Consider the following 72,089-nt stretch of genomic DNA (forward strand, 5'->3'; position numbering starts at 1 on the left):
GTTACTCCAAACATTTCTGGAAACCCTGCCTCTACAGAAGAAGTTTGACAGCCACAGAGGGACAGTGATACTGATCCTAGTCTGAGAGCAAACTCTTGTGTTATTGAACCAGTTCCATCTGCAACCAGTTCGGAGAGTCTTGCTCCTCAAACATCTATCGCTGTCGATTCAACCCCTTCTTCGGCACCAAAAATATTTTACGGACCTGACGGTCTTCCCTTTCCACCTGGTTTGATTGCGATCGAAGAAATTGTAGAAGATCCGCAAGCAAGTACTCCAACACATTTTGGAGTCGGGGTCACTTTATTTCCTTCGGCATCAGAAATTTGTCCACCACCAGTGGAAGTTCCTGTAGAATCGCTAGGTAATCTTTTGGATAGACTCAAAATGTCTGAACAACCGTCAACATCTAGGACTGTGTCGACTGACACAGCGACAGCAGAACTCCCTGCCATCACTCTGACAATGTTTGCCGGCGTACCATCTGTCCCAACTAGCTCACAACCGCTAGAAGGAGTCCACCTAGGGGCTATTTCGACAGTATGGTCCGTTCCTATCTGTTCCTCCGGAATAATATCCAGCAACTCTTATGTTGAAACTCGACAAATTGATCCATTTGGAGGTCAATTTGGGCAATCCAGTCCCCAAGGGCAGACAATCCCCTTGAGTTCCGGATTACCACCGTATGGGGGGCAGTATGCCCTTTCATTACCCCCTCCGGGAGGATATCCATACGGGAGTTCACAACAGTATTCAGGTTATACTGGAGTTACATCAAGTGGTTGGGTACCTATACTACCCCAACAACCAAGGGTTGTGTATTCGATGCAACAATGCGTACCTGTGTCGAATATACCTACTACACCGGCTATTGTGACAGTGTCACAAGTTCAAACGCTGCCTGTTGTATGTCAACCTCAGATTTCTCAGGTTGTGATGCAACAACCCCTTGACCCTGTGACTCAACCACAATCGCCAACTGGTGGGACGACACAGGTCCAAACAGGTACAATTACCCCACACCTTGGTCCAACGGTTGGTATAGCGCAACAGAACATGGCTTCACAACCGTGGCTGGTGCAATACCAAGAACCACAATTCCAACAAGTATACCAAGGTTCTGAGCAGCAGATCTTTGTGAACAATGGACAGCCGTACATTCAAAATGGTCAAAATCAACCACTTTACAATGGTCATGTCCACCAACCGTATCAGTCGTACCAACATCAACTACATTATGCTGGTATGCAAAGGCCAACTGCTCAGGCAATTCCATCGTATCCTGGGTATGCTTCACCTAACCTGAATCAACAGTTACCATTCGTGGCAACTTTAGAGTTACCCGATTTACACCGGTTAACAAACGATCCAATTGCTTACGCCCCTTGGTGGCCAGCGATCCCTCATAAACTTCCATCAGATATTCCTAAATTTAATGGAAATCCAGGTGAAGATCCATCGAATCACGTGATGACATTTCATCTATGGTGTTCATCAAACACCATAAACGATGATTCGATAAGGCTTCACCTTTTTCAGAGGACATTAACGGGTCCAGCGGCAAAATGGTATATTGAATTGCCTAGAGCTTCGTTCGACAATTTCAGTACCTTAGCCACGACCTTTTTAACCCATTTTCAGTTACCATTAAGGTATGAAATGGGAATGGAAATCCTTACCAACTTTAAACAAACAACAACCACTCACATATTTGATCATATACATGAGTGGCGACGTCGTCGTAGGATGGTAAAAACGTACGTTCCCGATCAGCTATTAGCTGAATGGTTTATCAAGTCATTACTTCCTGCCATCACGGAAGATGTGGCAAAAGGGGGAGTTGTAACAGAAGAGCAAGTTATCGCTCGTGTGCAATATCTAGACTTGGTCTATACTCAGTCTGGCACGCTCTACGACAAAATACCTGACGCCCCTAGACCGGAATTCTCAATTCCTCCTGCTCCTAAATCAAACAATGACTCTCATGCCGGCGATGGTGTGATTGGGACGACAAACGCGAAATCGACAAAGGCCACATCCAAGAAGGCCCGTAAGATTTCAGATCAAAATGCAAAAGACGAAATTCTTGCTTCGGAAGTAAATGCCGTATCGACAGATAAGGGCAAAGAAACCAAACAACCAGGAAGCAAGAAGAAATAAGGCAAAGGGAAGAAGAAGAAACAGGATGAATCATCTCCTGAAAAAACTTCTTCAAACCCTCCTGGAAATAGGAAACCAAAAAATCCATGTTATATATGCGATGAGGATCATTGGACAGCAGATTGTCCATACAGAGCTGAGCTTAAGAAATTCTTTAAGAGTTCGAAAACCTCAGCAGTGTTAACTGATCCGTTTCCAAATCCAGGAACAAATCTGGTTGAAAGTGGAAATGCTTCCCCGTCTCAAGTGCTAATGTTGTCGATCTCGAAGCAACAAAATGATGCTTTGATTTCGACAAGGAACAAAGATTACGGGAATCCGCAGCTGTCGAACGGCAAGGATAAAGATCAACCAAGTAGTTCGACAACAACTTCGACGGAAGTTGTACCACCCATCATCCCTGAATTGACAATAAAACCGCCGAAGGGAGTAGTACACAAGTCGACATTTAATCCTCGCACTAGAGCGACGCAACATTATAACATAGTGGAAGATTTGGCCCAATCGCCATCCGCTATGTTGACTCTTGAAGTATTACAAAATTGCCCATCCCAAAGGCAGGCTTTGTTATCAGCCATTGGTGGAGTTGATCCTAAGGATTCCAATCTTGTATCCTTTGACCACAAAGGATACGATCCTCAGTTACCAGCTCAACTAGCTTTCCTTATTCAAGTGAAAGCCCTCAACAAAACTGTTCATCGAACAATTATTGATGAGGGGGCATCTACATGTATTATGTCGATGAGTTGCTGGAAAACTTTAGGATCTCCAACCTTGTCGCGATCTTCGACAACATTAAAAGCATTCGACGGAAGGACATATACCCCATATGGTATCCTAAATAACTTGAAGGTTGAACTAGGGGGAAAAACAGTAGAAATAGATGTTGAAGTCATCGATGGGAATCTTGATTACAACATCCTACTAGGAAGACTGTGGATATATTCCATGGCAGCTGTTGTGTCGACATATTTCAGAAAGATTGCATTTCCCTTTCAGGGGGGGATTAGGATCGTCGACCAACAAAACTTCCTCCCCAATGGTTCACAAGTTACAGGAAGCATTCCCATGATCCATGGAAGCCCCCATTCACTTCAGAATATCGGAGTAGGCCTACTTAAAGATCCTATACTAATGGGAACTTTCGCTTTTCCACCTCCAATTGATTTGGCGGAAATAGCGTCTATAGGTACCTGCAATATGATATCTTCCACAAAGATCTCAGAAAACGATATCAACATGGATCATGCAATGGTTTTGCCCCCAAGCCCAATAGAAATATTGTAGCAATCAATGTTTCTAGCATGGGAGGCAAACCCGAATCAACGCTCGTCAAGCATTTGGGTAGATAGGTCTAGAGAATATGGTACCCCTTCAGATCCTTGGTCGCGAGTGCATGGAACCGACGAAGGAATTCTACAATCAATGATGATTGAAGGGGCCCCATGGAATGATCACCACCATCGTTCCCTTCTTCCTGATTATGAAAAAGATACTCAAGATGACCTTTATCATCCTTCAGTTTTTGAATTTCTATCAAATACTGTAAATACGGTGGATTCCGAGCGAAACTTATCCAACATTGAAGAGACTATAGCCATAAATATCTCGACTAAAACAGATGTTATAGAGAATATTTATGTTGGCAAATGTTGTTCTCCTTCAGAACTAGAAATATACGAGGCTCTTTTTCGCGAATTCAGAGATGTCTTTGCTTGGTCATATGATGAAATGCCAGGCATTGACTCGAGTATCGTTGAACACGAAATTAAGATGTATCCAGATGTCAAACCGGTACGACAACGGCTCAGGCAGGTGCACCCCAAGAAAGCCGCTGCCATTAAGGCAGAAGTTGAAAAACTTCTCCATGCTGGTTTCATCTACCCGGTTCCGTTAACCGATTGGGTATCGAACATTGTCCCAGTTATGAAAAAACAGGGGACAATTAGAGTGTGTGTCGATTATAGGGATGTAAATCAAGCTTGTCCGAAAGACAATTACCCTACACCCTTCATCGACCAGATAATTGTTGAATGCGCCGGTTGTGAAATCTTTTCATTCATGGATGGATTTTTCGGGTATAATCAAATAAATATCCGCCCGCAGGACCAGTCAAAGACTGCATTCATTTGTCCGTGGGGCACATTCGCATATCGAAAATTACCCTTTGGTTTAAAGAATGCAGGGGTGACGTTTCAGAGGGCAATGAATTATGCCTTCCATGACATCAAGAACATCGTTCAACCATACCTCGATGACCTTCCGGCTCATTCGCGAAAGCGGACTGATCATCCGCAGCATTTAAGAGCGATATTTCTACGTTGCCGACACTACAAGATACGACTCAATCCGCACAAATGTGTATTTTGCATCGGTTCTGGTCGTTTACTTGGCTTTGTAGTCTCCAAGGATGGGATTCGTCTCGACCCGTGCAAGGTTCAGGCAATCATAAATTTGCCTCCACCTTCGAATTTGCTTCAGATTCAGAAACTCCAAGGGAAAGCAAACTTTCTGAGGAGGTTCATTCCAAATTATGCCGAACTTGCTAAAGGTTATACACGTCTTTTGAAAAAGGAGGTACCCTTCATCTGGGATCAGGTTGCGCAAGCTTCCTTTGATGCTTTAAAAGATTCCTTAATAAAAGCATCATTAATGTACGCCCCCGATTATCAAAGAGATTTTAACCTGTATCTGGCTGCAGCAGATACAACCATTGCAATGGTTTTAGTTCAAGAAGTCGATGGAATTGAACACCCTATATATTATTTAAGTAAAAACTTAAATGATACAGAAAGCAAATATTCTTATGTTGAAAAACTAGCGCTTGCAGCTGTTCAAGCGATACAAAGATTTCGACACTATGTCCTCTTTCGGAAAACTACCATTCTGTCAGATTGCAACCCCATGACTTATATATTGTCGCGACAGTTGCTGGGGGGCAAATATTCAAAATGGATAGCAATCCTTCAAGAGTTTGATCTGGAATTTGTAAAATCCAAATCAAAGAAAGCTCTAGTTTTTGCAGAATTATTATGCGATCTCCCATCATCGTCCAACGATGAAACATCCGAAGAATCAATCGTGGACGAGAATTTGTTTCTGATATCCACAAGCAATGAGTGGTATGGAGATATAATAATTTATCTCCAAACCCAAAAGTTTAGGCCTAACACCTCTCACTCTGAACAGAAACGTATACGATACCAAGCAAAAGACTACATGATCGTCGGTGATACGCTTTACCGTCGTGGTGTCGATACAGTTCTGAGAAGGTGCCTCACCCATGAGGAGGCCGAAAAAGCCCTGAATGAGTGTCATTCAGGGGCCTTTGGGGGACATCAATCTGGATATGCTACAGCACAAAAAATCTTACGAGCAGGATACTTCTGGCCAACCATGTTCAAAGATTGCATAACCGCAGTCAGAAGTTGCCATGCTTGTCAAATTTTTGATAGCAAAACCAGAAGACCACCCACACCTTTACAGCCAATAATTGCTGTTGGGCCTTTCGCCAAATGGGGCATCGATTTCATGACATGTAACCCCACCTCGACCGGGGGGCATGGGTATATTATAGTCGCCGTTGACTATTTTACCAAATGGGCCGAGGCGATGCCTACATTAGATAACACTGGTGAAACAACTGCCCTTTTCTTTTTCAATCATGTAGTCGCCAAATTCGGCGTACCACAGGCTATAGTCACGGATCATGGATCACATTTTCGCAATCACATGATGCTCGAATTAGCTGCCAAACTAGGACTGTCTCACGACAACTCCACTCCGTATTATCCGCAAGCCAACGGACAAGTTGAAGCGATCAACAAGGTCCTAAAGCGTATGTTGCAAAGGATGATCGGAGTTCACAAAAGAAGGTGGTACCTAATCCTGTACTCAGCCTTGTGGGCTTACCGAACATCGATAAGGAATGCGACCGGGTTCACACCCTTCCAACTGGTATATGGCCTGGAAGCAGTCTTACCAGTCCAGTGCGAAATCTCGTCTCTTAAACTCGCAATCGATCTCCTCCCCGGAACTTCGGAAGAAGAGGCCCGTTTCTTGGAATTAATCCAATTGGATGAAACCCGTTGTGATGCCGCTTTGGCTAACGAAGCCCATAAGAAACGAGTCAAGGCGCAGTTCAACAAAAATGTCAAACCCCGTGTCTTCTCAGAAGGTGACTTGGTCTTGCTTTACGACCAAGAATCCGATAAATTGGGAGCAGGTAAATTTAATTCTTTATGGATGGGCCCCTATATTGTTAAATGAGTGTTAGCAAAAGGAGCCTACGAGTTAATGAATTATGACGAAATTCCACTGGCGCAACCTCGTAATGGGTTGTACCTCAAGCGTTACTATGCTTAAATAGTGACCAATATGCTTTTGTTGTATTTTGTTTTCGCTAAAGTGTTTGTTTTGGTCGAGTAATCCACCTTTTTACATTTATTGCAGATGTCAAACCTTTTGGAGACATGTGTTGGATATGCCGACGGAGCGAGTCGTAGTTCGCGGAACCTGTCCTCCGCAGCCTGGGCCATTTTTGATCCAAGCGGCGAGTTAGTAAGTTTCAGAGGTGTATGTATTGGTCAATCAACGAATAACATCGCTGAGTATAGCGCGTTGATAGAACTTCTCTCTGATGCCATCACCCATGGTATACGCCGACTAATCGTCAGGCTAGACTCACAACTCGTAATACTACAACTCAATGGTATATATTCCGTCCGAAACCCAGCCATTTATCGCATGTTCCTAAGGGTTAAGATTTTGGAAAGACAACTTGATTTGATTCAATATCAACATATTTCCAGAAACTTAAACACATTAACTGACTCATTAGCAAACTATGTGTTAGATAGACATTTGTGACATTTATAAAAAGAAACACATCATCAATGTTTTACATGTGGATCATATAACTCAACCAGAATAAAACCCCGAAAATAAAAATATATATATATAACTGTTTATGGTTTACATATAATGTTCTGTAACCAAGACAAAATCGGTCACATGACCCAAAAACTCAAAATGCTAGGGGGCACCCTAGTCTAATGATGCTCGTGAGAGCAAGTCACGGCCTGTGCAATCATGCGTAAGAGACGAGTCCATCGTCTAGGCACACCAGTAGTATGCCGCTGTAACTGCAAAGGTAGCTCGTCGATCCTCACATCTGGAATACCGAGAGTAAGGCTCTCAACCTACTCCTGCACAGCTGTGAGAGTCTCGGCCACATCAAGGTCACGAAGAATAACCCTCCCAGCGGCCTCTCCTGCTGGGGTAGTGGCTGGCACTCTCAGGCGAACTACTGGATGAACAGGACCAACATCTGCATGCACACATGAGTTTGATTAAAGTCTTGATAGAATAAAGCACAAGGACATTATAGATAAAAACAATAAACAGTGATATGGTCAAAGATTTTACCAATATCGCCCCACTGCTCGCCATCCGGCAGTACTAAATCCGGATCCCCCCAGAAATCCATGCCAACATATGGATACTCGGAATATACCATCTCCTGACGATCAAACCACCTGAAGAAGGTATCAGAAAAAGAAATCTGAGATTGACCAGCATGCCTAGACATATGGTCAACCCATCTCTGCATGCGTGATTCAGTAGGAGAAGGTAAGTCAAGAGCAATGTACTGCGACTGCATCAGTGGTATCTTCTCCAAGGTAAAGGCAGTCAAAATAGAACCGAACCCAAAGTTCTTCAACCTCCCGTCCTTTATCTTGGTCAACTGACTTTTCATCACAAGAAGTACTGCATCACACCAGTTGAATATTTTCGGTTGGAGGCATTCCAAGGCATGCTACATATAGGATCTGTTGGCTACATGAAGAGACGCATTCCCGGCCATCCTACCAAAAGTATACAGGATAGACCTAAGGGACCTGTCAGTAACATCGCGGATGATGATCTTTCCGTCTATACTCGGCTGAGATCCTTCCCTGCAATACTGGCGGACATAATCTCTCACAGAGTCACTCCCTCGGGCCGAACGTGACAAAGAGATGGGGGCACCCCGCCTCGACAATCCAGTCAAGAAGTAAATGTCTACTGTGGTCAAGGGGATAGATTTGCCCCTAATCTGGAAAACTTGATTGATAGGATCCCAAGCATCGAGCAAATACTACAGTAGGTTGATCTGCTGTCTCATGCTAGAGATGCGAAAGAACTTCAGCAGACCACAGTTCCGCAGCGCGTTCACCGTAACCGGATCATGTAGGGAAATCATGTCCTCTTCTTCATGTTCTCGTTCTCGCCATGTAAGGGTCATTTTGCTCCAAGATCTCTGAAAAACAAACAAGAGGGGAGTTAGATCCTGGTTTTGATGAGAAACAGGCAAAAATTTTCATCAAAAACTGTGCAACAAAATCCTTTTCTGCGCCCAACGCACCTGCACAGTGTTTCACCTGCGTTGAATGTCAAACTGCCTTCACAATGGTCAACATTCAGCGCAGGTTTCGAATGCCCAGGGTGCGTTGATGGCAGAACGAGCCCATCAAACCCCAGGGGCTAAGAAAAGCAGGGAAGGAAGCACAGAATGCAGAAAGGAAACCATGAAATGAAAGAACTCAGGTTTAGCTCCTACCTGGTCCAAACAGCGCCGAGAATCGTCCACAGAATCTCCCGAAATCAGCTGATGAAAATCAAGGGGGAAGAGGCACCTCCAAAGCTCCAACAAGCCAAGTTCAAATGAAATTGTAAAATGAGAGGTAAAAACACTTTTTAATTGCTTTTTACGTAGTTCGAAGTAAAATATTAGCGTTTTAATCTCATTTTCAAGAAAATGTTGTTCATTTCTAACTAGTTTGATGAAGCAATTGAAAGAACAGTACTATCTTTGAAAAGGAAAAGCTATTTATGGTAAAAAATCAAAACTAGACCATGTCATCGAGCAGTTTTAGCACATAGTTCATGCTCGTTAAAAATAAACATAAGACCGAGCAAGTGTTTCAATCCGCGTTTAAGCTCGTTAAAAAATGAACTACCCTCCGGTAAATAACCACCGTGAATGTAACATTATCAGCCATTAAAGCCTTGGTCGTGTTTGCACCGTCACCTCCACTTTTCCATTGGCCGATCATTCACCTCCATTTGATTGTTTACCCATTTTGAGGAACAGCTGCGAAGAGTGATTTCACTAGCCATCCTTGTGACACTGCCGTGCTTGGAAAATTCCAACCCTTACCTGGAATCAGCTGCTACCCGTTTTATCACTCGTTCCTCAAAAGACGAGTCTTCTTTAAGCTCTTTTCATCTGACTCGTAAAATATGAAAAGATTGCCGAGTTTTGGCCTTCCAGCTCGTTAAAGCGACCGGAAGTGCTATCCCTCCTCTAGATTTTAATCTTTTTGGACCTGAGGGATTATTGCACAAAAAGATCGAGCGCTTGTTTTGTTCGGCTCGTTAAAACTATCGAAAATTCATCCCTTCTGTATTGTTTTATACTTTTTCGGACTTAAGGGATTAGATGATGAAAAAGGAACTTTGGAGTTACCTTTACGTACCTTTTCAGACTCTCTAAAAATGAAAAGGACCGAGTTATCTTTGTCGTTAGACTCGTTAAAAAGATTAATAGCGACAAACTTGTCTTTAGACGAGAACGAGTTTCACTATCGCTAGGCTCGTTAAAACATAGCGATGGGTTTGCTCGAAGGGAAAATTATAGAACAAGCATATGTTATCCTCCTCAAGCTTGACAAAAATAAAGAGGTAATGGTCAGCAATGACTGGGGAAAAATTGGGAAGAAACTCAAAGAACCTTTATTGGTAGCAAGTCGCTCTTGAACATGACACTTCCACTCCGTGCCTGAGTCGGGTTGGGTTGTTTCATTCACCGGTCACATCACCATGGTCTCGCCATACCATCCACCTTTGGGGTAAATGCTACCAATCCATCATACAAGTGTTGCCGATATGTTCAAGAGAAGTCATCCAGAGAAGTCACCCGTGTCCCATCCACTACCATACATTATACTTCATTCTTTCATGACCGCCACCCTGAACCATATATCATCAGATCGTTTTCACCTCCATCAAAATCATTTGCTCCGTTCCGTGTCATTGATGTGGGATACATTAAGGCCCTCCTTTGACGGATCGCTTCTTGTCGACATCAGCTCATTATCCAAGAAGTTGATCTAGGAACACCCCTTCAGTACTTTGAAGCTTGCATACCTCAATGGCAAGTTTCTCACTTTCGGCGACAGGTATACATCAATGACCTTCGACCGAAAGATTTTGCGTGGTGTTCGACGCCAAGTCCTTTATTCACACCACGTGAATTGTATTGCAGTACCTTGAGGGTCATTATCATTATCGGTGATTCCTCTCGCGCTTGTTAACAATTTGCATCATTGACTGGTAATCAAGCGATGTCTCTCCATGTTCGACTTCAAAACATTTCTCACATGGATCGACTTGTACTTTGAGTGAAGATCGGACGAGATTGAAGACCGCGGATCTAGTTTCATCCATTCGGGCTGCAATATATATTCAGGAAAAATAAAGACATTGACATGTACAACATTGCAGCACAGATAATCATCCTACCAAAAGGATGATGATTTCATCAAGATCATCAGTCTACCATCAGACGATTGTTTGTCCTATGTACATAAAAATGAATTTATAAAGCTGAGCATGGGAATGCCCGCCTCAGCTAGATCATGAAAACAATATGAAAATAATGTATTGTATTGTATCTTATTACAGGTCTCCTCCCAGCATTGAAAGAACTTCGGATCCTCCTAATAAAGCATTTCACCCGATAAACGGCCTCATACTTTAGGGGGCAACTGTTATAGACATTTTTGTGCCTTACAGCTTTGAGCATGAAATGTCCATAATCCAAGGGATCCAAAGTCCCTAAAAGTGTTGTTCCTGCCTCTAAAGGAACAAGGTCAACCAATGACAGCTTCTCCCAGAAGTTCTCCACCAAAAACTACTCAAAGCTAGTCAAATCAGGATCAATTCAGATGCTCCACTAGCTGCCTGCATTGCAAAGCACCCCAGTACACTAGCTAGGTGTGTTGCAACGCAGGTGAATGCACTACCAAGGTGCACTGAGCGGGAAATGACAAATGGCAGTGACATTCCGCGAGGTGGAAAGACAATGGAAGCTTCCAGAATCTTCTCCAATGACACTTTCCTCACTGAATTCGACCAGTGATGAGTAAGAGGCTCTCAGTCTCCAAGTGGAAGCAATAACTGACAGAGAGAAGCCACAAGTCAAAACATAAGCTGACTCATCCTCTCTGCTTACATCTATATATGGATCCCTCATCCCAGAGATCCGGAGGCTGGAATTTTGTACTTTGCAGAGAATTTCTGTTGGTTTGAGATTGAGATTAGTGCATTGGGTGATTTATGCTTTGTTGGAGGTGAGGAAGGGATTCCTTTGCTGGGAGGTAGATGCTGGATCGGGACTCACTTGGTTGTATCTCCTCTTCGACTTTCTTATCATATCAATAAAACTATTTGAGTTTCTCCTATATGCTTGTATATCAATGATGCTTTGTTATATTTGCATGTTTAGCTTAAATCTGATCCTAAGCTATTTATGAATGTAAATCTATGTTTTTGGGTAGTTTTCCTCTTCTGTGATCTTGCAGGAACTTGGTGAAGCTGGGCCAGTAAGGGAGCAGGCAGCGGGAAGCGAACAAAGAGGAGAGCGATTGGATCAACAAACTAGCGAAAGACACAGGTTAGTTACATCCTTCCTCTTCGTTTACATTTCATAAAGAAGAATACGAAAGTAGTTTTCCTTGTTTGTTGCTAAGGCACTGTCACACCTTAGAGTGGGATAGGGGCATTCTGAATAGATACTTTTCCCAACAACACCTTCTACTTTGCTTGTTTCTCCTTCCCCTTCTTCCTCTTCGCTTGGTGAAACTAGTGATACTAAAAACCAAGTAGCTGAGAAGAAGAAGAAAGGGAAGGAAAAGAAGAAGAATAAGTCAGTTAAGCAAGGGGGCAACCATGCATCATCCGGTGAAAATCCGCACACCGAACTTTCCAAGCACAGATCTCCATGCATAATTTTCAAGGGAGACCACCTTCATCGAGATTTTCCTTGTGTTCTGTGGATCTTGAGAGAATGGTCTCCCTGTTCGCACCACCTGGTGTCATCAACCTCTGGCAATCAGGTTGACAGCACACCATCAACTAGTGAAAATGAAGTCAATGGACAGAAAGGAAAGGTCAGATTTCCATGTAGGTTATGTGAAGGTAATCATGCTCTTCACCATTGTCCTTTTTTGGTCGAAGAAAAAAGTGTCTTGGATAACCATCCTGCTTCACTGCAACAACTTCCACTTGGATACAAGAAACTCTCACCAAGTCCGTCACTAGTTGAAAACCCGACTCGCATAACTCAATTGTCGGTCGAAATGCCTATCGCTGAAAGTAAACCTTCTGAGTCCATACCAGACCAAATTCAATAGGTCGAGATGGCAGTCGACCCAGTCTTGCCTTTAGAAGGTCCACCTTCAGATGATACAATTTCCAAATAGAATGAGAACGACACCATTCAAATTCTTTTTGTCAATTCAGAGTCTGATGAACTTGGGGGCAATCCACTCGTTCCTTTACAACAGGATGAAAGCCCCCCAGTTCATGAGGTTCATCCAGCCATTTATCTAGTACCTCCTCCGAGCAGTCTAATCATTTCCTTTGATTGGAATAAACTAGCAAGACCCCGCCTTCCATCTAATGTACCATTCCAGATCATAGTACAAGTTTACAAAATGATCGTGTTTGGCACTATCATAGATGAAGGGGCTTCAGTGAGTATCCTTTTCTCAACTGCTTGGAAAGCGCTTGGTTCACCATCGCTTCTACCTGAGACACAAAATTTGTCAGGCTTTAACAAAGGAACCAGTCGACCATTAGGGATCCTTCCGAAGTTGCCAATAATTTTGAAAAGGAAAACCGTTCACTTGAATGTGATGGTAGTCCAAGGGCCATTAGATTACAATCTACTCCTTGGGCATGACTATGTTTATAGCATGGAAGCTATTGTTTCCACACTCTTTCGAGTGATGTGTTTCCCGCATGAAGGCCAAATGGTACAACTTATCGACCAACTTTCATTTCCCGGTTCAAACAAAGCGACGAGTCAAACATCATCCCTAAATGGTCTCTTTGCGTTGAGAATGTCTCTTCAACCTTCGTTCCATCCACCTGATTATGGCAAGTAGTTTGGGGAATGTAACGAAGCTTAGGGGGCATACACGCTGGTCTGCTTCGGCAGGCAAACCCAGCTTAAAAGATAGGTTTCCCGACAGGTTATGTGATTGGAAGCTCACACCATTCACCTTCATCTATTTCGATGGATAAAGCCAAGGAAGTCTTTTTTGTCTAACCACTGACAGAAACAATCCTGCTGACCATAATCACTTCCATATGGTTACCTAGAGACTCTCCTTTTCTCGATACCTGGGGGCATGCAAACCTTTTTATGCAAGAAACAAAACGACCAATTTCATTTTTTAGCTTTTTAGCGTTTCTAGCTTTTTAGCTTTTTAGTTCAAATTCTTAGGTTAGGTGATTGGTCTGATCCACCATTCACCTTTGTCTACATCGCGCGGATGAAGTAAAGGAAGTGTTTTGCCTAGACGAAAGATAGAACTATCCTACCTAACCTCAGTAGTTCCTTAGCTTTAGTGTAGTTAGCTTTCTAGTTTGGACATTTCTAGGTTACATAGAAAGGCAATGAGCACATGTTGTCATAGAGTTCAAGCTCACTAAAAAATAAGCCTACCATTGAGAGACATCTTTAAATGACTGGTATGAGCAATGTTTCTGCAAGGTTCAAGCTCATTAAAAAATAAACTCGCCTATGAGCATAATTTCTCCTTGTTCAAGCTCATTAAAAAATGAATCCACCCTTGGTAAATAACCTTTGTGATTACCCTGCTATCAGCCTTTTGAACCTTGGTTGTGTTCCTACCGTCACCTCCATTATTTTGGTCGATCATACGCTTCCACTTGATTTTTTACCCTTTTGAGGAATCGCTACGACGAGTGGTCTTGTTAGCCACCCTCTTCACATCACCATGTTTTGAGAAGTTCCAAGCTTACCTGGAACCAGTTGCCACCCCAAAACACCACTTGCTCCTCAAAGAACGAGTCTCTTTTAAACTATTTTTAGACTTGTTAAATATAAAAAGATTGTCGAGCTATTGGCCTTTCTAGCTTGATAAAGTAATGGGAAGCGCCATCCCTCCTTTACATTTTAATCTTTTTAGACCTGAGCGATTATCAAACAAAAAGATCGAGCGCTTGTCTTTTTCAGCTCGCTAAAGTGATCGAAAAGTCATCCCTTTCGTATTATTGTACACTTTTTCGGACTTAAGGGATTATGCTATGAAAAAGGACTGTTGGAGTTTCCTTTCGTCCCTTTTCAAGCTCTCTAAACATGAAAAGGAGTGAGTTATCTTTGTCATTAAACTCGTTAAAACAATAGTGACAAACTTGTCCATCCAGACAAGAATGAGTTTCACTGTCGCTAGAACAAGAATATGTTATCCTCCTCAAGCTTGACAAAAATAAAGAGGTGCTATTCAGCAATGACTGGGGAAAAAAGGGAAGAAAACTTGAAGAATTTTATTGGTAGCAGGTCACTCTTGAACATGACACTTTCACTCCATCACCATGATTGAGTCAGGTTGGGTTATTCCGTTCACCGGTCATATCACCATTGGTCCTTCGTACCATCCATATTTTGGGGTTAACACTACCAATCCATCTCAGTGTCGCTGACATGTTCAAGAGAAGTCGGTAAGATAATTCACTATCCACCCAACGCCTCATCCACTGCAATACCTTCACCCTCCATTTTTCATGACCGCCATTCCTGAACCTTGTATCACCAGATCGTTTTCACCTCCAGAAAAACCATTTGCTTCATTTCATGTCGTATATGTGGCGTACATCAAGGCCCTCCTACGATGGATCACTTCTTATTGAAATTAGCTCATTATCCAAGAAGTTGACTTAGAAACAACCCTTTCAATACTTTGAAGCTTGCATGCCTCAATGGCAAGTTTCTCACTTCCAGCGACAGGTTTACATCAATGGCCTTTGACCGAAAGATTTTGTGTGGTGTTCGACAATGGCTCATATATTCACACCACATGAATTGTACTGTAGTACCTTGAGTGTCATTATCATTATCAGTGACTCCTCTCACGCCTGTTAACAACTTACATTATTGGCTGGTAATCAGGCGATGTTTTTCCATGTTCGACTTCAGAACATCTTTTCACATGGATCAACTTGTACATCAGGCGAAGATTGAACGATTTTGAAGACCCCGGATCTAGTTTCATCCATCCGGGCTGTGATATATTCAAGAAAATATCAAGTGTACATAGAAGCTACACAGATAGTCATCTAAGTCAGGGAAGATGACTCTTCATGTGAAGAATCACCAGTCTGCAACATCAGAGGATTGTTTTTCCTATGTACATGAAAATGAATTTATAAAACTGAGCATGGGAATTCCCACCTCATCTAGATCATGAAAATAATATGTTGATGATGTATTGTATTGTATCTTATATAGGTCACCTTCCAGTTCAAATACCTCGGATCCTCATGATAAAGCATTTCACCCGACATCAAAATATTTACGACTTCATGCTTTAGGGGGCAACTGTTATAGACATATTTGGGCACTGCAACCCCAATATTATATGTCCATAAACCAAGGGATCTTTAACCCCTAAAAGTGTTGTTTCATACCCTAAAGGATCATGGTCAACTAATTACATCATTTCCCAAAAGTTCCACATGAAAAACCGCTCAGAACTGGCAAAAACTAGACCATACTGACTGCTCCGTGGCCAAGGCATGATGCGTACTAGCTACTACACTAGCCAGGTGTGATGCATACTGAAGAGGCCTTCTGTAGGGTGCGATGAGAGAGAATGGACAAATGGCAGAGACAATTTGCTAAGTGGAAGCTCATGGAATCTTCTAGAAACTTCTCCCATGACACTTGCCTCTTTGAATTCGCCCAGGGATGAGTAAGAGATCAATGAAATCTTCGAGTGGAACCAAGAACTATCAGTGGAATGACACTAATCAAAAAACCAAAGCTGACTCACACCCTTGCAACACATCTATAAATGGATCCCTCATCTGAGAGTTCTAGAAGCTGGAATCTTGTAATTTGTAAGGAAGTGCTGTTGGTTTATCTTTGAGAAGAGATATTGTATTGTTGGGTGATCTTGCTTTCATGAGGTGAAGAGGGCTTTTATGCTAGGAGGATGATGTTGGATTAGATAGCTAGTTTGTAATCCTCTCTTCTACTAGTAATAAAGTTCTTTGAGTTTTCCTCCATATAATTGTGTATTTATGAATATTGTTATTTGTGAATGCAATTGTATGGTCAATGTATTTCTGATTCTGCATTGTTTATGATATTATATATCGAGATGCTTTGATGGTGTTTTGTTACTTTGACTCTACAGGTATTCTCTAAAGCGGGACAAGTAGGAGAGGAGTTGCAAACTCTATCAAGGGAGAGACAAATCAAGCAAGGAGCCAAGTGGAAGATCCAAGTTGGTCCCCTTTACTTCTCTCTTATCTATCATACATAAAGGAAATCACAAATTACTTTGATTGTTTGTTTCTAAGATAGCTACCCATCTTAGTGGGACTAGCAGATCGAAAAGACACTAATTTTCCTAGAAAAAAAAGGGGATTACAAATGACGAGATGATTTGGTAGGGGTGCTTCACTCCATATAGATTATTAGGGTTGGTCAAGATTAAATGAATGCTACTCCAAATACTCTTCAAAAATCATTGCAAAATATTGTTGTGAGAACACTCTGTTAGATATTGTAAGAATAATGTCGAGAGAACACTTTTTAAGGAAAACATGGTATGCATGAGAAATTTGTGATGATTTAAATCAATAATTCAAATTTTCTTCTAGACTTGAGTACCAATAGTATGGCATCAACAAATATTTTAACCCCATTGAAGAGTCTTCTTGAATGTGTGTTTGAGATGTTGGCTTGTAGCAACTTCAACAATAGATCTATTTTCAAGTGTGTTTTTAACAACATCCTTAACTTGAGCTATAGTATAATCATTAGGTCCTTTTATTTGAAATTGTACATGAAGGGGGATTCCTAATAATTTCAAACAAAAAGCTTTACTTCAGGCATTGCTTCTAACCAAAGAAGTACTCTTCTATGTTTCTTCCTGTCCCTTATAGGAAAAGTAGTCTAGCAGCAAATATCATATCCAAAATGTAGTTTGAACACAAGTTGCAATACTAGTGCTCTCCTAGGTTGCTTGTAAGAATATAGTATTCATAACAATGGCCAAACAATAGAGTTGTTGAAGTAAATCACTTCCTTTATTTCACAAAAATAAGTAAAAAATTATTTCCTGCATAAGATATATAAGCGTTGAAAAGGCAATCCTTGTTCCTCAGCATGGACAAGTTGATAATCAGCAAGTATCTTAAAGGTGCTCTGTGCATTGGGGGTCAAACTCTGTAAAACAATTGTTGCAGTCCACGCATTTTCCACAGCTCCTGTGTTTCCAAGAATCAAAAGAAAGAAAGTCCCTTCGATAGTATATGGTGCATATGTTGTGGTGTGATACCACCACCACTTGAATTGTGCTCTGGCCATTTTCTTATCCCATAAGAGTGGTGCATTCTCATGATCAACAGAAGCCACAAATCAAACTCGTGAGTAGGCTGCAACAGTAGCAAGGCATTTTCTTGCTTCACTTTCTCTAAGGCCCGGTCCATCAATGTTATGTACAATAAAATATACTGCAAAATTAGACTCACTGCCACTAGCTTCTTTGGATAGGAAGTAGTTTCGAGAGAATTTGAATTCTTCACTTCCTCTGATGCCTTCAACAGTATCAAGAAAGCAACCCACTTCATCTTGTTGTTGTTGCATTATAGTTACAATACTGCACACTGACTATATAACCTTGTAGATTGGACAATATTATCCTATTCAATATTTCACCAAGTTGAAGCTTTTCCAAGTCTTGCCTAAATTAATCATAAATATCCATGCTTTAGCCCAACCAAGCCTCAACATATATTTATTAGTCACAAAAACCTGAAGATCATTTGTGGCAGCACTATCGAATGGGATATTGAACTTTGTTAAGCACCCTTGTGGTGTCATTTATAAATAGATAATTTCTGGAGGTAGCAGAAGTTGAAGTAGATATGATGGTGGAAGATGAGCCAATGCTGCTGATGCGGTTTTGACTTTGAATGTGTTGTTCCTACTTGAATGATGTGCAAATCTAGATGAAGATATAATAAACCTCAACAATGCTTGAGATGCCATCCTAGGAGAGTCATAGGAATCAACTCTTTGTAAACACTGTTTGCATTAGAGATCCATACCCAAACACTTACATCACCATATTTCTTGATACAGTGACATAAAATGACACACAATCTTGCATTGCTGCTTTCTATAATGAACCATTATATGACATGAAGTGGCCAGAGAATAAGAACCATAATATTTTTGGATTTCCACCATATGTACTGTAATATTCACTATAATATGAAGATTTCCAGCATACATGGTAGGCCAATCAATAAGGTATACAGGTCGTTGAGACTCAATTTAATGCTTGCAACCAGCGAGCTATTCACAACAACCATTATATGTCGATATATGTATTATAACACTAATTCCATATCTCCAATTTCCATGTCTGGAAATACGAGGACATATAAATGTAATAAGAACATATTGTTAAATAATAATATCAACCATGATGACATATTAATCGCTGCTCCAATTAAGCGTTGCTCCAATTATCACTGCTTCAATCCTTCTCAAATTAAACACATAATTATTAACGATGGCAAAAGTGATTTCAATGGTTATATGTGACAAAGGAAGCCATGTAGAGGTTTGTTTTACACAAGGTCCTTCATCAACAACATTCGCCTACTTCCCCTTGTCAATTGTTGCAAGGGCTTTTCGTTCATTACTTGCATCATTTTTTTACTGGATTACTACTTATTGATCTAAATAGAAATATCAGATGAGTCATTTTTGTGAAATATATTCCAAGTAAACTTGGTTCCACCCAATCCGATAAGCTTGAAAGGCTCTACACCTCGATCACTGACTGGTCATGCAGTTTGTCTTGAGTGCTGACAACCAATTTTATGTAGGTGAATTTCCATATAGTGTATTGCATTGCAGCACTATGTGCCACGTTAAAATTGCCACTATCAGAAACAATATCAAGGATTAGAAAAGAGAGTTTCTTATTTGGAAATATCACATTAATATCTAGAATTGGAATTATCTTATATATATTTTCAATTGTAGGGTGGGAAGACTATAACTCTTTTCATTTCCTTTATGGTCCATAGGTGCAGTATATAATAAAATCCATAGGTGAAATATAAAATAAAACTAATTCTTTGAATGTTGGTTCCTGAAAAGTTTACCGTGAAAAAAAAAATGAGAATGCAGCTTGGAGTTGTCTCCAAACATCATTTTCACAAATTTCCTTTGTTGCAGGTTTCCATATATCCTTCAGTGAGACTCTCGACAGGAAATTTGTCCTTGAATATGGATCTAAATATGAACCATTGTTGTCAATAATGATAGATGTTGGTGGTTTTGATGGGAGAAGACCCATCCAAATAAGTAATTTTCTTAGAAGCCTCCCATGAGAGCCAATATAAGATAAAAAAATTTCATACCAAGGGACTACTTGTTGTGCGGCCACAAAATGGGTGAATCCTTTTCTTCTTCCAATTTTTTTAAAGAATGTTCATGGAGCTCATTTGTATCTTTGGGAAGACTTCTTGATTGTTGTTTTATGTTCAGCCATAGGGTCTCCTTAAGCCAACGCTTAATTCCTTCGGTCCAGTTCTTCGCTTGTTCATTTTTTTCGAGGATTTTCCATTTCTTATTTATCCACATGCTAGTCTTTAAAAGAGGTTGTGACAAGCTACTGAATTGTTTTCTACAAGAGTCTAGATTACAAATAATCGAACTTCTCTCCAATAAGTAACCCCTCCTGTCTTTCAGTAGTGTATCCACGTTTGAAGACTATTGCATTTGACGAAGATGCACGCTCACAATATAACAATAGAATTGAAGGAGCTAAGAGAAGTGTTCCACAGTCATAGGTGGTTGGGATTGCACTTCTTTAATGCCTCTTTTGTAAGATATTGTAGTGCGATATTTATTGCTCGACCCCTGTTGTGAGATGTTATCAAAATACAAATTTTTGAACTTAACAAAATAAATATGAAAATATCTATCACCAAATGTTGAAGAATTAAAACTCTGAGGGCAAGAGATTTTGATGTTTTGAGGTGTACTCAACACATTATTCTTTAGCATTCTTAGTTATTTTTAGTCCTCATAGAATCATTTGTCAAAATCATTATCATTCTTCTTTACTGCATTATCATCATATCACTGAGCGTTTCTTTGTCAACTTGGTCACATGGCTGTTACACAATTAAATATCCTCTGAATCACACACCAATGGATTCTGTGTAACTATCCTGTGATTTGTTGGTAGAAAAAATCACATCATCGTATATTGGCATACAAATCTCTAACATTTCAAGTCCATAACCTATGTTCTAGACTTGCATTAATTAACATGTAATGTTCCATCTCAACAACTTTTTCTACAAATTAATGCCGGGTTTGTCTCTTGGAGGAATCTCCACTCTATTGGCCAGTTATGTCAAATTGGGTGGCTCTTCCACAATTAATACACTTCATGTAATATACCAATATATGCCAATAACCATTGTTGTAGATGTTGGCATTATGATGCATGTGTTGTACTTGATGGCAACCCACTAGTAGCAAAACAACTCACTTGTATATGGTAACTAGATGAATCTAAAAAAGAGATCTCAGATGTGATAGAATGCATGACAGTAGTGTTTAAAGATGTGATGAAATGTAGGGTAGCTTCAAGGAATCAGTTCATAAGGCAACTCAATCAGATGTAAAGATCATAGTATAGCATGTAAACAACAAAGAATAACAATGCAGACTACAAAGAATGAAGAAAGAGAGGTATACGTAGGTTCACCATTGACCAAGCTACGTATACACGTAGGTTCACTGTATACAAGTTGCATATATGTACACATACACTTTCACAAACGGAAAAGCACGTATACGTTGGAAAGCTAAGCTTTATGGTCTGAAGTATTTGGTCCATGGTATTGGTTGAAGGTATCTGGTCCGAGGTATTGACCCTAGGTATTTGGTCCAAGGTATTGGTCCTAAGTGGTTTTGGTCCATGGTATTGAGAAAGGCCTAAAACTATAAAAGGAGGAGAAGATCATTAGGCCAAGGTGTGAAAGTATCGAATATTTGATGAAATGTGAGATCTAGTATGCAGGTTATTGGGTTATGGTGCATTGCTGGATCTGAACCAAGGATGAACCTTAGCTGATGATGAGGGATCAGATCTAGTGATGGATCTAAATATTAAGGCGTAAAATGAACTATCATTAGGTGTTTTTGCTCATGTATATTCTAGATCTGAATTCTGACACATACATTATTCTGTAAATGATATGATATGGGTATAACTAAAGTCTGAAACAGCTGTAAAACTATGAATTTAGATTTGCAGATGTATACGTTGGTTGGCTTTGGAAAAAGCGCATATACACGCTGGTTCGACACATTGAAGTAGCATATACCTTATGAATTATGATATTTGAAGTTAAAGTTGGTTCTGGTTGTAGATGCAGAGTTCTGGGTTTTGCTTTATGTTCTAGTGATTGCATTCTGGTAACAGTGTTCAAATTGATTGATTGTGATTTTCTTTAGTGATGATGGATGAGATCTAATAATGGATCAGGATCATAATGACTCATCATTATGTGATCTAATGGGCTAGATTTGATTTCTAAAACATGTATTATCCTTTATATGTGATGATCTGGGTATGTGTGAATTCGGGAAGTGCAGTGAATTTATAAGTAAGTATTTGAAGATCTATACGCTGGTTTGCTTTGATGAAGTTGCATATACATGCTGGTTTGGCTCTTCCAAGTTGCGTATACACTCTGATGCATGGTTTTGAGATTACAACTGGTTTTGAATGATGATGTAGTGTTCTGGGTTCAGATCTGTGTACTGGTTACAATGATCTTTCTGTTCTAGTTGATTTGTTGAAGTTGATTAAAGTATGAATGAATGGTTGATTCAGTTGTGTCAGAGGTTTAGAGGTTGTTAGTGATTGATTAAGTTTGGTTTATTAAGAAAGTAATGGTTGAGTTTCAGTGATTGGTTGATGCAGATATAATTGATGGTTGTATTGCAGTGGCGATTGATTTTGAGATTCAATGTTATTGATGGGTCCAGTATGAAAATTGGATGAAACGTGGCCTTCAGATTGTGGTGTTGTGTTCCAGGATGAAAATTTATGAAACATGGTCCCTAGAGGAAGAAAGAAGGTCATATCCTTCTGTAGGTTGGCGCCTATGTACTAGTAAACATATCGGCTAGTACAAGAGATAGGGGTTGTAGCTCCCTTCTAGTAGTAGCTGGAGAACAAGAGAAGGTAGTAACCTTTTGCAGGTAGAAACCTATGTACTGGTATGAATTTGCACCAGTACAATGTTGTAAATAGATTTTCTTATTATTAAAAGAAGACATAGATGACAGCAGTAGGTGGTTTTCACCCACATTGGGTTTCCACCTTAAATCTTGGTGTTCATATGTGTTGCTTATGTGTGATGGTTCATTCTGTTATTAACTGCACACGGTTACTGTTTAAAGTTTAATAAAGTACTGATGCATAGATTAAAGATCAACATATGATGAATTAACTGAATTTTAAGTTTGCTGGATATACGCTAGTTTCCTTAAAGACAATTGAATGTACACACAGGTTACCTTCATTGAAGTAGCGTATATAAAATTGAGTATGAAAAGAAAAATATTATTTACTTGACTAATACTGATTCACCCCCCCTCTCAGTATTATTTCCAACAATTGGTTTTAGAGTAGGTCCTTTGGTAGAAGCTTGATCACTTGAAGGATATCTGTAGAGCAATGGGAAAGAAGCTAAAGAAGAAAGCATCTCAGAAGAAGAAGACATCTAACCGGAACTATGATAGTGGGAGAGTCGACTGGGGATTATGTGGAAGCAACCCTTCAGATTCAGAATCACCTCAGAATGAAGATGAACAAACAAAAGAACTATTAGGTATGAACTTGTTATCCTCTGGTGATACATTTCTTTGTCCATTTTAAGATGATGAAAGTGATAGCGAAACAACCGAATTTGCTCTTATGGGTGAGAGAGAAAGATATCAAATAGAGGCAGAATTTAAAAGGCTCACAAACAAAATTAGAGATCAACAAGATCTATTGGACAAAAGGGAGTGTGCCTTCAAAGAAGAAGCTACCAAACTAAAAGGTCAACTAGAGGAAGGAAACAAGGAAAAGGAAGATCAATCTCAAAAGCTAAAGGATGAAGTGACATCATTAAGAAATGAAGTAAATAAAAGGAGCACAACAATCAAGAAACTCAAAGATAGATCCAGTTACTATGAAAGTCTTGAAGCTAATATCCTCTCTCTAAAAGAAGATCTTGAAAAATCAAATAAGCAGAATGAAGAACTACTCCAAGCTCTTGAAGAACAAGAAAACAATGTTCTTGAATTAAGGCAACAGACGGAAGAAGGAAGAAAAGCTAAAGAAATCATGAAGAAGCAATATCTTGAAAAGGAAGAGCAATATCAGGTTGAAGTAAATATCCTAAAAGGTAAATTAGGAGAAAAGGATAAGCGTTTACAATTTCAAGATAGTACTAAGATTTTGGATGATATTCTTAGTAGTCAAAGGTCTCCTGCCATAAAAAATGGTCTTGGTTTTCATGAATCTATTGAAGGTGAATATATCTCACAAAGTGAGGCAAGGAACTCTAATACAAAATCTGAAATGCTCAATAATGAGATGAGAGGTCAATCCCATCAACAACCAAGGAAAGAAATTATTCAAAGAAAATATTTTACTCCTAACTATGGAAATGATAGTCAGTTATTTCCTAAAATGAATAATGTTGAATGTTTTATATGTTATAATCTTGGACATGTTGTAGCAAGATGCGGAAGTAGAATGGTTCAAGACCATCACTAAGAAAGATCATCAGCTACCAGGTACTTTACGGGATATTGTTTTTATTGCAATTTGTTTGGTCACAAAGCCATTGATTGCTATAGAAGAAATATGAAACATGTAAGATGTTATGCATGTAACAAGTTTGGACATATAGCAAAGGAATGTAGGAGAAAAATTTTGGGCACCATACCAAAAGGAGAAAACATCATCACACTCGAAGATATGGAAGAAGAAGGAAGTACATTCAGAAAAATGTGGCATGGCACAATGTTAAGACATGACAGACTCAGGGGAAGCCAAAAGTAGGAAACTTCAATGTTAAAAATCTCATACACAAGTTTCATGAAGCTGAACAAGGCGTATATATGCGAGTTCGAAGCTACACAGTCGCGTATATGTAGTTTGAGAAAAATGTTGTGGGACAATCTCATAAAAACTGATGTGATATGATTCAGACAATTATCAGTTATCTTTTCTATCATAGATAACTACAGTCTGTGGATGTTATTTAGAAGTGTTTTGATCCTCACAAGTTGTTGATAACTTGATGTATATCTGATTGATGATGATGCCTTAATACTTCTTACTGATATATGCAATAATCAAATCTGACAGTGAACAGGTGGAACAAGTTCAAGGGGAGAACATGCTATGCTTGTAATAAAGCATTGTTGGCATTATGTTTATCTAATCAATGATGATGAAGCTTAAGTGTTTAATTGATACAACTTGCTATGTGATTATTATGAGTTTCCCATGATGAAATCTCAGATGATATTTGATTGAGGTTACATAGTTGTTATTCAGATCATATTTATGGATGATTGTGGATGACATTTTGATGATGTATACAGTACATATATGTTTCTTACATGATGATCTTCATAAGGACAAGGAGAAGTACAAAGCTTGAGTACACAACTTTATTAATTGATGATGCTGTTGTCATCATGCCTTCAAAGATGCATAAAGTTCATATGGTGCAGTTATGATGCAGGATTCCTATAGTTCTTGTCTCTCACATGCTTGAGAATTGTCGCTGTTGATGATATCAAGAATCTTGACAAATGACCTTAAGCTCATGGTTTGCTAAATACGTATTTATATCTCTTTATGATGGATACATGGATGATTACTTAAGTTGCATATTGTTGGTTGGCTAAGAGAATGGTGTTATTGTAGGTCACATGAAGGCATAGCTATTTGAAGACATGGATATTCGAAGACATGGCTTACTTAACCACATAATGATGATGAGTTCTTATCTTATGATGATATTTTGATACTCACATATGTTGATTATCATGGTTGATGATTATCAGATATGGGATGTTCCCTAGTGATGATACATATATTGAAGGTTCTTGTGGAAAGATCATGCAGTTCTTGATGATGATGTGAAAGATCATAATGTGATGACAAAGGTGTTTTCACATATGATATGGTGTGAATGATTTTGTGGTACTACTTGGAGATATGACATATGCTTAGTTGATTCATGGAAGGTTATGATAAGGGCACGAAGCAAGTTGATCTTGATGAGATCAAGAGGATGATTCGATATATGCCGACATACTTTGACACAGGTTAATGATATTTTGGGAACTAATAATGGACATATACAGGTTGCTGGTCTGGATGCTGATTGACAGATGTTGCTGATGATAGTTTTTGACGACTACTATTGTCTTGTTTAAGATATTTGGTCTCTGTTATAAATGTCATGTATATCATTCGATGTAAAGGTCATATCAAGACCCATGATGTAATAATTTGTTTCTATCTGTTGTAGTCTTCTGATGAGTCCCTTTTGGTCATATGATGTAATTTGTACCCCCACTGTGCATGGGAAGGATGATGTAATATTTTATTCATGCATAAACAATTGGTATATCCCCACTTGGTTGGGTGGATGAGTCAAGTTTGGTATATCCCCATTTGGTTGGGAGAATGAATGTATGTATGAGCAATTGGTGATAGGAAGGTCAAACTCACATAGTTGAGTTATAGAGTCATGTTATTTTTTCTTGAAAATATTTGCAGACTCTGCATGTGCTCAGGGGGAGCATGGATGATACAGTACATCTCAGCATGAAAAAAGGGGGAGTTCATTAAGAGAATTCAGCATGTGCCTAGGGGGAGCATGATTAATACTCAACTATTCATATATGAAAGTCTTCATTTTGGTCAGCCCTTTTCTCTTGATATCAAAGGGGGAGAATATCTTGGTTTGTCCTTTGCCCTTGATGTCAAAGGGGGAGAGTGACTTGGTGTTGTTGTTGCCATCAAGTACAAAGGGGGAGATTGTTGGCATTATGATGCATGTGTTGTACTTGATGGCAACCCATTAGTAGCAGAACAACTCACTTGTATATGGTAACTAGATGAACCTAAAAAAGAGATATCAGATGTGACAAAATGCATGATAGTAGTGTTTACAAATGTGATGAAATGCAGGGCAGCTTCAAGGAATCAGTTCAGAAGGAAACTGACTCAGATGTAAAGATCACAATATAGCAGGTAATATCAAAGAATAATAGTTTAGACTAGAAAGAATGAAGAAAGAGAGGTATGCACAGGTTCACCATTGACCAAGCTGCATATACATGCAGGTTCACTGTATACAAGTTGCGTATACATACACACGCACTTTCACAGAAGGAAAAATGCATATACCTTGGAAAACTAAGTTTTTTGGTCCGAAGTATTTGGTCCATGGTATTTTGATCCATGGTATTGGTCCAAGGTATCTGGTCTAAGGTATTGAACCTAGGTATTTGGTCCAAGGTATTGGTCCTAAGTGGTTTTGGTCCATGGTATTGAGAAAGGCCCAAAACTACAAAAGGAGGAGAAGATCATTAGGCCAAGGTGTGAAAGTATCGAATATCTGATGAAGTGTGAGATCTAGTATGTAGGTTATTGGGTTATGGTGCATTGCTGGATCTGAACCAAGGATGACCCTTAGTTGATGATTAGGGATCAGATCTAATGACGGATCAGAATCTTAAGGTGTAAAATGAACTATCGTTAGGTGTTTTTGCTCATGTATATTCTAGATCTGAATTCTGACGCATATATTATTCTGTAAATGATATGATCTGGGTATAACTAAAGTTTGGAATAGTTGCATAACTCTAAATTTAGATTTGCAGATGTATACGTTGGTTGGTTTTCGTAAAAGTGCGTATACACACTGGTTCGACACATCGAAGTAGCGTATACCTTATGAACTATGATGTTTGAAGTTAAAGTTGGTTTTGGTTGTAGATGCAAAGTTATGGGTTTTGCTTTATGTTTTGGTGATTGCATTTTGGTAATAGTGTTCAGATTGATTGATTGTGATTTGCTTCAGTGATGATGTATGAGATCTAATAATGGATCAGGATCATAATGACTCATCATTATGTGTTTTGATGGGCTAGATCTGATTGCTAACACATGTATTATCCTTTATATGTGATGATATGGGTATGTATGAATTCGGGAAGTGCAACGAAGTTATAAGTAAGTATTTGAAGATCTATGCACTAGTTCGCTTTGATGAAGTTGCATATACACACTGGTTTGACTCTTCCAAGTTGCGTATACACTCTGATGTAGGGTTTTGAGATTACAACTAGTTCTGAATGATGATGCAGTGTTCTGGGTTCAGATCTGTGTACTAGTTACAGTGATCTCTCTGTTCCAGTTGATTTATTGAAGTTGATTAAAGTATGAATGAATGGTTGATTCAGTTGTGTTAGAGGTTCAGAGGTTATTAGTGATTGATTGAGTTTGGTTGATTCAGAAAGTAATGATTGAGTTTCAGTGATTGGTTGATGCAGATATAGTTGATGGTTTTATTGTAGTGGTGATTGATTTTGAGCTTCAATGTTGTTGATGGGTCCAGTATGAAAATTGGATGAAACGTGGCCTTCAGATTATGGTGTTGTGTTCCAGGAGTATCCAGTCTGAAAATTTATGAAACGTGGTCCCTAGAGGAAGAAAGAAGGTCATAGCTTTCTGTAGGTTGGAACCTACGTACTAGTAAACATATCAGCTAGTACAAGAGCTAGGGGGTTGTAACTCCCTTCTAGTAGTAGTTGGAGAACGAGAGAAGGTAGTAACCTTTTGCAGGTAGAATCTTGCATACTGGTATGAGTCTGCACCAGTACAATGTTGTAAATAGATTTTCTTATTATTAAAAGAAGACGGAGATGACAGTAGCAAGTGGTTTACACCCAAATTAGGTTTCCACCTTAAATCTTGGTGTTCATATGTGTTGCTTATGTGTGATCGTTCATTCTGTTATTAACTGCACATGGTTACTATTTAAAGTTTAATAAAGTATTGATGCAAAGATTAAAGATCAACATATGATGAATTAAATGAATTATAAGTTACGCTGGTTTCTTTAAACACCGTTGCATGTACACGCGGGTTACCTTCATTGAAGTAGCGTATACAAAATTGAGTATGAAAAGAAAATGATTATTGACATGAGTAATACTGATTCCCCCCCCCCCCCCCCTCAGTATTATTTCCAACAGTAGTCAAATATGCACATTGAAAAAAGTATTAATGTTGGCACAATATAAATGCATGTGAAAATGAATTTTCCCATTCACCGCCATGTATCTGACATGCTCATCCTTTGGATACATTTTAATGCATTCTTCAAATAACACATGATATGTAATGCTCGTTTCTACAATCTTTCTGTGGTCTCTGTGTATTAAACACAGTCATAGATCCTAGTTTTGCAAGTCTCTTGAGATCGTGGTCTCCATTGCTTAGCTATTAGACTTAGAGACTTAGATTTATTTCTCCATGTAATCAACAAAAACTATTTGATTATTAATAACTACCACCCTCTTCTTCCTTCCTCCTTTTTTTTTTAAATCGTAACTACAATACTTTTACGTTCTTGTTGCAGGCTTCATGCCATTTCTTTATATAAAAAAAACGAGCCTCGTTCGACCTATTATTCTTCACCAAAATCTTGATAATGGTAGTATAAGAGATCACAGTGAGAAAACACTCATTATGCTTCATTATCTCCCAGTTCGCACTTCAATAGAAGAAACACCATCAATTGGCTCCGTAGAATCAATGTTTAAAAAGAACGCTTCATTTTCATACAATGCCCAAACGATATGTGTCCATTTTGCAGGATTTGTTGTTGGCTTGGGTGCACCACCAATTTCACAACAAATTGCACAACAAATATGTTCATTAACTTTACCAAAAGCCTCACATTTTCTACAAAGCCAATGAGAGATCTGCAAACAATCTGATGGACCATAATTCAACCATTCATCAATCCCATAGAAGGATTGATTCACATAAATTGCACATCTCTTCTTGTCATTACTTGACATAGAGGTTCATTTTCGTTGTATCATTTCCCTTTGAATTTTTATGTGATTTAGACTCTACACCCTTTATGTAGAACCATGGGTAACCAACTTGCAACCCTCAAATATATATTTATTTTTGTTGATTTGTTTAATTCTGTTATAGAGTTCTATTGTAAAATCATAATCTTTGTTTCCATTGTATGCTTTTTCCCTACATAGTTTGTCTCCAAATGTCCATTCTTAGGTCCTGAAGATCTTTAACTGCATACTTCAAGCATGACCTGATATCTTGTCAAAAACATTTATATAGAAAATTCTTTTGTCATACTTCATAAGTTTAGTCTCCTCATATTTGTTATTTCTCCAATGAATTTTTGAAATTTCTCTCCCCATGAAACAATGATGCTTTAAGTTAGAACAAGTTTTTCATTTCTTCCATGAGCAACTCCGCCTTAGACCAAGCCAGATCTCGAATTATTATTTATTCTTCCTCTTCCGTACTTTAGTGGACTCCTTGCTGCTGGGTGCATTTTCATTTCCTTTTGGCCCATTAATTGGTTTGTTCTAAATGACTTCTTCCTTTTGTTTGGAGTTATTTAAGGTATAATGCAACTTACAATCCTTCTCTATGTGGTCAATATTGCTACATAAACAACACCTTGTTTGGCTATGAAATTGAGAAGATTGTTTGTTTCTTCTTGAGTTCACGTTGTTCTTTGTATAAATTTTGCATTCAACAACTTTATGTCCAAATCCATTGCATAAATAAAAGTAACCATAGAAATTATTTGTGCACTTGGTGAATGAATGTATTCTTTTTTTGCTTTCTTGAGGGAGCCTTCTTATTTGCTGCATCTTCTGCTAATTAGATTTTATTTGTTTTCGCTTACATTCTGTTGTTACATGTCTAGGGCCATGATAGGAAAAAAATTCGATATATTTTACACGAGCATAGATTCTCCTTTCGGGTATTCTAAATTCATTCAACTCATATCCTGGAGGAAATGACCTTTCTGTTACAAACCCCTTCTTAACCTCATTCTTTGGCCCTTGATGTTGCTGCTTGTTTTTGTCTGCTTCTTTACAGCTCATGTTTTTGTTGGATTTTTCTTTTGTATATCCTTTGAACACTGCTTCTGACCTACTGTACTTTTATTAGTTTTTCATAGAGACAACCTCCTCTTCTAGTTTCTTACACAACATGTTCTTTTCATCTAATTCCATTTTTGTTGAATTAGTCTCAACCTCTAACCTTTCACACTATACCTCTTTCTCCTTTAGCTGACTATTCATCATCTCTTCTATTCTCATTGCCTCTCTAATTTGTGTCTTCAAATTAACAATCAATTCCCGCATTGATGCTCTCTCTCATCACATATCTGCACAAGTTTCTTTTGGTCTCTATTTTCAATGTTAAATCTATCTATTTCCACCAATGTTAAGTTAAGACTAGCCTGATGTTCAATTAAATTTTTAGTTTTTTCCCTATCAAGGTTAGGTACACTCACACATGCAGAGATTTCATTTAATTGAACACTTTCCCTTTGCCATGGTTTTTTCTTCTTCCTCTTCCTCTTTTCTTTTTTTGCACTGCTACTGCTAGTCTCTCCTTCATGCATGAGAAATCCTAGATTTCGTTTGTAGAATTTAATTCTATTACTATATTGATATCCTTATTATGAAGATTGTTATACATAGTACATTTTGCCATAGCATTCCATTGTTTTTCTTGCAGAGAGGGGAGTCTTTACAGTAACCTTCACATACAAACTTCCATACACTAGTTCCGTAAGATACCAGTTCAGATTTTACCTTATCTCTCCACTCATGAAAGTTTGCTTCACTCAACATAGGTACAATTTGATAGTCCATGAATCAATTAGATTTACCTTCAAGTTGTTAGGCTTATATAGAAGGAACCTGCTCTGATACTGATTGTTGAAAACTTGACTAAACTGATAGGGGGGATGAATCAATTTAGTATATACATGGAAATTATTTTTCTTTTCATTAATATCATTAACTCATACATAACATGAGAAACTTAACAAATAATCACTAGCATATGAATATGTGATCAACAAGTAATAATTAAATCAAACCAGATACATGAACACATAATAATAGCACACATTAACACCAGATATATGTGGAAACCCATAAAGGGAGAAAACCATGGTCTTATTATTGTTGTGATGCAAAGGCAAGCTCCCACTCCTTATTAGATCTGATTTTATGTAGGCCCCAACCTATAGGAGACCGCTACCTCCATTTTCTACAAGCTACAACATGCAAGGAAGCTCCAACTCCCATATGTTTTTTGTAGGCTACAACCAACAGGAGGTTCCTACCTCAACCATATCCAGTGGGATATTTATCAAGCTTCAACTTAAAAGGAAACTTCCATCCCCTGATGCAAAAAATAAATAACAATGTGTTGGTTTACCTGGTCATAAATTCAACATGTCTCCATATTTATTTCTGCCCGTTCTTCCCTTCAAGTCTACATCACATCAGTTCCATATGTTCCAGGTAACTAATGCCAAATAGTTCTATCATCTCTCTAACATTCTCCCATTCTCTAACACACTTATGCCTTCCAAAATCACATATTTTATAGAGATATTTTTCTGGCTGTTTGTATCCCACATAGGAATATGAAGTGAATATGATTGAATCTTGCCTTCGACTCATTCGTTTCCAAACTCTTCATATCTTGAATATTAGAAAAAAAATAAAATTCATCCAATATTCATTTTAGCCACATGTAATCATTAAATGATTCAACCTAATGCCAACATCAAATACCAATCTCTTTATCATTAATGCATCACACAAATATTTTCCTTTTCCTTGGAGTCTTGCCTTTACATCACAACAGATTATGTAATATAGTAACCTATGCAACATTATCAAAACATTTAGTGTATCATAACTCTTCCTCCTTTTTCTTCTCCCTTGCCATCTCTTATTGCTTGTTGCTCCTTGTGCTACTATTCTTTGTCTTGTTGCTCCTGCATCCCTTGCTACTCCTTGTGCTGCTCCTTTGTTTGCTGCTCACTTGCCATCAATGACAATATTTCCAACAAAAACTAGAATTTCCACATTCAAAAATGATGAAGAAGGAAGAATTAGAGGAAAATGCACAATCAATATGAATAATGGAAGAGGAAAGGCTCAGGATGTGATGCTTGTAGATGGGATGAAACATAATTTGCTAAATGTCAGTTAGATGTGTGATAGAGGCTATGGTGTTCTCTTTAGAGCTAAGGACTATAGAATCAGATCATCATCTATTGGGAAGGTTTTTGATAAAGGAGTTCGAACATAAAATAATGTATATATTTTGAAGGAACATAATCAATAATGCTACATAAACAAAAAATATGAGTCTTATTCGAATTAAAGCTTCTGTGATGCATATCATAATGTATAAAGTCTTGGGTATGGCATAGCATATTGGGGCACCTCAATTTTGATCACATCATCAGGCTTAGTATGAAGAGAGTAGTTAGAGATCTACCAAGGATAAAGAAACCTCAAAATCATACTTGAAAGTCAAGTCAAATGGGAAAACAAACTTAAACTTCATTTAAAGTCAAGGATAAGAAGTCAAGTCGCAAGCCTTTGTAGTTAGTACATATGGATTTGTGTGGTCCTTATAGAACAGAAGCATCGGGAGGAGAAAAATATTTATTGCTAATAATTGATGACTATTCTAGATTGACATGGTTGTTATTCCTTAGAAATAAGTTAGAAGAAATTAAGAAGTTCGAAATATTCAAGGCACTATCATAAAATCAAACATGATGAAAGATAAAGTGTATAAGGTCAGATAGAGATGGTGAATTCACCTCAAATGAGTTTGTAGATTTGTGTGATGAACTTGAAATATAAAGTTAGTATACAATTGCAGACACACCACAACAGAATGGCATTGTAGAGAGACGAAACAAATTGTTTAGGAAATGGCTAGAGCCATGATGCAAGAAAGAAACATTCCTCAAACCTATTGGGAAGAAACAATACACATAATAGTGCATGTTCTCAATAAGGAACATCTCAGACTAAATTATGACAAGGCATCATATGAATTGTGGTATGGTAAGCCAACTTCAATCAAACACTTTAATGTGTTCAAGTGTAAATTCTATATAAAAAATAATGATAAGAATTTAGGAAAGTTTGATGCTCAATCAGATGAGGGAATATTTTTGGGATATTCGTAAAAAATTAAGGGATACAAGTGCTATAATAAAAGACAACATAGGATTGTGGAATGCATAGATGTAAAGTTTGATGAAGAAGTACCTGATATGAATAAGAGAACAAGTTTTATCAATCCTCCATATCATCATCATGACAATGAAGAAAGTGAAGTACATGATGAAGAATTAGAAAAGACAAGGAATCATTCAAAAGGCCCCTCAAGACATACACAAAAGAATCACCTTGAAAGTCAAATTATTGGAGATAAAAGTAAAGGAGCGCAAACAAGGAGGCAACTTGCAGATAAATCATACCAAACTCATATTGCTATGTTATCATCGATTGAACCAAATAACTTTGATGAAGCAAGTAAAGACAAAAATTGGTTAGATTCTATGAACAAGGAGTTAGGCCAAATTGAAAAGAACAAAACTTGGGAACTGACACCAAGACTTGTTAGAAAGAATGTCATTAGAACAAAATGGGTCATTAGAGGAAATTTTAGCCTAAAAGTTCCCATGAAATTTTTATGTAATTTCCATGTCATAATATATAAACCAATCAAAATCCTTTAAATTTAAAAAGAAGCACATGTAAATATTGTAGAGGGAAAAGAAGAAAACTACTTTTTTAATTGTATTTTTGGCTTATATCCTTATTGGTTTATTCAAGTGTAGAAACTCGTTGGATGTAGAATTAAATACCACATCCAATGAGTACCCATTATGCATACTTTTGAGAATGCTCACATTGATAAAAATTGAAGATACATTAAAAAAACGTGTGACCAAAGATTTTTAATATATCTTCAATTTCTATCAATGTAAGTCTTCTTAAAAGTATGCATAATGGATACTCATTGGATGTGAAATTTAATTCTACATCCAACGAGTGTCTACACTTTAAATTTGAGTAAACCTACAAGGATATAAGCCAAAAATACAATTAAAAAAAGTAGTTTTGTTCTTTTCCCACCAAAATTCATCTCTTTTTTTATTATTTTATTAATTTTCCTTAGGAGGCCACTGTTAGGATGAAATTTCCTCTAATGTTTCAAGAAAAAAATGAATGAATAGGGGAAAATTGTTAGAAACAAATCCAAACTAGTTTGCAAGGGTTACTCACAAGTATAAGGTCTTGACTATGAGGAAACTTTTGCACCTATGGAAAGATTGGAGGAAATCATGATGTTTTTGGCCTTTTCTTGTTATAATGACTTAAAAATATACCAAATGGATGTGAAATCTTCTTTCTTGAATGAATAACTCGAGGAAGAGGTCTATATGGAACAACTTGAAGGATTTTTATTATCAGATAATCCTAACTATGTTTGCAAGATAAAGAAGACATTGTATTGTCTTAAATAAGCACCAAGGGTATGGTGCTCAAGGTTGCAACAATATATTAAGAAGAAAGGCTTCAAGAGAGGAGGAGATGATAGTACCATGCCCTTGGTGGAGATGAATTACTAATTGTGGTTGTGTATGTGGATGATATTATGTTTGGTAGCAATAAAGATAATCTAGTAAAATGGTTTGTTGAAGAGATGAATTCTGAATTTGAGATGTCAATGATTGGAGAACTTACCTTTTACCTAGAGATGAAAATCCTACAAAATTTAGGAGGCATATTCATTTCGCAAGAGAAATACCTAAAATATATGTTGAAAAAGTTCCAAATGTAAGACTATAGACATGTCTCAAGCTCCATGGAAATTGGATGAAAGTTATTGTTCGTGTGAAAATTCATGGAAGGTGTACCAAAAATACTCACTTAAGTCACTAGGTGACAAGTGACCCTAACAACAATTTGATGGCTACTGTCATTCTAGATTTGCAATATAAATGGAAAATCTGTAGTAAAAGGAAACAAGATCCAAAACAAATAGCAACATAGTAATGTATCTGGAATATAACCCAATTAGAAAGACAAATTTAAATGAATAAATTTTTATTGATAAAACCTGGTGAAGGAGGTCTACAGGTTGGTTTGTAAGTCCCCCTCCATGGGACAGGTCCTTTGATATCCTTGATGCTTTAGAAATAGAATTCCCTCTCTCAATCATGTGAAAAAACCAAACACAGTGAAGACCTCAAATGGGAGCTCAAGAAAATGATGAGAATGTTGACGACGATAATGATCATGGTCAGGAATAAATGAAAAACCCCCCTTTCTATAGCAAAGTATGGAGTTAATCTTGAAAATTGAGAATAATAAAATATTATTGACCAAATTTAGATCTAATTACATGGAATACTTCATTACTTTTATTGGAGAGGGAAAAGGAATTTAAAATGGTTAAATTCCTTTATTTGGAAATAATTAACAAATAAAATGATTTATTAATTATTTCATAAGAAACAAGAAAGGTGTGAAATCAAAATAACTATTGACTAATGATTTAATAATTATTCTAATAACATAAATAAGTAAATTCAAATAAATAATTAATTATTTAAATATTCCTAAGGGATTTAGTCAAATGTGACAAGGAATAATTATTAAATAATGATTTAATAATAAATCCTCGAGAAATTATATAAATAATGATTTATCTAAATATTCTTATTGGGGGGGGGGGGGGGGGGGTTTGATTTTAATTAGAAAATAATTTAATAAAAGTGCTTTACTAAATTATTTTCCATAGTGAATATGATTTTACTATGGAAAAATTAAATCCACATGGTGTATTTCGATCTACCTAGTTAGAAATGGCTAGGTGATCATTTTTTGGTGATAAACAGTTGCTCCCACACGTATGAGTGTTAGGAGAAAATCGTATGACTGAAATATGTTGTAGATTACACTTCCACAAGACACCAAAAGGGGAGTCAAATAGAGAGAGAGAGAGAGATCTGAAGCAAGTCAAGGATGGATAAATAATAGAGGGGGAGAGACCTACAATACTAATAGAAGTATCCTTTTATGTGGTAGTACATGATCTCAAATGAGGCAGGGGAGGCATACCCATACCCGCTGAGATAACTGAGAACAAAGAATAATGGTGAGCCCAATAATGTGGGGTTGAGCTACAAAGTACATGATACATGATACACTGGCATAAATGGGCCAAAAAATAATACAATGGATCCTATATACATATTGTGCTTGGAAAAACATAGGCTAGGATTGAATACAATAACATCTGAGTACATGAGATATAATGCCCCTAAAAATGGCATGGGGAGGGGGGATCACAACCAAGGAAGCCTTGTTAAACTGGAAAGGGCTTTGAAAATATAAATGGATCATTTGGAGGAGTCATGCATTCTATGGGCACTGGAAGAGGAAAAAACTGAACCCATCAAATCTATGTAACTACATCAGAGGCTTGATCAACATCTGTGGCCATCCAGGTATGTGGGGGCCTACCTGAAGGGCCACCCCCTCATGAGGTCTGGAACATATCACACACAATTGGGAATCCCTAGGAGAATCATCTGGATCACCGAACTGTCGAGTGTACGAATATCAATCGTATAATAAGGAGCTGATGTTGAGCACATGAGAAACAACAAAGTCAAAGGGCAATAATGAGTCCCTTTGCTCAAGCCGAGGCACTGAACAGAGATGGAAGCTGGAACCAATATACACCACCCTCTAGATGACTCTTTTGGAATAAATGTCGATGTCAATAGAAGAGAGTCTGATAGAGTTAAGGCAAATGAGGAATCCTTAACAAAGGCACGAGGGAACATAGCAGAGTGACTGATGCAATAACACCAGGGATGATAATGGAAGGAAACATGATGGATGGTAGATTGACGACTTCCCTTGTCATAGCATAATAAAAATTGTTGACTTGGAAGCTACTAACTTGAATCCAGAGGGGATGGTCAATCACTCAAACAAGGGTTCAACAAAGACGGAGTAGAAGGAATGGAGGAAAAATATAAATATAATGGAAGAAATATGGAATGATGATGAATGAAAAAATAATGGGACACAATGTGGACTCAGAACAGACTCCATAAGTACTAGGGTGACACATATCGGATTCTCTAAACAAGGGTGACTCGATGATGCTGCCACATGGGGGAGTCCTGGTGGGGACCATAAACAAATGAGTAAATGATGGTTACTCATGACAAAAATCGACATGAGAGTCATCCAGTGAAAAGGTAAACTGGTACCAGAGAATAGGTGGTTCAAATGAAGAGATTCGATTTTAAAGGGTGAAAAAGTGAAACTTCATGGAAAAAATGGCTTCCAGGTGAAGTGTTGAATGACCAAAAACAAAGAGAGACCCATTATAGAACTCAGTGAGATATTTTCGACGTTGCTGATGGCTTTTCGAATGAAGCTACAGTTTGGTCGAAATAGGCAACAAAAAAAACTAGGGTTTTTCCTATAAAAGGGATTTTTGCCTCCAAATCCAATTCATTTTCATAGTGAGCTATGGAGAATTTTGAGAGGAGGATAAGGCCCTAAATATTTTGGAGATCATATCGGACAAACTGATCATCAGAATTAGGATATGTGACTTTCAGGCAAATTACCTTCCTTGTCTAAAAATGGCCTTAATGCTTCTTGAAAGGATGGTTCCTGGTGAAGAATCAAGGTAAGAAGGGAATAAATGAATGAAATACTATAGAAGGTCTAGGATCATCCCTTCCCACCAAGTCAATCATGTTGACCAGATGGTAAATGTGGTATCACATAGAGTAAATTGTTTGAATGTGTGGTATTAATGATCTACAATATGTGATGTGAATATGGCTCGTCGGAGAGGCCGGTAGTACAAACTATCCAAGGAATGAAAGGATGGTTGAACATACCTAGATCGTTGGGGTCTAGGCTGAGACTTATGTTGATCAAGTGAGAATGTGCATAAGGAGGGAACCATCATGCCCCCAATCATGGGATACTTCCCCCCAACATATGTGATGGAGGGGACTGATCGGGTATGCAAAGGTGGGAATGATGCCCCCTAGCATGAGGAGTTTGTGTAGTGCCACTGTGTTCCAAGTGTTCAAATAAGGGATTCAAGAATCTCGGTCTAGCTGGCATGAGATACTCCAAAGGATGATGAGGAAATATAGACCCCCAGTCATGTATGGATGAATGGAGTATGCTATAGGCATAACAGATCTATTTAGGGCAGTGGACTCAAAACACATTTTCATGATGTGGTTCACCATTTTTTTATGGTTGTCTTCTTATGGGAAGAATGGATATATATAGTTAGAGAAAGGAAATGATGGATTACCAATCTTGTTTGGTACTGCATATATGAATCAAATGGAATGCATTTCTGGGTTCACATATATGGTGTTACTATGCCAAAAAGTGGCTTCGGATAGAATGAACTGATGCTCACCTAGAAAACATGATGATTCAAAAACAAAAAATGTCTAAGGGACTGTGTTGTTGAGGTAAGATTGAAGGATGATTGAGTGGATCATCCCCAAAGTGATCGGAAGTGATATGGGACTCTAGAGGTTCTTTTGCATGGGGAAGAGTAATGGTACTAGAGTCGACACTAGCAGATTCATTGGGAGGATTAGGTAGAATTGGGTGTCAATGTAATGGCCCCAAGGTGTATTTGGTTTAAATTTGAGGGTCCAAAGTAAGGGGTTATTAAACCAATCGACTTCATTATGGATGAAATCTTTGGACTCTAGAGCATATTGGTCATGGGTCTGCTGCGGAAGGAAGTTTGAATGATGCTGCATATCATCCCATAGGTAATCAGGGGTGGTCATCCCTTCCATGATGTATTCATCAGAGTGAAATATGGGTGAACTGGAGGAAGAAATACCCCATGATGAGGAAGAGATATCTTAAGCATCTTCATGAGAAGCAAGATTCACATACACATCGACACGATTGGGAGACATATGACTAGTAGAGAGGACATCTAATGATGTTGAGACTGATGTGTCCACTGAATGAGGTTCAAAAAAATCATGAGAGGAGATATCTAGGGATTTCTCAGGGACTGATCTCATGAATGATGATAGGTAGAGGATGGGAGAAGAAATGTCTATCATCTCGACATCCAGGGGAGGGATCATGATGGGTGTTTGGGAGACCTACTGTTCTGGAGAAGGGGTGGGATCAGACTCCACTAGTAAAGGAGAAGTGGACTCATTACAAGAGACCTCTATTTTGTGAAGCACTTGATGTGTATCGTGAAAATATTCAAGATGGGGATAGTGATGGGAATAATGGCCATAGTTATCGCAAAAAGTGCAAGGGTGGTTTGTGCATAACGATCAGATTCTCTTAGTAGATTTAGACAAGGTTACTTGGACCTCATGGATGTTAGGATCCGGAAAGGTATCAGTGAAAACCACTTTAATGTGAGGGATTTCAGGAAAATTATTGGAGGCATGACCGACAACATCACACAAAGCGCAAGGAGGAAGAGGCTTTTGGGGCTTAGGGCCAGCTGGAGTTGCTAGGGGAGCCTTGCCTTGGGATCCCTTCTTCCAGGCTTTTCCCCCTACGCCAGATGCTTTCGAAATAGGAGTAGGCTCCTATTGAGGTTGGTGTGGAACTAAAGTAAATGTAGGGTTAGGATTGAACGGTTGGACTGTGGTCAAAGTGGTGTAAGGTTTCAATTAATGAGGTGGATTGTTTACAGAGGGATCAATGTATCAGACTTGGATCCCTACTATGATATTAGGTAGACTCAATGTAGCCATGACAGGTGTAGAATAAAATGTGGGAGGTGGAAATAAGAATGTTATATGACAAAAAGGGTAATTACCTGGAGCAGCAACTCTTGAATGGTTAAGGGTAGGGGGAATGGATCTAGGTGGAAAAAGATTAGGAGAGACACCAGCAAAAGGAGGTGGTCCTTGAGGATTTGTAATGTTATGAATGGTTGAGTTAGGCATAGCAGGTTGGGAAGGTGCTGACTGCTGGGAAGGCATAGCGGCCCATTTGTGGGAATCCCACAATGCTTGAAGCATGCAAATACTCGATGAGATAGGCTAAGAAGGCTTAGGTAGGGAGCCATAGTAAGCACCAAGTAAAGAGGAATATTTATAGACTCCTGGAGAAATAGACGAGACAATCTCATTTTCAGCCAAGACAATCTTATTGTCAACCACAAAATAAATGTTGGTCTGAGGCGAAGTCTGGGCTTTTGGACCATAATATGTCAACTGATCGATTGTGACAAACTTTCCATTGTGGGGAAAGCACATCTTATGATAAATCATAGACGCAACAAATAACATGGCATAAGTATAACTATAATGAAAAAGGATGTTATAGTCAAGGGGAGCATTGATGACTTCGATGTCAATACAGATTGTCTTGCCATCAATTGTGATGAGGCAGTTGTGGTATAAGCCAAGGGGATGTGAAGGATGACCATCCCATGCACACAAAGTGATGGTGGATGGGGATAGCTCAGTGTTGGGACGTCGTCCCCTAGGTCAAGTTTTGTTAAAATTTTGTAAGTCTCTGCGTTTTGAGGAGCAGAGCGCATAGTGCACAGGTCAATAGGAGTTAAGGGGTTTTAGGAAGGTCAAAACCCCTTAAATTTTGGTATTGTTTTGAGATCCACCCGTGGTTTATGGATCATGATATTGTAATATAAAAGAGTATATAAAAGGGCTTCTTAGCGAGTCTAAGGTAATCAATAAATGAAGAAAATGAGATTTTGATATGTTCTGTGTTTGTGTGATCTTTCTGTTTTTTTTGGTGAAGGGGAAGGCTCCTGCATCTGAGTGAGCAGGCCCCTGTAGCTGTGTGCATAGGGTATGGAAAATTTATATAAGGAAGCTTTGACTTAATAAAGAATATTTGAAGTAATTATGTGTCTATTTTTATATACTTGTGTATTTTCTATATTTACATGCACTTGAATGATAGTTATTTGTATTTTCAAATTTACTACTCCACGAAGATATGGATTCATTATTATATATGATTTTATGCATGATTAAATGTTTATGTGAATTTTATAGCTTTCTTTAACTAAAAATCACTTAAGTACATAAATTTCATGAATAAAGATTTGTGCACGTCAGATTAGACCTGACACTGAAAAAACGTCTTAACTTCACATCACATAGCCTTATGGATGTAGAAGCCTGATTCTAGCATTCCCCAATACTGCCTCAGGTGAGACTGTAGTCGGTGCTATGCTGGTTTTCGCCAAAAGGGCTATTAGTGTAGGGTTTTATTGGTTAGTGCAACTAACTCTGGAATTGGGTCCAAGCCCCCTCAAGCCAACAAATGGTTCTGTTATCGGGACTGCGATTTATCTGAGGGATCTGTGATGTGGCGTAAGTGGATACCAACTAAGAATTAAATCGAGAAGTGGATAGATCAGAAGTTGCATGAGTTTGTAGCTCAGGAGAACAAGAATTTGTGCTTGTTAAAAGAAAAGTGGTTACAGAGGTATCTCGACACAAAATTACTTGAAGTTTTCTTTTCGATGTTCCCCTGCGAATTACACGAGTGGCTGTCCAAATTAGGAGATAGTGAACCTACTTGGAAGCACGATGATCCTATTGAGTGGACCCCAGAATTAGTCAAACATCTTGAAAAAATATGATTATAAGGTTGCGAGGGCCGTTGATTACTGGATTGATAGTATCTTGGGTGGTTTCGTCACTGAATTTGTAATAGATACATGAGTGTGTGATAGCAAAGCTGAATGACGATTCTTCAAAGGTCCGAGAGGTAAGTACTTGGAATTGCTAAAAACCCAGATTAAAATGCTTTTGTGTGAAAAGGGGATTATACCTTTACCTTAATGTTTAAGAGGGGTCTGACTAGATCTATGTAGAGTAGATCTAGACAAATTTGTTAGAAGTGAGTATAGTCCCCTATTGGGAGAGTCTAAAAGTGAAAAAGAATGAAGTAGACCTAGTACGCCCTGAGGTGCGGTGCAGATAGTAGATCAGGGTACTTCTAGAATTCAACATCCAACCACTCCACCTCCACCTTCATCTCTACCTCATACACCTACACCTCCACCTCCACCTCCACCTCCGCTATTCAGTATGGAAAATACAGTGAAAATGCCTGTATTTAGGGGTCAAGGTACAAAGGATCCAAAAAAATTTTGGTTCATCATAGAGGCTATTTGGAAAGCGCAATAGATCAATGATGATGATATGAATAAAGTGAAACTAGTTACAATGCTATAGGATACAACACTTACTTGGTACATCAGATAAAACATGACTGCTTTGATTGCTTCATTGGCTAACACAAAGGATGCGCTGAATGTAGAATTTATGAAGTTGATGTCGAAAGCTGAGTGTGTGACTGAGATCAAGGAGATCAAATAGAGGGTTAATGATTCTATGTGGGATATATATCAATGACTGAAGTGCTTACTGATTCAAGCTAACCTTCATATATCAGATGAACAACATAGGGACCGGTATATAGCTTCGTTATTACCTCACTTAAGATTTTCGTTATCTTAATAAAAGATTGGGTCTTAGGCCGAAGTGTTGGAAATCACGATGAAGCTAGAATCCTCGCTGATCCAGGATACGAATGTAGGAGTTCAACAGATCCAGTGCAGCTAGCAAGCCTGCATATGGAGTTGTAGGATTTGAAGAAGGGAAAGGAGGTTAAGTCAGAGACACATTATGAATTTTGGTGCACAAAATGCAAGGCTGAAGGTCATCATAAGGATAAATTCCCCGTATTTCGAGAATATATAGCTGCGGGAGGTCCTAACCTGCTAAATCCTTAATATTCTATGGGATCAAGCACTGGTGAAAGTACTTGGTGTAGCATCTGTCAAGTATCAGGACAACATTTGACAGATAATTGTTCCCTATTACAGAAGTTTATACAGTATCCAAAGCAACTATTTTGTAGCTTCTACAAATCGGTTGGTCATGATGGGAGGAATCATCAAATCTATGAACTAACGATCAACAAAATTTCACTGTATAGAATGCAAGTTGAAAACCATGCATAGAATGACCAAGGCTCACCTACAACTCACGGAGGATTCCAAGGATGGGGAAGAGGATGAGGAGGAGGAGTTGGAAGAGGATGGGGCTAGATTATTTGTTACAACTATGGGGAACCAGGACACTTTGCGAGCGACTAATAGAATCCAACACACCCTTCATGTTAGTACTGTCATCAATTTGATCATGTTACAGAATATTTCCCAATCTTAATAGTGAAGATGAAGGAGAATAAGAACCGGTAGCTGACGAAGAATATTCAAATGACGAGATCTGAGTCGCGTGAATACAATCCTAGTATGAACGTAGTCACGCAAAGCTGTGTAGCCACTAGTGAAGACAAGGTCGAAGGCAAACAACCGAAATCAGGCTCATGTTTCCAAAAAGTTGGTGAGAAGAATGCTGGGTTTCATTTACATAAATAAAAAGGGATGTTCATGGAGGCGAGAAAGAGTTTTATGGGTCCAGGTGCTTCTACATCTCAGAACCAGATTCCAATAGCCTCACGAAAGGAGAAACTTAAAGATACTACTATAACACAAGCTTCAGATCCCATGGTGCTAATATCGTTTCTACAGACCTATATGAAGTTATTACAGGATCAAAATGAAGTAGAAGGACTATAGGAAATGATAGATAACTATTCCAACAAGGATAAGTCATTACTAAGACATCCCATAGTTAATAAAGTGAACCAAAGCAAGAAGAAAACTGGTAAGGAGATGTGGTTGACTACGTAGATTGGTGATTTCGAAATGGATCAGGTAATCCTATACTTGGGATCCCATGCTAACATACTTCCTGTTGGCTTAAGGGGGCCTGACCCAGGTTCAGAGTTATTCGCACCAACCAACAAAACCCTAATAGTTAGCCCTTTTGGCAAAAACCTGCGTAGCGCAGGCTGTAGTCTCACCTGAAGCAGTATTGGGGGATGCTAGAACCACATTTATGCATCCAGAGGCTTATGTGATGGTCTTCCTGAGGATCTATAGCTTAGATCTGCCTTTGCAAGGATCTATTCCTTCTGCCTATCAACTTTTGCAACTATATCAAGACAACCTTCAGACCTTTGCGTAGGTGTTCGATTATACTTAATAGGCATAAAAGAGACAGGTTTACCACTTTCGCACAATAAACTAGGTATTATGCAACCTTTATAACTTTTATCTACCTTTGTGTAGATCTACCCTTTTCAAATAGTAAACTACAACAACTGTATCTTACATCTTTCCTATCTCCACAAAGGAGGTCAATTATACTTATTATTCATAAACATTATAGATCTATCCTTGTTACATAGAAATAAAGAATTAAGTCATATAAATTAGATCATTGAGCGAAGATGCATAAACTTAACAGAAATAAGAACAAGGCACACATGTAATAGATTCGATCCAAAACAATCATTATTAGATTTAGCATTTAGTTACAGACCCTTTCTGCCATGCACACCCAGCTACAGGGGCCCACGCACTCAACTGTAGACTTACCAAGGTCTCCACACACTTAGCTACATGATCCTTCCCCTTTCGCGTAAGTACAAGAAAAAAACTTTTCCTCCCTTAGCACCTTGCCCTTACAATGATTCTCTATCAAGTTTTATCTTTAGACTCACTATGACTCAACTATATATAAATTTTTTATTACAATACCATGGTCCATAGCCCATGGGTGAGTCTCAAAACTGACTTCACCTATGCATACAAGGGACTAATTCCCCTTTAACTCTTACTTCACTTCATGCTTCGCTTCCTTATTTTGTCGAGACTTTACATTATTTTAAAAAACTATTAAAAAATTGTAGAAAATTTACCTTAGGGACCTTATCCCAATAGGTCCTCAACACAAATATGGTGACTCAGCCTTGAGTCACTCAGCTAGTTTCTCCACTTTCTGGCGAAGTTAGCTGAACTCCATCTTCACGACTTCAAGGTTCTCTATGCTATGTACAACGACCTACTGTTCTTCCTCGACCAACTTCTCTATAGTTGGCCCCTCCATCACGAGGCACATGGTTCTCTGCATCTTTTGGAAATTTTTTAGCTTCTCTTGGATAGTCAGAGGAACCTAGATTGCTTCCTCTATACATGGCTGAAGCTGAGCCTTCAAAACTTGCTCCTTGTGCTGCATATCCTTAACTTGTGCCTGAAGCACCTTCATTTCCTATAAGCGCACGAAGCACTGGATTGGCACCAAAGTGCACGCAATTGCCCTAATTACGTTGACTTTTTGCTGTGCCTCTCTGACCTCTGTACCCAATCTTTGCAAATTTGAGTCCTCCTGCAAAGTGGTCCATAGTTCCATTACATGTTCAAAGAGAAAATTGTAGTTTGTGACTACACTATCCAAGGTAGTCATATGCTCCCTAATTGTTGCATTGCGTTACTCCCTGACCTCTGGTGGAGTAGTCATTTGCAGCTTCAACTGTAATTCCGAGATCTTCATCTAGAAGTCAAAAGTAACTTGGCCTACCTCTTCTTTGGACTGACACACTACAGTGATCAATTTTCAAACCTTTGTGGACATGGCCGCATCCTTTGGATTGTGTAGCTCCAGTACTGAGTTACACACTTGTGTAATTGCTTCTTCTAGGATCTGGCTTTACGCTTTGAGCTCTTCTTTCTCCTTAAGAGCCTAAACCTTCCTGGTGAAGATCTACTCATTTTTTGTTTTCAATTCTCTTATCACCATTAGCACGCACTTCTCTCTCATCCAAAGCTCATCTGAGACCCCCTGATGAAGCACATGGAGGGTCTGAAGTGGTAGCGTGGCTAAATTCATACCCATTCCCTCAATCTTTCCAAGTTTGGAATTGTCTTCCTATGAGTCCACGTACAACTTTCATTCCAGCAAGGAGATGAATCTGAGGTCCAGAGTCCATTTTGGTTCCAAGGTGCTCAAGCTCACTTGTTGCAGGCTCGCTTAAAGCCCACTCACTTGTCTAACACTTACCTAAATTCTGCCTATCTGAATCTACAACTCGCGTAGATCCTTCTGGACGCTCCCTAGTGTCTGCATGTATTGTTCCTGGAACTATTGCCATAGTTCCACTGTGGTATCACAGACCTTGTCCCTGATTTCGTCAAGGTCCCCTTCTGTGAGGACCATTAGGTAAATGCGTGCTTTCTTATCTGATTTGTGCTTTTTCCGTTGTCCAACATTAGTCTCCTTTTATTGCTTTGACAACTTGAAGGGAGTGCTCTGCACATCACCCTCGCGTCCTTCCTACTCGGACACTTCTTGTTCTTCAGTATGATAGGAAGTCGATGCTTCGACTTTCACTGGGTCCTTTTTAGCACCACACTCTTTCTCAACACGTTCTTTTTCAACAGTTACCTTAACAACAACGTCTTTCTTCTTTTGAGTAGCCTTCTCATGCGCTACAACTTGTTCTCCTTCTTTCTTCTTCGGCTTAGCTATTTCCTACACAGAAGAGATTTCTCCGACCCTATTGGTACATGTGCCAACATCCTTGGGTTGTCGCCACTCTGCTAGCCAACTCCCTACAATCCCCTACTGATCTATCTCCGAAACTGGGTATGGAGACTTGTGCCAGATCTGCTTGGGGTCTCGTCTTGCCCGGATAGATACATTATGGATGTTGGCCTTAAACTCTGTGAAGGTCTTCAAATGCTTAAAAAATGTTGGGAACAACCTTGGTCTCTGACATATCATTGTGTAGAGGTCCATCTCGATCAAAATCTAGAAAAATTTGGACTCCATGATCCTCTCCAGATCCTTCATTGCTATGGCCATAGCGAAGTGAACTTCATTGCCTTTGGTAAATCTTCTTCCTATGGAGGGAACTGACTATCCCCCAATAGTCTCCATGCAACTAATACAATTAGCAACAGGAGCGAGGCATAGTGAAATGCCTTGCTCTCCTCCTGCACTTCGCGGTAGTTCACTAAGAAATCCTTGCAAAGGTACTATGTCCAGTGGTAATGCACCCCCTTCACACATTATGAAACCAATGAAATTATTGGCATTGAAACCTTGTCTGTGTGACATTTTCTCATGATCTTCCCAGCTAAAATTTGAATGGAAAACTGCACCGCTTGATCTTGAATTGGGTGGATAGAATATCCGCATGACCTCTTGACTAGCCCAAAATCAAATTTCACTTTATTCACGATCTCCTTCTCTTTGCTCTTGCCTCCAAACTCCTTTGCAGGGTCTGCCCTTTATAGGGAAACTTCATAATTCGATGGATCAATATATCCATTATGGGGATGGGTTCACCTAACCACAAACACCCATCATGCACCAGTGTGAGAAATTGGTGCACACAGACAATATTGATAATTGATCTATGGAAGTGTGGCACACACAGCATATGCATTAATCCGGCTTGCTCGACACCTTTAACCCATTTCACCGGTTCCAGCTTTGTGACCCTAGTTTTGTCATAGTAAATCTTGGTCATGTATTTATTGGTGGCCAAGTGAGGGAATTTATTGTGGTTGGTAAGATCCCAATATTCCATTTTTAACACTGGGATATGTTCTAAGAGCATGCCTTCAAAAACTATTTCTTTTGGTAACAATGGTGTATATATCATGAATTTTCCTAAATCCGAGTCCTTAGTTACCTTGGCTACCTTGGATTTCCCTTTCTGTGGAGGGATATACACCAAGAGCCTTGTGATAGGCTCACCCTCCTCAGCATCTATTTCCTCAATTCCATCACGAAGCTCTTCTACTTCCAAATCCATTGGTTCCTCCAACTACTTTGCCTTTTCCTTCCTTTCTTTCCGTCGAATCTCTGGGTTCTTCCTTCATGATTGCCTCACAGGTACAGGTTGTGGTTTCTTCTATTTCTCCTTAGCAGCCCTTTGCTTCAGCTTATGTGACCTTGGTGCCGTAGGCACGGATGGTGCAGCTTCCATCGACACAACTTTAGGGGTCTCTACCTGAGAGATGCGGCTTCAAAACTTACTGGAGCAAACATTTGTTCAAGGATAAATTTTTGGTTCCACTCTAGTAATCTCGCAAATGCCGGATTGGAAACTAAATCCTCCAAAATCTACGAATTCATATGGCGGGAACAAGAAGGCTTATACAAATCTTTCAGAAAGAAAAGTGTTCTTCGACAGACCAGCATGCCAAATTTATAGGTGAATTTGAATTGAAATCCGCCCATTCTCTCCATTTTATGATCATAAATGAATCTCTGGCAGAAAATATCCAAATATTTTCGACATAAATGTCGCCTACCCGTTTCTCCTAACAAGATTTTTTTTATCCAATCATGAACAGTGATTGCAACAACTAGTTTTGGACCTGGTTGTGCAAAACCAATCCCCATGGTGCAACTCGTCCATTGCAACTTCTTCTGTAGCACCTTTTTTTCCATTGCACACCCTCCTTACTACATTTTCCTCTTCTTTTGGAAATGTAGTTTATAGCCCCACTCTCCCTTTCAGCAATCCAGAGCACTAAGACTATCCTGCTACCATATAGTCATTGCATAGGGGTAGGATCCCTTGTATACAACTTTAGTCGACTTTCATTCACCCTTCCAGGGAATAATTCACCATTCAGCTTCATGAGTTGAACTGTGCCACCTTCCATGATTTACTTAAACCAGTGCATTTGAAATTTACCCGAAAAGTTTGTGAACTTACTATCATAGAGCAGAACCAAATTGTTCACCTAAAAATGTGCAACTTAATATGTCTATCATGCCAGGCCTTCTCAGGTTCCTTTTGTACTTGCTAGTGAAATCTTGCAAGAAATCGATCTTCTTCCACCTCCACCAACTATGCGAGCCATTCCTCCAAGGTCTCGCGGTCCGTCATCTCTGTCAAGGCCGCAATGCACAAGCTTGGAAAAGTATATTCCATAGGAATCACCACCTCAATCCCATAGACCAACCTAAATAGGGTTTAGCTTGTCAACTTATTCAACGTTGTCCTATATGCCAATCGAACCACCGGGATGCATACATCCCAATCATTCCTCTTCGTGTTACAAACCTTTTTTAGCACATTCTTAAGAATCTTATTGAACGCTTCCACTGTACCATTAGTTTGGGGATGATAGGGCATACTCTTTTGATGGTATACTTGGAACTCTTTGAGCATCGTGCTAATTGTTTCATTCAGGAAATGTGTACCCCTATCACTCATCAATACTTTAGGGCACCCAAACCATGTTAATATGTATTCAAATAGGAACTTCACAGCAGTGGTAATAGTACAATCCTTCACTGGCCATGCTTCTGCCCGTCTGGTTATGTACTCTATCGTAGTAATAATGTACCGCGTGCATTTCTTCCTTCTTGGTGGTTGTATCAAACCTACAAAATCAATTGCCCATTTGTCAAATACTTGTAGCAAAACCCGAGGGTTTAGGGGCAATTCATCTCTTCGCGAAGGATTTCCCATCCTTTGAAAAGCATTGCATGCCTTACATAATGCCTTAGAATATTTATGCATTGTCAGCCACCATAATCTTGTGCGCAGAATCTTATGTGTAGTTTCTCTACCTGCATAGTGTCCTCCCACCACTCCTCCATGCCCCTCGGCGAAGATACTAGTGCACTCGAACTCCAGAACATATATGCACAAGATTTCATTAGTCCCCATCTTATACAAATGTATCTCTATAACAGAAAAATTAGTGGCATGAACCACCAATTCCTTCTTTTTCTGAGTAGAATACACTTCTGGAATAGTAGTCAGAAACTGGATTATATATGCAAAATGATCATCAACAATGCACACAGCAAAGTGTTACGCATCTGACGATCCTTCATCTATATTAGTTGGTTCTTCACCTATCTCGATTCGGCTTAGGTGATTTGGTCTCGCATTCAACTGTACAGGATTCAAAATCACTTCAAAATCATATTCTTGGAATAATAATAACAGCCTACAAATCTTCCCCCCCAACATAGGCTTATTGACTAGGTATTTTAGTGCAGAATGACCCATATACCTTTTAAAATGTGCACCCAACAAGTAATGACGAAACTTCTGCAGGGCATAGACCATCGCAAACCCTTCGCACTCTGTAGTGGAATAGTTCTTTTCAACCTTTGACAACTTCCTACTAGCAAAGTCTATTGGATGATCAATATCACCCTTGCCCGGCTGGGTCAATACTGCGCCCAAAGCAATACATGAAGCATCTACATGCACATGGAACCCTTTCTTCCAATCCAGGAATACTAAGATAGGCACAATCACCATCTTGTCTTTTAATACATTGAGACTCTATTAACACTGCTCATCCCAACAAAAAGTCGCATCCTTCTTTAACAGTTTCTCCATCAGCACAGTTATATGGGCATAAGAGTTGATAAAATTCCTATAGTGTCCTGTGTGGCCCAACGTTGTTCACAACTTCTTGACATTCTTGGGGGCTTATAAATTCATGATTACTGCTATCTTTGTAGGATCCACCATCAATCCTTGCTTACATACGACATGGCCAAGAAAAATCTCAAAAGGCACATAAAATGTACATTACTTGAGGTTCAACATGATCTGGTATCTACGGCATGTATCTAGCATAAAGCACAAACTTGCAACATGGTGCTTTACCAATCCAAACATAGTCCAGTCATCAAATTATACCTCTAAGAAGTTATGAATAAATTCCTTGAATGTTACGATTACTACCCTAGAGAAATTGCGGGGGTGTTCTTCAATCTGAATTGCATCACTGTATATTAAAAGCAACCCCACTCAGTCGCGAAGGTTGTCTTGCTACAATCATCGACATGATCTTAATCTAATGATATTGTGAGAATCCATCAGTGAATGAATAAGTCTCATGTTCGCCAATATTCTCTAATACTTCATCTGTAAATGGCGTGGGGAACAGATCATGCATACATACATCATTCATATTTCTCAGATCTACACATATTATGATTTCTCCTTTTTGTCTCTTTTCCTGGCCAACCATTGGGCTTACCCAATCAGATTCTTCTACTGGTTCAATAATTTCGGCCTCCAGCATCTTATCAATCTCCTTGCACACCTTTTCTTTATACTTTGGATTGAGCCGATAAGGTCTCTGCTTGATGGGTTTCATATCAGATATCAAAGTAATTTTCATAATTCCCAAATCTCCTACAATACCCTTCAGATATAAAAACTTTGTTGGGAATAGATCCTAGTATTTGCACAATAGTTTGGCCAACTTATTGATTGTATATTCATCCCAATAGTCCCCTATATTCACGAACTTAGGCTTTGCGTCAGATCCAATATTTATTTTCCGGGTTTTCAACATCTCTATTACATTAGGGTTCTTTGTCTAAGGTCCCTCAATTTAGTGTTATCCCTTTGATTTTGGAATGTTAATATTCGGTGGATCTTCTTCTTCCTCCTCAACAGTCACATTATAACATTCAAACGCATTATGTAGTTGTGTACTCTAATCTGGCTGAGTCCATTATATCAGTTCCTTAGGAATCCCCCTGAAGCACTTCATCAATGCATTCAAGCCCATCCTCAAAGTTGAACGTTAGTAAAAAAATTTATCTTAAGATGTCCCATTCAGCTGTTCCATGGCGAAGTTCTCTTTCCAAATACCAATTCATTGGGATTGTATATAAGGTATGACAAAATATGTGCACCCATTTTGGTTGTGGCTCCATTCCCCAAGCTTTAGTTCACCATGCCAAATGCTCATGAGGATCATCCTTCCAACTGTACTTATCAATCATTTTGGTATTAGCATATCAAAACCTTAATTTCATCATCCTTCTATATCCCTTCTAACCAGCGAAGTTCTCCTTTTGCATACCCCACCAATGGTCATGTGTAGCACATAGTGCCAATTCAAGTGCTTGGAAGTGATGTTCTTCAGACACTTCCCTTTGAAATTCATCCAAGAAAAGATCAACATCAGTCAACCCATCATAAAGTGGAAGCTTTCTTACCTCAACTGAGACACATTGTAGCGATTTGGTCATCCTATTGCATCGGGGTGTAGATACTTCATGTAACTGATTCTGCTAATGTTTGATCTCTTCATCTGAGTCTGAGGTATAGGAACTATCCTTGTCCCACGCAATTACTCCATTGGTCGTAAGAATAATCCAATCTTTGTCGTGCATTGAGTTTTTTTATATTTGATCCAGATCATCATCATCCTCCAAAAAGTTGCGAACAGGTTCAGTATAGCATCCTCCCTCAACAGGGTCTAGTGACACTATAACCCTAAGTGCTTTCCTTTCAAAAGTCATCTTTCGCTTCTTCAAGTTGATTACCGCGTCCATGTAAACATTCCAATCAATTACTAGTAGCACAGGATACAGATTGCTATCATCTACTATCTCTATTACTTCAAAATCTGTCAGAGCACTTGCTCCTTCAATATCTATTGTCACACCATATAATCGCCCCATCGGGATAATATTCTGCTGATTGGCCATGTGTATCTGTATAGGGGACCATTGCAACGCAGGTCTGCCCATACTTTCCCACGTTTGTTTAGGCAACACATTTGCATTTGACCCCAGATCCAAGTTTACCTGGTCCATTCCATACTCTCCTATCTTCATGATCAACCTCATCTCACGCCCTGTTTGCTTCTTATTCTTACCAAATTCCTAACAACACATTGTTTTGAAGGAGGCTTAATCTTACCCACACAATTGTCTAGTATCGCTTGGAGTCCTTCTACTGCCTTCTTATCGCGCAACAACTTCATACAAGACTTTAGTAAAGTGGCTAACAATGAAGGATCCACATCTTGCACTTCATTGTTCCCAGCTGACTTCTCTTGACTCCCAGACATAGAATCTACAAAAATTTCTTTTTAAACTCCATAAAAGTTTCTTTAGCTTGGTTGAGGCCAAACCCGAATTCCTTTTCAGTAGCCTTATGCATCCATCCCTCAGTATTTGGTTGTTTTCCCTTATCTTCACCTGTGGTCATACCACTGTGTGTTATTATATTAACAATGCAATCTTCTTCACGCGGTTATGCCCTCATCATCCAGATATTCTGCGTAGGCCGTTGGGGCTGGGTCTTCTTTTCTTGCATCTTTGCTATAAGGATCGGATAATATTCCATCACATGGTTGAACTTTCTACAATATTGGCATGATGGATGCATAGGGTTCAGACAGTCACAAGTGAAATGTCTAGTTTCGCCACAATTATAACAGATCACTTGTCCATGACCTCTGCCAACCCCTCCTCCTCTTCTTCTTCCATGACAATTGGAATCCTCTGAATGTTGCACCCATGCACTGATCATGCAGCCGATTTTCTGCATGCATTCGGTAGGAAGGGGTCCTATCCATCATGAGCTCATAATTCCGACAATGGTAATCATCATGGCCAACGGACTATCTGAAATTACAAAACAACTGCCAAGGGGTCTTTACAAACTTCTAGAGTAGATGGAAATTGTCCATCACGTGCTGTTCTGTAACCTGACATATAGCACACGATGGCATTGCTCCTCCACTTGGCCTAGTGGCATTTTCAAGCTTTGGGGGGACAGACCCCCTCCCGTAAGATAATTCTGATAAACCAGACAATGGTCCTTATCGTGACCATGGCCCTTGCATTTCAAGCACCAAACTTCAGTGTGCACCTCAGGCTGGGCTTCCTTTCCCTTCTTCAGGCTCTGCAACTCCAAATGCAGGATTTCCAGCTATGAGTGAATCTGTTGTACTCCAATGTTTATATCCTGTATTGGTGAGGCTTCCAACCTCATCACGATCTCTACTGCCTCTGCTTGTGTTGCTATCTTTTGTTGTGATAGTGGTAATCTTAAGTGTGGTAAGAGTGACGTGATATACCAGTCCCAATGATGGGAATATGTAATCACCATATTGGCCTTCCTAATTAGACATTTCAACCTACGACCGAAATCCCAGGATGACTCAATTACATTTTGTTGAATTTCTCTGAACTTAGTTACCAACTGTGCCTCTAACTTAGGCTTTCTAAACTCTTTATTAAGTGTTTGCTAGGTTTTTGCCAACATCGCATTGGGGTTATCAGTGTAGTACTTTATGTACCATGTTAATGCTCGGTATTGTAAGGCCGTGACTAGTTCCTCTTTCCTGATGTTATCATCAGTAATTTGTTGTGTTGTTCACATAGCGCATGCAACGAACCAGAACTGTTTGAGGTCTTCACTCCCTACCCCTTTAAAAATCAACATCTTCATTGAGTTCACCATGTTGAATGGTGGAGGTGGAGGTGGAGGTGGAGGTGAAGGTGAAGGTATATATAGTGGAGGTGGAGTTCGAGTAGATGGGATAGGTATTTGCGAGATACCCTGCCTAATTAGCTGTACCACACTCTGGGGAGTACTTAGGATTGTCCCTTCATTGTCACTCGAAGGGGATCTGATCAATAGACTATACTCAGAGCTTGATTACCCATTCCTTTTGAAATGTTTTCCACTTCACGTAGTCCTAAACATCAAGGTCATGGCATAACCCATTTTTCAAATAACAACATCTTAATTCAATTTTTTAAATATTGTAAGTACTTACCTCATGGTCCCTTGAAGAGCGTACACTCTGCTTCACTGTAACTGAGAGTTGTATCAATCACGAACTCAGTCACAAATGCTCCAAGTGTTCAGTCAATCCAGTGATCAATGACCCACGTGATGTTGTTTTCTGAAGCTTTTAAGTGCCTCACCAACTCTGAAGTGCACACAATAGGGCCATCAAGTCTCCATGTACCCTGACTGCCCACCAAACTAGACAACCACTCGTGCAATTCGCTAGGGAAGAAACATGAAAAGTTCTCAGTTTTGTCTAAGTATAGGTATCTACTCAAACACTGTTCCTTGGATAACTGTGAGTTTTTGTTCTCCTGAGCCACAAATGCATGTTCCTTTCAATCGAGCCACTTCTCAATTTCCTTCTTGGTAGGAAACCACTTATTTGACATCACACATTCCTCAGATTGATCTTGGTCTCGGCAACGGAACCATTTGTTGGCTTAAGGGGGCCTGACCCAAGTTTAGAGTTATTTGTGCCAACCAACAAAACCCTAACTTCTTGCCCTTTCGGTAACAACCTGCGTAGCTGATAAGCCTTGATATTGAAGCAAGAATGCTGCAACTCCCAAGGCTACCAAATTTAATTATCAACCCAGGGTTCGTACAATCTTAAGAGGTATCGACACTATATGTGCAGCATACAATGTGTCTTTCCTTTGTTGTCATGATGTAATGGAGTGCATGTACTAAAGTTAAATCCTAAACTAATTGTAGAAAATGAAATGTTTGAAATGGAACCTTAACCTATTGCAAGAAAGAATGTACAATGAAAGAAACCTATTCTAATTGCATAAAGATCATGAACTAAATGTAAAAGAAACCTAGCTTAACCTTATTTATCACATGTGATGATTTAAACCAACCAAGCATGAAATTTGATCTAGGGAGTACTAACTACTGTGTGCATCTGTAAATATAAAAGAACTCATTTTTTAAATCTTTTTCCTTTATAAAAGCAAATGTTAATCTAAATTCCTTGATCATTGGTAGGGGAGACAAATGTGGGGCAAGAGTGTTAAAATGGTCTTGATGGCATGGAGGTCAAGTAGAGGCCTAATCCAAGCTTCAATGATGATTTTTTTCAATTCGGGCTCAAAACAAGGTTTCCTATAGGATGCTACAGGATTTCCTACAGGATGCTACATGATTTCCTACAGAATCCCCTGATTTACTACAGGATGTTACAGATTTAATATACAAAATTATAATTCATCGAATGACCAAGAAAATCAAATCCAAATTCGATGGGACAAAATTTTTTATTGACTAAGATGTCTTAGTTCCCCATTCTAGGTGGAATCACTCAAAATGACCTCTGTTAAACCATGCTAAAAAAATAACACAAAATTACTAGTCCAAAACCTAGAAATTCGAGAACTAGTGAGCTAGTAAATGTATAAAATGCCTAACCTAATCAAGTGCAAATTCAATGGGGTGATTTTTTTTATGAACTAGAATTTTTTTTTGATCTAATGAAAGTGGAACCAACTCGATTGAACCTAGTTAGCATGCTCTAAAAATTAGCAGAAATTTACTATTCTTTGCCATAAAGGAGTTCTAGAAATCTAGATTTGGGAATAAGAAAGCTAATCCAAGTAGCTCAATGATTAATATGACCTCCCACATATTTTCCAAGGATGAAATGATGCTTGTGATCCTACAAAATAACTTACATTAACCATTTAACTCAATCCTACAACAAGAAATCATTAATACTAAATGCAGAAGTAGAAAGAAATAAAAACAAGAGATGCATGCGAATAAGAAGTCAAAAAAAGGAAAGAAAATGATACAAAATGGCTATGAGGCTCCTGAGATGGCCAAGCCCAAGGAAACTCAGATACCTATGGAGGAGAACAAGATTTAGAGGCTGAACATGACACCAATCTTATTATTTTCATCAATACAATTACATCCTTGCAAGAAAATACAATGGAGCTGCAAAAATATGAGTTCTCTCCACAAGAACACTAACAGAAATCTCTCCCTATAGGAAAATTAGACTTGGTACTTATAAAAATGATTAGGAATCATTTCCACTTATAAAAAATTATTAGAAATCATTCCCCATGAATGGAGGAATCTTTCCCCACCAAAATCGCTTGATTAGTGGATCTGGTTCCCAATACTAGGAATCTGCATTAAATGGTAGGGAACACATTCCTAGCTTTTGTCAATCATTGGAGTTTCACAATCTGTGCCATAATTCCATAATATCTTGTTGATTTATTATTTATTATTGATCCTCCTATAGTAGGGAGAAAGTCCCTAAATTATCTCCTCCTCCAAATCTTCATAATCTTCCCAATATTCTCATAATATTCCAAAAAAATAAATAATATTAGGCACAAATATTCAATTATTCATAAACCTTCCTAATGACTATATTAAAGTTAAAAATACACTATCTAATGAAATAAGAGAGTTTTAATGTGCTGAAGGATGGTCATAGGCCTTAATTTATGTTTAATTAGAGGCATGGGCCTTAATTTATGTCTAATTTAGAGGCCCATCATACCCCTGTGCTGAAAGTGTTTCTCATCCTATGAGCAACTTAGTGACCTCATTGTGCCTCATCCATTGCCTTGGTGGCCTCTCTCTTGTGCATTAAGAATCTTGGCTATAAGTTCTGCAAGGACAAGCCCAAAAACATATTTGTGCAAAGAAAAATCGTTGTTTCTTAAGACCATTAGCTTTCTTTCTTGCCCTTATTCAAGACGGGCTCTTGAATATTTTTCAGTTTAGAAAGTTCTTCCATATCCTTATCAACCTTCTGCTACCTTGTTTCACCATTTGGACACCTCTAAAACCTTCAAACTACCTTTAGATGAGAACTAGGAGATCCTGTAGTAATTATTGTCAAAACTACGAGAAACCTACAAGAAACCCTGTTAAAACTACAGTAAAACCTTTTTGAGCATAAATGATATTCTGAGCCTTTGGACAGGCCCTCAACTTGACTCCCATGCTTTTTTTCCCATTTTTAGGCCTTGGACAAAAGCTAGAAAGAGATTGGAGACCTCTTGGAAAACATCTTTTTATTACTGCAGTTTGAGTTTTGTTTTGATGATGAATGCCTCATTTCGGTTTGTTACCTTCTTCTTCTCTCTTGTGGCCTAGAAAACTGCCTAATGGCCTTGGATTTCTCTGTTTTGATTAGGTCTCTCTTAAGCTCTTCCATCTTGGGGTTTAGCATAATTTATTCATTTCTTCCTTCTTGTAGCAACATTCTGCCTTCCTATAGTAGTCATTCCTCCTCTTGCAAGGTCTTCTAACTATATGGGAGTGATGAGAAATGATGAAGAGGGATTGGATGATGATGCTAGGGCTCAAAGGGAGTAGTGTAGGTTTGTGAAAATGGAGAGGATGCTCTGTTTGTTTTTTTTTCAAGAATGAAATGGGATGGATGAATGATGAATAAATAGTGAATATGAAGTGGATGGAGGGCTTGGAGTGTTGTGGTGACTTGGCCTTTGACAAAATTTCTTCTTTTAACTGCTGTCCTCATTCCTTGAAATCATCACCCTTCATAATTTGACTTTTCAACATTGCCTAAGTGAAGGAGTGAGCTGCAATTAACTAGTTGAAGGTAGCTGAGACTGCTGACCCATCCTTAGCTTATAAAACCTCACCTCTCATGCATTGATAACAATTTTCCAACTATAATATGCTTAAGACAAGAGTTCAAGAATATTGCATACCTGTACCTACCTGATGGTTGTTGGAGAGACATGCATGCTGCTGCTGAGTTGATGTTGATGTGCAGGTGTTGGGGGACCTATATCAACCTTCCTAAAGAATATCTGACCCATTTCTCCATCATATTTCCTCTTGTAGCTTCTTCTCAGCCTTCCTATAGATGTTGTTTGTTGGAGAGTGAAGTACTTGTTTGTATTTGTTGCATGTGTTTTTCTCTTTTTTTTTTTTTTTTTTCCTCTGATGTTTTTCCTTGATGTGTTGGTACTAGATGGTGATGCTGATGAATCCTCACTGTGTTGGTGGGTTCGCTCTTGTTAAATCCCCCTGTCATGTTTCTCTGATGGATGTGGAGGGTTGTATATGTCTCCTTATCACTGTCTGATGAATCCAACCTCTGGCTTTCGCCTTTAAAACTGCTCAATACCAATCATGTAGGTGTTGTTCTATATCTTGTAGGTTTTTAGGGAATCCTGTAGGTTTTGAGGACAACCTTTTGCAGTCGAATTTATTTGTCCATATCTCCCAAACGGTAGAATGGATTGACCTAAAACTTTTTGAGAATGTTTCCATCATCATTATGCACCTCCCCATAAAAAAAATTTGGTCAATGGATGCACGGATCTCGAGAAAAAATAAAAATGGCTGAAGGTGATGGAGCCCTATTTCATGGAAACCATGCACTATAATTTGATGAAATTTCTTGGCCATGTTACCATCATCCATATGCATTTCCCCATGAAACAACTTTTAAATTGATGCACGAATATTGAGAAATTCAAAAAATGGTTGTAGGTGATGGACGCTGATTTATCGAAAACCGTGCACTGGAATTTGCTGAAATTTCTTGAGCATGTTACCAGCATCCATATGCATCTCCCTTGAAACAACTTGGCAAATGGATGCATGGTTTTTAAGTTATGGAAAAAAAAAAATTTTGCTCTATGTATTTTTGTATCCTGTAGCAAAACAGAGTATCCTGTAGTTTTTGTAGGACATCAAGCAAACTGAATGGTAGAAGCTTGAGAATGATGGGTGGATGGTGGAAATAGATGAGAGTGACGGATTGGCATGACCGTGGCCTTTTTGGAGCATTTGAGCAAAGGAGGAGAAAGTCAAAATTTGACTTCTCTTGACTAGGTTTGACCTATTTCTTCTTTTGTTGGTGCCAACTTGTTTTTGTTGTTTGCTGATGTTGGAGAGCACATGCATTCATCAAAGAGATACATGGAACAAATATTTTTTATTTTTTCCTTTTCCTTTTCTTCTAGGCCTACTAGCTACCTCAAGGAGGTTTTCAACTAGTAGGTTTGCCTATGCGCCTCAAAGGAGGTTTTCACTTAGGATTTTTTTTCTTTCTTTTTTCCCAACCCATTGACCGCCTCATGGAGGTTTTCAATCAATGAGCCAATCTGGGGTGCCTTAAAGGAGGTTTTCACTTGAGATTTTTTTTTTCTACCCTACTCTACTTGAAAAACAAAATCACTTTCAAGTATCAGAATACTTCCAATGGAGCCATGTGCACATCAAGATGATAGACAAAATGATGTGTAGGCTTGAAATGTATGCTTTGACATGTACCTGGATTTGAATGATCAAATGCTTTCACTTTGATGATATCAAGTGCAATTGAAGAAGAGAGTGTTGCTGCAACTTAGTGACTGTCTGGAACCAAACCTCAATATAACTTTCATGCCCTTGAGTTGATTGCTTATTTGGATCATTCTTCATGTCTTATTCTACCATGACCTTCAAATCTTCCTCTTTTTGCTAATTGTTCTCTTGAATACATGGAGGATTTGATGGTAACTGTGAGGGAGCTTTCTCAATCTCTAATTTTGATGTCTGCTCTTGATCAAGTGCAACCCATGATTCTTTGATATTCTCTTTCAAATCTTATTCTTATGGATGTAGTCCTTCAATGATATCAAGATAATCTCTTTTTTGCAATACTCTTCTTGAGCTATGGTGAATACCATTGAGCTCAAGAGGAGATGTTTAGAAGTGTTGTACCTCAGCATTGTAAGTGGGATAAGCTACGTCAATGTGTGGGTTTCGAAATGGTGTACATGTAGTTGAGTGGGAGTGTATATTTGAGATGGATGTGGATGGGGTTGTGGTTGTGGTGGAGGTTAATGGTAAGGATAGAATGGAGTTTTGTATGGAGGATATTGAGGAAAATACTGAGGATATTGTGGATGGCTCCCATAAGTTCCTTGCCAACCTTGTTGCCAAGATTGGTTTTGGGGTTGAGATGGCCAATGTTGTCAAGGAAAGGGTGTGTTCTAATTACTTTGAGGTGGATGTGCATAAGCTTGAAATTTTGAATTAGGCTATTGCATCATATCAGGTTGACTAGGCTGCCACCCTCTTGGAGCTACATAACATTGCTGCATTGGAAATTGACTTGTTCCATTGTTCTCTTGGTGAACTTCCTTCAACCTTGGTAATGAGGAACAACATTTAACATCATGTGATTCTGCATGGAAAACACAAAAATATTTTTTTTTCTCATTTTGTATTCTTAACATTTCTACTTGTTCGGTTAGATTGCTAAGAATTTCTGATTTAAAGTCATCATACAAATTTCCAAGTTTAGCTTGACTTATCAATCTTGATGCTGATTGACTTACTCTTTCCCTTCCTCTTGATATGTGTTTGAATGTTTCAAAAATTTCTTCAAATGATAATTGGTATACATCACCTCTACTCATGAGATCAAGGAGATCAATCGACTCATCCCTAATTGTTCTAAGTAAGAGGGTTTTTAGTGTGTTGGATCCTAAATGATGTACTTTTTCCCTCTTAACATTATACATGAACCTCTCTATTAGATCCTCAAGGCTCTCATCTTCTCTTTGATTCATTCTAAATATTTTTTCCTTAAGATCATGATCTTTATATTTTCTAGAAATATCTTTTGTAGGTCATTCCATGATCTTATTGAATTAGTCCCTGAACTCATGAACCATTTAAGAGCTCTATCCTTCAATGTTGCTGGAAAAAATCTAAATTTTTGAGTTTTTAATAAGTAGCCATAATATTTAAAAATAACTTGAAATTCAAAGAGAAAGGTTTCCAGATCCTCTGACCTTAGACCATAAAATTTTGAAAGAAAAGATGGAGGGATGTTCTTCATGTGCACGCTACCATCGGTATCTTGAATGGGAAATCCGAGAGGATATTCCTCATTATCATCATCTCCATCCATTTCTTCTACATTCTTTGCCATATCTTCTTCTTGTACCTGCAAAAGTGGATGGTGATGTGGCTCTTACTGCACCACATGATCAAATGGCAGGGTAGGTTGGTGATGGAGATTTTTTTGTATTTATGATTGAATGAAAACACTAATGCAATGTACTTTTTCATTTTATGCCTAATGCAAATATTTTTTGTTTTTGCAAAAAGTAAAAAGAAATGAATCAAATAAGGAAGAAAACAATGCATACTTTGACATCTCCCTGGCAACGTCACCAAAAAGTGATGAGCCTCATATTACAACAAGAATGCTGCAACTCCCAAGTCTACCGACTTTAATTATCAACTTGGGGTTTGTACAAACTTAAGAGGTATTAGCACTATATGTGCAACATAAAATGTGTCATTCCTTTATTGTCATGATGTAATGGAGTGCATGTATTGAAGTCAAATCCTAAACTAATTGTAGAAAATGAAATGTTCGAAATGGAAACTTAACCTATTGCAAGAAAGAATGTACAAGGAAAAAAACCTATGCTAATTGCATAAAGATCATGAACTAAATGTAAAAGAAACCTAGCTTACCCTATTTATCACATGTGATGATTTAAACTAACTAAACATGAAATATAATATAGAGAGTACTAACTGTTGTGTGCATGTGTAAATATAAAAGAACTCATTTTTAAAATCTTTTTTCTTTATAAATGCAAATGCTAATCTTTCCTTGATCTTTGACAAGGACACAAGTGTGAAGCAAGAGGGTTGAAATGGTCTTGATGGCATGGGGGTAAAGTAGATGCCTAATCCCAGATTCAATGATGATTTTTCTCAATTCGAGCTCAGAACAGGGTTTCCTATAGGATGCTATAGGATTTCCTATAGGATCCCTTCATTTACTACAAGATGTTACAGATTTACTGTACGAAATTATAATTCATTAAATGACCAAGAAAATAAAATCCAAATTGGATGGGACAATTTTTTTTATTTACTAGGATGTATTAGGTCCCCATTCCAGGTGAAATCACTCAAAAAGACCTCTGTTAACCCATGCTAAAAAATTGCACAAAATTACTAGTCGAAAATATAGAAATTTAAGAACTAGTGAGCTAGTAAATCTATAAAATTCCTAACCTAATCAAGTGAAAATGAAATGGGGTGATTTTTGTTATGAAGTAGATTTTTTTTTTATCTAATGCAAGTGGAATAAACTTGATTGAACCTCATTAGCATGCTCTAAAAAATAGCAGAAAGTTACTATTCTTTGCCATAAAGGAGTTCCAAAAATCTAGGCTTGGGAATAAGAAAGCTAATCCAAGTAGCTCAATGATTACTATGACCTCCAAAATATTTTTCGAGGATAAAATGATGCTTGTGATCCTACAAAAAAACTTACATTAACCATCTAACTCAATCCTACAACAAGAAATCATTAATACTAAATGCAGAAGTAGAAAGAAATAAAAACAAGAGATGCATGTGAATAAGAAGTGAAAAGAAGGAAAAAAAATGATACAAAAGGGCTTTGAGGCTCCTAGGATGGCCAAGCCCAAGGAAACTCAGATACCTATGGAGGAGAACAAGATTTAGAAGCTGAACATGATACCAATCTTCATTATTTTCATCAATACAATTACATCCCTACAAGAAAATACAATGGAGCTGCCAAAATATGAGTTCTCTCCACAAGAACACTAATAGAAATCTCTCCCTAGAGTAAAATTCAACTTTTTACTTATATAAAATGATTAGGAATCATTCCCCAAGAATGGAGGAAGCTTTCCCCACCAAAATCCCTTGATTAGTGGATATGGTTCCCAATATTAGGAATCTGCATTAAATGGCAAGGAACACATTCCTATATTTTCTCAATCATTAGAGTTCCACAATATATGTAATAATTCCATAATATCTTGTTGATTTATTATTTATTATTGATCCTCCTATAGGAGGGAGCAAGTTCCTAGATTATCTCCTCCTCCAAATCTTCATAATCTGCCCAATATTCTCATAATATTCCACAAAAATAAATAATATTAGGCACAGATATGAAATTATTCATAAAGCTTCCTAATGAATATATTAAATTTAAAAATACATTATCTAATGCAATAAGAGAGGTTTAGTGTGTTGAAAGATGGTCATAGGCCTTAATTTATGTTTAATTTAGAGGCGTGGGCCTTAATTTATGTCTATTTTAGAGGCCCATCAGTAGCGCAGGCTACAATCTCACTCGAAGCAGTAATGGGGGATGCTATAACTAGGTTTCTGCATCCAGAGGCCTATGTGATGGTCTTCTTGAGGATCTACAACTTATATCTGCCTTCACGCAAATCTATTGCGTTTGGTTGCCAACTTTTGCAACTCTATCGAGATGACCTTCAGACCTTCGTGAAGGTGTTGAATTATACTTAACAGGCATAAAATATGAAGGTTTACTACTTTCGCGCAATAAATTAGGTATTCTACAATCTTTATACCTTAGATCTGCCTTCGTGCAGATCTACCCTTTTCGAACAGTAAACTACAAAATGTTATCTTACATCTTTCCTATCTTCACAAAGGAGGTTAATTATACTTATTATACATAAACATTACAAATCTATCCTTTTCGCGTAGAAATAAAGCATTAAGTCATATAAATCAGATCATTGAGCGAATATGCATAAACTTAAAAGAAATAAGAACAAGGCACATATGTAATAGATTTGGTCCAAAAGAGTGGTTATTAGATTTAGCATTCAGTTATAGACCCTTTCTGCCATGCACACCCAACTGTAGGGGCCTGCGCACTCAGATGCAGACTTACCAAGGTCTCCACGTACTCAGCTACAAGAGCCTTCTCCTTTCGCCTAAGTATAGGAAACAAACTTTTCCTACCTTAGCACGTTTCCCTTACAATGTTTCTCTATCTCTCTATCAAGTTCTATATTTAGACTCGGTATGACTCAACTATATATACTTTGTTTATTATAATACCACGACCCACGACCCATGGGTGAGTCTCAAAATTGGCCTATCACCTACCCATACAAGGGACTAATGCTCCTTTGACTCTTACTTAGCTTCGCGCTCTGCTTCCTTATTTCGTGGGGACTTTACATTCTTTTACAAAACTGTCAAAAATTTACCCAAGGGACCTTATCCCAACATTGCCGAAGAAGACTTGGGAACATATGGGAAAGCCTAAGTTATAGTGGTCGTTAATTTAGCTATGCATGGTGAACCAACAAAATATAATTCCAATGGGGAACTTGCATGGAGTAACTATAGATATTGAAGGTGCAAGAATAGTGGATGATTTCAAAGTTATTAAGATCGTCAATGATAGTAATCCATACCCAACGTTGCCTGGGATTGATTGGGACTTTGACATGAATTCAATCATTAACTTAAAGAAGCGAAGCATGGTATTTGAAGATAATGAACTTTGAGTAATTGTACCGTTGGATCCAGCTAAAGGTGCGTGATACATAGAACTGAACCATGACTATTATGAAGAAGAAGACATTGAGATCTATAAGTTAACTACGCGAAATGAATATTGGATCAATCCCACTTTAGATGGAAGGATCAGTTGGGAAAAGGACAGTTCCTACCACTCAGATTTAGAAGAAGAGTTAGAAAATAGGCATAATCGGTTGCATGAGGTCTCTATGTTGAGATGTAATTGGCTTACAAAATAGCAACAATGTGTATCTACTGAGGTGTGTAAGTTACCCTATTATGATGGCTTGGGTGATGTTAATATATTTCTTGACCATTTTGAAAGGGATGTACAAGAGGAACATCAGTTCCAGGCCTTAGATCTAGCATTAAGGGATATGCCTACAAGATGGTGGGTTACGCACAAGGATAACTTTGTTGACTGGAAGGAATATCGTAGAATGATGCGATTAAGATTTGGATACGTGAACACCCAACTCACTGAAAAATACACTGAGAAGGATGATCCACGTGAACATCTGGCATGATGGATTGAGGTGTGGGGTAAAATACTTCAGCATGAGTGGGTGGATATCTTTATTCATACCTTGTATGTTATCCCAAATAATTGGTATTTAGAGACCGAGTTGTGACATGGGACTACTGATTGGGATGAGATGAAAGAAAGTTTCTTGCTGGCGTTTAGTTTTGAAGATGGGTTTGAATGTATTGATGAAGCTCTTTAGGAAATTAAAGCAACAATCTTCGTAATTGGTGTGCACAAATCAGGTAAACATCGGGTCAGAAGCGGAACCAAAGTTTGTGAACATTGGTGACTATTGTGATGAAGATATAGTGGATAAGGTAGCTAAACTATTACATGAATATCAAGATTTATTTCCAACTAAGTTCTTTGACTTGAAAGGGATAGTAGGAGATTTCCGGATGATGAAGATCAATTTAAAACTTGATGCGAAGCTAGTTAAGTAGCACCCATATCGGTTGAATCCTAAATACAAGGAAACAATATGAGAGGAACTCAATAAAATTCTCACTGCCAGAGCTTGTAGAAGAATCTGAATGGATCAATCCTATGGTGGTCCAAGAGAAGAAAACGAAAGGTGATATGAGGATCTACATATATCTGCGGATGTTAAATGATGCATGTGTACATGACCCATTCCCTACACTGTTTACAGATGAAGTTCTTGAGAATGTTGGTGGACATGAAGCTTTTTCATTTATGGATGGATTCTCGGGATACCAGAAATTAAGATTGCACCAGAGGATAGAAGTAAGACTACCTTCGCTACAGAATGGAGGTCTTTCCAATATATGATCTTGCCTTTTAGACACAAAAATTCTCCTGCGATTTTCTCAAGGGTGGTTGTCATAGCACTCAAGGAATTCATTCATAAGTTTCTGGAAGTCTACTTCAATGATTGGACAGTGTTTGGGATGGTAAAAAATCATGTCTCTAGTTTGCGCTTGATGTTGGATACATGTAGGAAGTATCAAATCTCCTTGAACTTGAAGAAATGAATTTTTTGTGTACCTTACGGAATATTGTTAGGCCATGTTGTTTGTAAGTAGGGATTGATGGTAGACCCTACTAAGATCGTCGTAATTATCAATCTGGATCCCCCTAGGAACGTAAAGTAGCTATGCATGAAATTGGGTCATACTGGGTACTATAGGGAGTTTATTCAAGCACACACACAGATCACTGCACCCATGGAGAAGTTCTTAAAAAAGGATGCTATGTTTTGTTGGGACGATTATTATTGGAAGAGCGTGGATACTATGAAGGAGAAGATGGTTATGATGCCAATCCGAGTATTCCCGGATTGGAAGAAGGAATTTCATGTACATGTGGATGTGTCTTGCATAGTGTTGGGAGTTGTCTTAACACAAACAGAGGGGCAAGAGATATCGATCACTGGATTTCCTTCTCCATTCGGAAACTATCTAAGGTCGAGAAGAACTACTCAACCATAGAGTAGAAAGGATTGGCTATGGATTATGCACTTAAGAAGTTCAGGTGTTATCTACTGGGTGTGCACTTTAGGATGTACAAAGACCATTCTTCTTTGAAGTGTCTAGTCAATAAGCCTGTGTTGGGGGGGTGGAAATCTGTAGATGGTTGATCCTTTTCCAAGAATATGATTTTGAAGTAATAGTGAAGCCTGAGAGATTGAGTACTAGACTAGACCACTTTTCTCAGATCAAAAATGGTGAAGAGCCTACAGATCTTGAGGAAGGATTAATTGATGCTTAACTCTTTGCTGTCAGGGTTGCAGATGAGCATTTTGCAAACATTATTCAATTTTTATTTACTGGCATAGCTCCTGAAGGTTATATGACGCATCAAAAGAAGGAACTAGTTGTCAAGGCTACAAATTTTTATGTGATTGTAGGATAATTATATAATATGGGGTCAGATGAAGTTCTATGCTGATATGTGCCTGAATATGAAAGACACAACATTCTAGCTGAAGCACATGGTGGTGTCACTGGAGGACACTATGCAGGCAAGGAAACTACGCAGAAGATCCTACGTGCAGGATTATGGTGGCTGATAGTACATAAAGTTTGAAAGGAATACTACTGTACGTGTGATGTGTGTCAAAGGATCGAGAGACCATCGCGAAGGGATGAACTTCCATTAAATCCACATGTCACGTTACAAGAATTTGATAAATGAGAAATTGACTTTGTTGGACCTATTCAGCCACCAGGAAAGAAGACGGGAGCACGTTATATTATCACTACGATGGAGTACTTAACCAGGTGGTCTGAGACATAACCTCTGAAGGATTGCAGAACATACATTGCTGCAAAGTTCATATTCGAGTTTTTTCTGTCAAGGTTTGGATGCCCAAATATTTCGATGAGTGACAGAGGGTCACACTTCCTGAATGAGACAATTGCAACTTTAACAGAATAATTCCAGATATACCATCAGAATAGTCCACCATATCACCCTTAAGCGAATGGCACTATCGAAGCTTTCAACAAGATATTTGAGAATGCCCTAAAAAAGGTCTGTAATGTTAATATGAATGATTGGGATGTTCCCATACCAGTGGTTCTATGGGAATATAGGACTACTTGTAAGAAATTGACTGGGAAAACACCCTTTTGACTAGTTTGCGATCAAGAAGTAGTAATGTTGATGGAATACATAGTGCCAAGGGTAAGGATCACAACAGTAATCAAGATGGAAGATTGCAACGTCATGGAGGAACACCAAGCACAACTACTGACGTTAGAGGAAGACCACTTTTTGGCTAACTTTCATCAATAGGTACAAAAATTTAAAGAAAAGGCATGGTACGATCATCACTTTAAGCAACACACCTTCAAAAATGGCATTTTGGTCCTAATGTATGACAACAAGTTTACCAAATTTCTGGGGAGGTTTCAGATGCACTGTGTTGGACCATATGTAATTAAGGACATTTCAGATGGTGGCACAATTCAACTCGGAAAGATGAATGGGGAAGTATTTACTGGCATGATTGATGGGAGATGGTTGAAGGTTTATAGGGATGATCCTACCCCTGTGCAATGACTACATTTCCATAGGAAATTCTTCATGCTTCTAGCAATTGAAAAAAAGTGCATGACTATAAACTACTCTGCCAAGGAAAATTTTTATCAAAGAAGGAAGGCTACACAAAGTTTTGGAAGATCGTGCAGGTGGAAACTATGACAAGGTAGCTGCACCACAAGGAGGATTGTCATGCGGCTGGCCCTGAAAGTGACCGATGGAATAACTATAGTTGATTTGGAAAAAAAATTCCATTAAAAGTAGTGGGGAAATGCATTTAAGGCACACAGATGGGAAAATTTGCCACCAAAATCGCTTTTATGAGGAAGATTTGTGGGGGAACGAAGAGTTTGAATTCAAATTGGGTTATAAATATTACACTCCACTCCACACTTGGACACTTTGGTTCTTGAGAAATTGCTATGTGTTGTTGCTCTTAAAGATCCAAGTGTGTTGTTGCATGTTTGGTTACCTGAGTTGGGAAGAAGTTGAGCAAGAGTTCTTGAGGAGAGGATTAGGAAACATCATGACTGGAACATCGACAGTCCCCACTACAAAACCCAAGTCATTGAGGTCAAAGTCTATTGCCTCTGCGGCTAGAGAGAAAATGTAGAAAAAGCCATAACAATGCCCGGTTTGGCAATCACCACAGAAGATCCCAATTGAGCAAAGGAGGAAGGGTAGAATGGATAAAAACAAGAAGCCTATGGAACCTTAGGACTTGGAAGAATAAGAGATGAATGTGGGGGTTGAGGATATCAATGTAGAATATGCGGAGCTAATTTCTCGGTTGCTGCCGTATATGCCACCATGAAAGCCTACTGCCAAAGTAAATAAGGACCTAGACACTGTAAAATTCAAGGTATTCACACCGTTGCTTCTCGATGAAGTACCTATTAAGGGTGAAATATTGGGTCGAGTACCATATCTGAATATTGAATATTGGGATTTGGGTGACCATGAGAAACTTCCACAATTGGAACCTATTAGGGCCTAAATCTACCTCAGGCTGAGAAAGGCAGGATCTTGGGTAACATCAAACCATGCTTAACTTGGTAGCTAGCCCTACCAGGTCGGGAGGGAGATCTCTCCTTGTCAATATCAGGAAAAGATGGCCAATAAAGCTTGAGATGACTAACGTGAAGGCTGATTTTAGGCTAGGTATGTGCACAGAGGAGTTTGATTGAATTTAATTTTGGTTTGCTGGCTCAAATGTGAAAGGCAGATTTGGGTCCGGGGAATGGACACAGTCTTGCAGAGATCTCTATGGGGCGAGGTAGGAAAATGGTTTAGTACTTCAAATTGAGTGATATGGAGAGCTTTTAGACTGGTGAGGAGTTGGAGAGGGCATGAAAGTCTCAGGGATCCTCTTCAAACAGCTGAAAACATAAATAACTAAACAAACCCTAGGTAGAGCACTGCAATTTCAATGAATTCTACCTTTATCCTTGTTTGATTTAGTTAAGATGAGAAAAGAGAGATGATGGCATACAAAAAACACATGTAAAATTGCAATTACAGAAGGAAACACAATACCAAATCAAATTGCGACAAGAATCCCATAAAGTGCTGCAAACCCTAGTCTATTCCTTTGCCAAACTGCAGAATTGAGTGTACAATAATGCTCAAAGCATTCACAAGAGTCCAACCTTTACAAATGACTGAAAAACTACTAGATATAGGCATCAAAAAACTCATGCTAGGCTTTAGGGGTCGAATTCATGAGTTTAGGAGCTGTTTCAACAAGATCTAAACTAAGAACTGAAGCAGGCAGTGGAACAACATGCCTCTAAAACCTAGGAAACTAATTCATTCAGTTGCAAACTAAGTTTTCATGATGAATCTACCTCTATGAGTAAAAATTTAGCATAATTACATCATAATCCATCAAATCACATTAAATTACATCATGAGTTTGACTATTAGCAAGAGAAAATTCAAACTGTGAATAAACTAGGCGAAAAATAGAGTTTTTTGGCCCAAATGAGAAGATTTTATCCTGTGTGCTGCGCTCCTGATCCTGTGCACTGCGCTAATTTGGAACTGCTTTTGGAGGCCTTCTCGTGCCCCAAATTTTCTCTAAGTGGGCTTGTTGGAAAGGTCTACCTATCTACTTTCTAGAACAAGTGGAATTTCTCAATTTAGTCTTCATTTTCCCCTCCAAAACTGAGTTCTCCCAACACTGCTTCCTATGTGTCCAATAAGGGGCAGAAAGGTCATTTTTGAGAAGTTTTTGACCTTTTTGGAAGCTCAAAACCTATCAAAGTTCCTTGGCCATGTGAGGGAATTCATATTTTTCCATGAGAAATCAAATAATGCTGATTTTTCCTCAAAATGAGGTCTCTAACAAAAGCGCATGCCAGGTGGCTTGGGGCATCAGACAGAGAAACCTGTTTTTTAGGCCAAAAATTCAAAATTTACAAAAATTTCCCCAAATTTCTTGAAATTTGAGCTGAGTGTTCCTCATCAGGTGTTGTGTTGGGCTAACGAAGCCTCAGCCAAGATCTGGAGTCTATCTTGCTCTTTTCTCTTCCTCATGGCTTTCTTCAACTTGGCCTTCAAAATCCTGATTCTCGCTTTGCACACCTTGTTTCTCACCAAGTAGTGGTATGCCATGTGCCTCAACATGTTTTTGTCTCTGTTGGCCTTCTCTAGTATTCTTTCCAAGTGAAAATTCAACCTCTCAAGCCAAGATTCATGATTAGCTTGAATTTCTTGTTCAAGTGTTGTCAACTTGATTTTCCTCCTCTTAGCAGCTTGCTGGTTTGCCTTCATGTTTTTGAGCTCCATAATGGTTTGCTAATCCTCTAGCTGTTTGTTCCTCTGCTCCAAATAGTTGATTATTCACTTGACTTTTTCTAGGTTGAGAGACAAATGATGAATGTCATCTCGCTGCTCCCGAATGATATCTTTGAGCTTTGAGCTCAAATCAGTGTCATCATCCTGAAT

Source organism: Pinus tabuliformis, chromosome 4_1, assembly GCF_031772625.1.
Source record: "Pinus tabuliformis cultivar Carrire ecotype Pingquan chromosome 4_1, CPIR1, whole genome shotgun sequence".
NCBI lineage: Eukaryota > Viridiplantae > Streptophyta > Pinopsida > Pinales > Pinaceae > Pinus > Pinus tabuliformis.